The sequence below is a fragment of the Delphinapterus leucas genome, chromosome 12, assembly GCF_059928025.1.
Source record: "Delphinapterus leucas isolate spDelLeu-1000000601 "Yukka" chromosome 12, BTC_Dleu_Yukka2, whole genome shotgun sequence".
NCBI lineage: Eukaryota > Metazoa > Chordata > Mammalia > Artiodactyla > Monodontidae > Delphinapterus > Delphinapterus leucas.
In genome coordinates this window covers 41105253-41177341 of record NC_143140.1, presented here as the reverse complement: position 1 = coordinate 41177341, position 72089 = coordinate 41105253, and positions in this window count along the sequence as shown.

Genomic DNA, 72089 nt, shown 5'->3' with positions numbered 1-72089 from the left:
TCTAAACTTGACTACCTTTGTTTTCAATACAAAAATATATAGATTTATTTTACATAAGGTGAGAAATATCCATCATAAAGAATTTTATTCTTTTGGCTTCTAGGAGTATAGTTCTCTCAAGCCATGCTCTTTATTATACAGAGTTTTGATTTTAAGGATATGAAAACATAAAATGTTCTATCCGTTATAATGAAGTGATACTGTAACTCTGAATAACAGATATTCAGAGTTCTCTGCACATACCATCAATAATTTTTATTTTATTTGTAATAGGTGATAGGCTTCAGATACATACAAATATCTGGCATGATCTAAGTAGTAGTGAATAGTTTCCCTGGATTCCTAAGAGATACTTTGATTTTGAAATAATTGGGAAAATTTATGTGCAAACTACTGGATCAGGTTTGAAGTCAACTACCCTGTTCCTGCCTGTATTCATCCTGTGCTGCTAGTCCTTCTTAACTTATTTCAGTCAGTTTTTCTCAATTATGGGTCTAAATTAATAGAAAATGTTCAAGATCACCTTTTCCAAGCTTTTATCAAACCATGTGTAGACCAGCTCTGTGCAGCATGGCAGTCTATTTAGAGGCATGCTGTTTTCCTGGTCCTTGTTTTTGTATTATACCTGAGACACTCTGACAGGTTCTACAAGAGGTATCTGATACTCTTCCTAGGATCAACTCATTGAGATTTATAGTGTCATATCTCCACTGCAGGAAAAGTAAAAGAGATTCTGCTTAATGGCTACCTGATACCAAGTCCTAGAGTCATTTGTCCCACAACTCTACAACTTGAAATTTTACAAATAATTATATTTTTTCTTAGGAGTTTCCACATGCATAATCACATTTGATTTTCATATAAATCTTGAAAAATTCTTAAAGTCATAGGAATTCAGGTTTATATTAGAAATCTGAGCCTGAAAGTAGAATGACTTATCCAATATCATATTACCGCCAAGAGTGGAACCCAGAACATCTGCCTGTTAACGTAGAATCCCAAAAGATAAAATAGAAGCTCAGACACATACCTGGTGCTTTGATTACCACAGTGACTCAAATCTTGGTATTCTTATAACCATCCATGGGTAGTACTGAGACTGAATACACACCTGGCAGTTTTTTAAAAGTCATCAAGGAAATAACAGATATCCTCGAAAACAACAGTGAAAAAATATTAAATTTTCCATGTATTTGATAACTTTGCATTTTCTAGGCCAGTCTATTTTGAGTTAAAGACCTGTGTTTTATTTTGTTATTATTTATAATCCAGGAAGCTAGAACACCTTGTTCACACACTTAAACAACAATCATGAAAAATGAAATTTCATTCTTAAGTTGACAGCGTCACATAAATACACAAGTGGAATAAACTCCTATTATAATAAACATGGTTACTTAGATGTTAATATATACACTGTATTTCACTGATTACATTTCAAAGTCAATCAATGTCATCTGGTACAGAAAACTATTGAATCACTAAGTATATCACAGAATTAATAATTTCCTGTCAGATAGCTGAAGTTACTTTTGTAAAATTTGGGGGGAAAGTGCATTAGTCTGACATACAAATTTGACTCCTTTAAACAATGTGAAAACCGCTTGCACTCAGACATTAGCAGTAATTTTCCCTCCGTAGGCGAGATTACTTATATGAAAGACAACTTACCTATTGTCATTGGAATAAAATTTTTCTCTCCATGTAAAGTTATTTCACAAATCTGAAAATATGTGAATACTGTCATTCGCATTCAATGAGAATTTTACACATGACAAGAATCATTTAATGAGGAATAAAAACTCAGCAAATGGCTCATAATTTGCAAAATTTTTCCAAAATTAAAGATGATTTTTCACTGTACTCTTGTCAGTCCAGTAAGAAGATGTAAATTATTCATTATATGGAGATGACTCATTTTACTTAGAATTTCACAAAAACTGTTAAGTGATTGACAAAGGGGGAGGAATATACGTCATACAGAGCTAAGCGTTGTATAATACTATTGCCTGCATCAAAATACTTGCCACTTCTGCCTTATTAGACTGATATAATTAACTCCAAATTTAAAATGGTTAGATAAAATATATACTAATATAATTATTATTGGACTTATAGTAGTTTGAAATCAACTACTAAGCAATTTTAAATGGACTAATGATTTTAATCACTGTACAGCTTATTTGAAAAATGCTGTATCATATCACTCTGTATCAAAGATATCAGCAAAAGAATTATTTGTGTATCACTCAAATACCTGCCCAGAGAAATTATACCAGCTCTTTTAACAGAATAATATTAAATAAAAATTGTTTACCAAGTGTGGAAGCACCAAATAATAAAAACAGAAGACACTAACAAAATAACACAAATGTAGGGATTGTAGGATATGGCTACCAAAGCAAAGGGAAGAGTCTGGAGTGACTAACCCTGAGAAGCCTGTAGGAGGGCTCTGCAGAGCTTAAACTTAGGCTTAGGAAGGGGATGGTGCTGCTATGCTGTTGCTGGCATCTCTGAAATCAAAGAGGGTCCCCATGGAGCTGAGTTCCAGATTTCTAAGAAGTGAACACTGGCCCACTGGTATTGAGATCTACAAGGAACAAAATAAGACTGGTTCTAAGGGTATAGAAAAATTGCAAAATGGATTCAGCTGCTGCTATGCGGTTATGGGAACAGACTGCCACCTCCAGGATGAAGAATCATTGCCAAGGTGATGCCTATACAAACAAAAAGCAAAACAGGAACAGGAAGAAAACTAGAAGGAGCAAATCCATTCTCCTTTCTCAAGTTTACCAATCTCCTTCTGTTAGTGGAAACTAAGAATAGCTGGCAAAACAGAAACTGATTTGGAGAGTCCCAATCCCAACATCATGAAGTTGCATATAGAAGGGTAGATTTGAAGCTGAGAGAGGCAATAGCTTATAATATATAAACACACAAATACATACTTAGGAAAGTATATGTATATATTACTAAAACTGTAGATAGATGTATAATTATGTATATCTATTCGTATGTATATAAAACTCTTATAGATATGACACATAAATGTCAAGTTCAGGAAATTTATACCACCTAAAGAATATGCTTGGTCTATAAATAGTCTCTTGAGATATTAGGATGACAGCTGAAGACTCTCCAAAAGGAAAAATGATAAACAGTCTACCAATTTTAGAAAATACAGGAAAAAACCCTAAAATTTTATTCAAGAAATGTTACTTTTAAATATGCTTGCTTTAATCAATTAGATCCAAGCAGAAAACTCATGTCATATAGGGTTTTGCTAACATATTCAATGTCACAACCTTTAAAAAATGGTTGAGCATCTTTTCATGTGCCCGTTGACCATCTACATGTTCTTCCTGGAGAAATGTCTATTTAGGTCTTCTGCCCAGTTTTGAATTAGATTTTTTGTTGTTGTTGTTATTGAGTTGTATGAGCTGTTGGTATGTTTTGGAAATTAATTCCTTGTCAGTTGCATCACTTGCAAATATTTTCTCCCAGTCTGTATTTTAAAAATCACTCTTAAATAATTAAAAAAAAAAAAGTCAGTTAAGTAATACAAAATTAGAACACTATCCACCAAACCTGACCTAATTCACAAGTTAATACTGAATGAATGAGGAGAACATTTTTTCAAGGTGCACAGGAAACATTTACTGACTGTATTAACCCTATGCAGAAACATTAAAAAGTCTCAGTATATTTAAAGTATTTAAGTAATATAAATTATACCCTCATACATACTGAAGGTAATTAGACATCAATAAAAATAAAAAATCTAAAGCATCAACCTACACTTGGTAGATGTTCTATATTTGTGGCTCCAAAAAGTAGTCACAAATATTTCAAACTAAATAATAATAAACCCACAAATGTCAAAATTTGTATGATACAAAGTTAAGGCACATTTTAAAGAGCAAATAAAACATAGGTTAATAATTGAAGAGAAATAGTAAATACAAAATGTGAAATGAATGACTTTTCAAAAATAGATAAAAATAAAGAAAATAAAACAGTTAAAATGCTAGCCATGCTAATCAAGAAAAAATAAACAAAATTAACTATATCACACATGACAAAGAGGGCCTCACTAAAAATATCCACAGGCAGTGACGTTATCTTATGTAAAAGTTCCCAAAGAAGGACTGGCTACATTCCTGCAGTTTATATAACCCACAGATACTACAATGGAAAAGCACAAACATTCGCTTTTTTTCATATTAAAATAAAATGGAAAACTGGTCAATAACAGCAAGAGAAGGAAGAGAATGATAAGTAAAAAAGTATTTTGAAAGACTTAAAGAATCAAAATAGAGTAATGCTTACTTAATTTGGCTATGTTACTTTCCAGATGTATGCACAGACAGAAGTGAGAAAAATTCTACCCGGAAAGACAGAGTTTGTATAATTTATACCAGTGGGGCTGCATTAGACATATCTATTTTCACTCTAAGCACAAATCTTAAGGGTATAGAGTCCTGCTTTGCATAATAAGTGTAAACTGGTAGTAGCAAACCAAAAACTATAGAACTGAGAACTTCTGGATTCTACCCCAAGACGCAGAGCTAAATAGTGGGACACTTCCTCTCTTGCAACAGAAAAAGAGGTGGACTAACTTCAAAATCATAACTGGTAGCAGAGCAAATAACTGGCCCAAAATCTAAGAAAATACAATGCTTGAAGAGAGAAAACAGATGCAAATTCACACTTACTGGAATAGATGCTACTGAACACATTAGAGTTTAGCTAGAATTGCTGACAAAATATTAAAGGTCAAGTGCAGATTGGCAGGATAGTGTGAAATCCCTGGAAGGAATGGTCAATATATACAAGCTCTTTTTCCTGAATCTTTACAGAAACAGCTCTGAGAGGTGTCTTTTGTGCTACAGACATAGGAGAGAGGAATGGCAGCCTTTCAAGAGGGGCAAGAAACTCAACTCAGATTCTGCTCCTTGTTATCTCTTCTGTGGAACAAAAGCCACATTCTGTGTGTGGAGAGGAGGAGAGGGGTGCAGGCATATGTGTATATGCTCATATCCAATGTAATACTCATATCCAATAGGTCAAACTATATGGATATAAAACAGATAAGTGTTTGCCAGGGGTTGGAGGAGGAAAGGGGCTGACTGCAAAGGAGCTTCATATGAGAAATTTAGAGTGATGGAAATTTACTCTTTGTTATCGGGGTGTGGGATACATGACTCTATGCATTTGTCAAAACCCATTGAACTGTAACATCGCAAGGAGTGACTTGGTTGAATACTGTGATAGGGTGCAAGACACACTACCCCAAAATACGGCACCTTAGTACATTGAATATTTTAAGCTAAAAGAGTGTGAGAAAACCACAGAAGCAGGAATACCACTGTGACTCCCTCCCCCCCACCTCACCCTTCTTCCCTGAAATGGGTCATAAAAGCCTCATGTGAGAGATGCCCTTCCTATATCTGGAGAAAAGGAGCACCCTTATATCGGAAGACAAAGGGATGCCAAGAAGAATCTTAACAAACAGGCCTTGATAAGTTTTTCCCAGGTCGTTACACTTAGCTTATACCCTTTTGTCCTATCACATTTTTCCATGACTTTCTACTCTTCATCAAACCTAGTATAAACATGCTTTTGATCTTCATTTTCTTATGAAAGCTCCTGTGTCATGTAAAACTGATATTAAATAAATTTATGCTTTTCTCTTGCTAATCTGTGTTTTGTTACAGAGCCCCACCCAAGAACCAAGAAGGGTAGAAGCAAAAGCTATTTTTCCCCTCCCCTACAATGTAGACAAATGAGGAAATAGAAAAATCACCATAAGAACACCATAGTAATAACTATTGCAGGCAAGATTCATTGATGAATGACAAAATTAGTGGACAGACTTTAAAAAGAAACTACCTATTTGCATACTCCAATATACCTTCCCCCCAACTTTTTAACTACTTTGATAGTTTCAAAAAAATATTATGAATTCTCAGTTACCTCTCTATCAAGGAGATGGGAGTTCAATTGCCTTCCTTTTCATTGTAAGCTGGGCTTAGTAACTAGATTCTAATGATAGATTATGAAAATGAAAAACTAGTTCTTTGGAGGAGACTGAGTAGACATGACAACAAAATGCAGTTTGGGATCTAGAATTGGATCCTGGAATTGAAAAAGTACTTTAGTAAATAAAGTCTGTGACTTTATTGGTATTGATTATTGCAAGGAATTAACATTAGGAGAAGATGAGTGTAAGTTATATGAGAACTTTCTGTACCATTTCTTAAACAACTTTGAGATATAATTTGTAAATCATAAATTCACCCATGCACAATTCAATAACTTTTAGTGTATTTACAGAATTATGCAGCTATCATGAAAATCTAATTTTAGAACTTTGCATCACCCCCCAAAAGAAACCCCATATCTGTTAGCTATCAGTCCTCATTTCTTTCCACCATCATCCCTTCCCAATCTAGACCACTAATATACTTTCAGTCTCCAAGTTTGCCTTTTGTAGACATTTCAAATAAATGGAATCATTCAATCTATCTTTTATGATTGGCTTCTTTCACTTAGCCTAATGTCTTCAAAATTCTTTCATGTTGTAGCATGTATCAGCACTTCATTAATTTTTATTCCATTGCATGACTATTCTGTCGTGTAAATGGATAACAAAACCACCACAATTTTTAATCCCTTCATCAGCTGAAAATTTGTATCATTTCTACTTTTTGGCTATCATGAATAATGCTACTGTGAAGGTAGCATACAAGCTTGTGTGTGGATATATATTTTGGGTTCTCTTGGGATTATATCTAGGGCTAGGATTGCTAAATCCTATGGTAATTCTACATTTAACATTTTGAGAACCTGCCAAACCGTTTGGGGGCAGCAGTTGTACAAGGAAGGAGCCTCTGCATTGACTTTAAATAGAAAGGGAGTGTTAGCTTTCAATAGGGAGGGCTGGGCAACTTCTGCAGGCTCAGGGATTGCAGTTATATCTAAGGATTCAGCATTTGGGAACACCTGTCAAATTAGGGTCCTATATTTCCCCAACACTGGCCCTGAACTTGGCGTAGCAAACCTGATTTAGTTGGGTTTTTAACCTTTTCTGGATCTCAGCCATTCATACTATTAAGTCCTTGGCCTGGCCTCAGCTTTACCTGTCCTCCAGCTGCAGGATAAGAGTCACTTTACACACTGCCAAAGGGACACTTTGGCTTTCACACTAGCTTTAATTACCTATTAATCCCCTGCAGCTTTTCATTACTTTTTTCAAGGTATCAATGGTACTTACTAATAAATAGGTATCCTGTCCCATTGTCTTTATATTTACTATTTCCCCTGTGCCTCTCAAATGTCTGATGAATGGCTACAGCTTAAGCATTCCCTTTCACTGTTAAACTATGCCAGTTCACTACTTGTGAGACTTTTAACAAGTGGATCACCACCTTGACTCAGGGGTTCTCTGTGCCCCATTTATCATCTCATGATGGCAGAGAGGCTGGCAAGACATCCAGTTACAAATATTGTTGCATTCTTTCTTGCACCACTCCTGAGAATTACTGTCACTAGTTTGTTTCTGAGGAAGCAGAAACTGAGAAAGAGTTTATCATATGAAGCATTAATTAAGGATCAACACTGTGGAAGGATGAGGGCGGCAGCAGCACTAAGAGGAAGAAGTGAAGCCGATTCACACCTGACAAATTTGACCATCCTCATGAGGACATTTGGAGTCAATGTAACCTGTCAGTATTTTCCAACATTGCGATTGACCTTGTGGATTCATTGTTGGATATGCGCCACATAGGAAAAGCATGGCCTTGGGTGAGGTCATTCTCTGCCGCTGTGTCAAACCCTAATTCAGATTCCAAGAGGGGTGACAAGTCCTTCTTTAAAGAGTAATCTGGGTGGTGCACCACATCTATACCTGTATATCTAATATGAGATAGAATTAAAAATAGGGTACTCATTTCTAACTTTCAGTCTAATATTCTCATTCACCATGGTGTTCCAGGTAGAGAAATAGAGCAGTATTTGCCTACAATTGGGAACTAGTTAAAAGATAGTTATAATTTTTGTGTGTGACTTTTTTTCTTAAACCAATACTGCTCTCAGTGATACCTTTCCTCTGTAAGTGTTTTCTGGTAAAAAGGGTTCCTATTGCTCAATTTGCAAGGTGCATAAGTGTGTTTTTCTTTACCGATTGTGTGTGTTTCCTACTCCTAATGTTTAACTGTTTAATACAGATTGCCTATTATAGTGTCTATACAAATCATCCATGCTAAACTATATTATTTTATTTTATAAAGTAACACAGGCAGAAGAAAAATTTTAAAGCAGACATATGTTTGTTTCTCTGTGATGTGTTGAAAATAAGATATGTTGATTCTGAATAATTTGAGAAATAACTTTAAAATATATTTTTAAAAATAGTAAGTCTGCTCCTTAGAAATAATAATTGGCTTTTCTGCTTATGTGCTTGTTTGTTTCCTTAGCTTCATTTCTATTTTTTTCTTATGTGTCACACTGTATTTTGGATTTGAACAAATTGACACAGCAATTTTACAGTTAACAAATAGGACATTTTACAGAGCATCTGGTTGCAGACAGTTAGATATTTAGAGTTAGAGACTGAGGAGTTAAGAAATAAAAGATTCTTATCAAGAATGCAGAATACAGTGTTGTAAAAAACAACATACAAGTCTGATTTTCTTGCAATTTCTAATTTTTATATCATGGAATACCAAAATGAAAGTAAAATATATGGGATGTATGCAAATTTAGATAAAAACATATGAGTGAAATGTTTTTTACATGGACACATTTATCATTGTAAACATCCTTAAACAAATACAATTCATACGATAATAATTCATTAGTTGTTGTTTTACAACCTCTATAATGTCAATTTAATGCATGTGGTAAATTTTTCTTCAAGTTGAATAATATTCCTATGTATGTGTAGCAAATGCTTTTCTGTAGCAAATGATTTTTAGTCTTTCCACATCAAACACATAGTCATTTTGAAACTGCATGCATGCAAATGAGAATTACATGCATGTAAATTTGCATTTGAAATGACTAAATTTTCTTTCCATTTCCGTTCTTTATTCTCAACAATAAACTGGTTCTCTTATCTTAAAAGAATATATTGATTCTAAGCTCAGGATTTTATGACATTAAAGCCAAAGCAGATGTTTACATCCAAGTAATAGGACCAGAACATTTTTTTGTTATAATGACCTACTTGGCATTTAAACTTAAAATATTTTAGAATAAAGGGCTTAGATTTCCATAGGCCAAAATTTTATTTGCAGTTTTTCTTCTAGAGCAAAATGATGACAACTATCACATCTAAACCACAGGTATTTTATAAATTCAACGTATTTTTAACAAAAAGATGTTTCCTTACAATATCATGAAAGTCAGAAGGCTCAAGAGCTCATGAAAATTGCCAAGAGGTACATACCTAATGTTAGAAATTAATTAAAATTATGTTCTTATTTTCAGTTATAGAAATTCCCAATTAAATGCTTAATCTAGATTAAAGAGTAACTCACATGAAATTACTTAGTGTCCTATGATGTCCTAAGAGTTTTATTTTTTGTGATTTTTAAAAATAATGAGCATTATCACAAGGAGATGATCCGAAGTTATGGAATTCTTCAATATTTTGTCACTATTTATGCTCTAAATATGTTGAAATTCAATATGGCAAAACAAATATATAGCTGTGGATACAGATTCAGTTATAAAGTATTAATATAGTGATTGCTAGAGTTAGACTTTCAGAAACAGTAAAAAGACCTCTGAGGCAAAAGTAGAGTAGGAACACTGAGGGCATAAGAATTAGAATCGATCAAAACCAGAACATGAACCCCAAACACAGAGCTGTTAATTCAAGGGTCAAACTAAAGAGGGTTCATAAAAGTAAAACATGAAAGAGTTTGCAGATACCTTCCTCAGGTCCCTAGCATGATCCCTGAATCTAATTTAATGTTTCATATTTTTTGAATGTGTTTTTCCAATTGTTCCAATATTATTTGTTGAAAAGATTATTTTTCCACTAAATTGTGTCTGCACCGTTCTCAAAAATGAGCTGTCCATATAAGTGTGGGTTTACCTCTGGACTCAATATTCTGTTCCACTGATGTATGTGTTTATCTTAATTTCAGTACCGCACTTCTTTTATTGCTATAGCTTTATAAAAAGTTTTGAAATCAGGTAGTGTTAACCCAACTTGCCTTTCCTAATTTGTTTCATCTGTTCTAGATATTTTTTTCATTTCTATATGAATTTTCAATACCACAAGAACTTAAAATCTTACTAACAACCTCATGAGGGAACTTGGAAGTAAAACCTTCCACAATCTCGTCTTGTAATGATTACAGTCGTAGCTGACATCTTGGTTGCAGTCTGTGAGAGACCCTAAAAATACTACCTACAAAAACTGTGAGATAGGAATTTCTAGTATCTGGTCTGGCATGTAAGAAGTCACCACTACATTCTAACAATAAGTAAAAAGCTAAACTGACTGAAAAATTAACAATTCTTCTTGGATCCCTTAACTAGGGTAAGACACAGGACAAACGCCTGCCCTGAAGACTGGAGAGTCAAACGAGGGAATACAGGGAGTCATAGCTTAACAGAGCAGACGCTCTTGAGGAAGAACCACCACAGGAACCTCAACAGTAATTGACGAGTTGCAGAGGTTCAGTGTGGACAAAACCAAGAGTTAAAATCTCCAGCTGGACTCAGTCTTAGGGAGACCTCCACAATACAGTGAGGTTTACCTTCAGGAGTTTGACCAGGTTCTCACAGTAAATATCAAAGAAAAATCTCCTGTGGCTTCTGGTTGGGGGAAGGAAAAAGGGACCATTTTGAAATACACCAGAGAACTCTGTTCTTAACAAGGCTTTCCCTTAGAGGAATCTAGTTAACCAAGAGCCTAACTTGTTGGAGTATTATCAGAGGCTAACTGACCTGGAAAAAGGGAAATACCAAATTCCAGGCCACACTAGATATTTTGTTCCATCAAAGGGAGGAGAAAAACCTGAGACACTCTTGTGAAGTGCACAGTCTAGAAGCATAGACTCATCAAAAGACTGAGACCTAATCATAGGACTATAGAATGCTTCCTCTCCCCACAGACCTCACCAGCACATTGCTAAATGCTGATTTACAGCAGTTGCTTTTACCTAGTACATCACCTAGGTACTATCAAGAAAAAATTCACAAGACACAGCAATGGCATAAACTATCTATCAAGAAACTATCTACCTATCAAGAAAAAAATCACAAGGCACACCAGTGGCATAAAACACAACTTGAAGAGACAGAGCCAGTATCAGAACCAGACACAGGAGGAATGTTGGAATTATCAGACTGGGAATTTAAAACAACTATGATTAACATGCTAAGAGCTCTAATGGATGAAGTAGACAGCATGTAAAAACGGATGGGTAGTGTAAGCAGAGAGTTGGAGATTTTAAGAAAGAAGCAAAAAGAAATGTTACTGATCGAGAAGGTGGAAGCTCTCGGCGAAGCTGCAGTCCCTGGCTGCCTGGTCACGCCCTGCTTCCTCCCTCCCACTCCGTCCCTCTCTCCAGCACCCCCATCTCTCTCCCCGAGTGACTGAGAGCCTAGCACCCCACCCCCGCCACATGGTATGGAGCCAAGATTCCCCTAACTACCCATTTGGCATCTCTTCCCTCCACAGTCACTGAGCTGCCCCAGAGCCCGAGCAGAGGGCAGCATGACCCCCTATGCTTGCCGCGGCCGTGCCCATAGCCACAACTTCACTGCACTCTGGTTGGATCCTGCTGGCCAACCCCAGTCCGCCCTCGGGTTCACCATGCCAGCTGTGTGGCTGACAGGGTCTTGGTGCTATGGCCATGTGTCAGGCCTGTGCCTATGAGGTGGGAGAGCCGAGTTCAGGACATTGGTCCAACAGAGACCTCCTGACTCCACGTAATATCAAACAGCGAAAGCACTCCCAGAGATCTCCATCTCGACTCTAAGACCCAGCTCCACTCAACGACCAGCAAGTTACAGTGCTGGACACCCCATGCCAAACAGCTAGCAAGACAGGAACACAACCCCACCCATTAGCAGAGAGACTGCCTAAAATCATAATAGGTCACAGAGACCCCAAAACACACCACGGGATGTAGTCCTGCCCACCAGAAATACAAGATCCAGCCTCATCCACCAGAACATAGGCACTATTCCCCTCCACCAGAAAGCCTACACAACCCACTGAACCAACCTTAGCCACTGGGGACAGACACCAAAAACAACGGGAACTACGAACCTGCAGCCTGTGAAAAGGAGACCGCAAACACAGTAAATTAATAAAATGAGAAGACAGAGAAACATACAGCAGATGAAGGAGCAAAGTAAAAACCCACCAGACCAAACAAATGAAGAAGAAATAGGCAGTTTACCTGAAAAAGAAATCAGAGTAATGATAGTAAAGATATCCAAAATCTTGGAAATAGAATGGAGAAAATACAAGAAACATTTAACAGGGATAAGAAGAACTACAGAGCAAACAAACAATGATGAACAACACAATAAATGAAATTAACTATTCTCTAGAAGGAATCAGTAGTAGAATAACTGAGGCAGAAGAACGGATAAGTGACCTGGAAGATAAAACAGTGGAAATAACTACTGCAGAGCAGAATAAAGATAAAAGAATGAAAAAAATTGAGGACAGTCTCAGAGACCTCTGGGACAACATTAAATGCAACAACATTCGAATTATAGGGGTCCCAAAAGAAGAAGAGAAAAAGAAACGGACTGAGAAAATATTTGAAGAGATTATAGTTGAAAATTTCCCTAATATGGGAAAGGATATAAGTCCAGGAAGTGCAGAGGGTCCCATACAGGGACACGTTAAGACACATATTAATCAAACTATCAGAAATTAAATACAAAGAAAAAATATTAAAAACAGCAAGGGAAAAACAACAAATAACATGCAACGGAATTCCCATAAGGTTAACAACTGATCTTTCAGCAGAAATTCTGCAAGCCAGAAGGGACTGGCAGGACATATTTAAAGCAATGAATGGGAAAAAACTACAAACAAAATTACTCTACCCAGCAAGGATTTCATTCAGATTGGATGGAGAAATTACAACCTTTACAGACAAGCAAAAGCTAAGAGAATTCAGCACCACCAAACCAGCTTTACAACAAATGCTAAAGGAACTTCTCTAGGCATCAAACACAAGAGAAGGAAAAGACCTACAATAACAAAACCAAGACAATTAAGAAATTGGTAATAGGAACATACATATCGATAACTACTTTACATGTAAATGGATTAAATGCTCCAACCAAAAGACCTAGACTGGCTGAATGGATACAAAAACAAGATCTGTATATATGCTGTCTACAAGAGACCCACCTCAGACCTAGGGACACTTACAGACTGAAAGTGAGGGCATGGAAAAAGATATTCCATGCAAATGGAAATCAAAAGAAAGCTGGAGTAGCAATTCTCATATCAGACAAAATAGACTTTAAAACAAAGACTATTACAAGAGACAAAGAAGGCCACTACATAATGATCAAGGGATCAATCCAAGAAGAAGATAGAACAATTGTAAATATTTATCCACCCAACATAGGAGCACCTCAATACATAAGGCAAATGCTAACAGCCGTAAAAGGGGAAATGGACAGTAACACAATCATTGTAGGGGACTTTAACACCCCACTTTCACCAATGGACAGATCATCCAAAATGAAGATAGATAAAGAAACACAAGCTTTAAATGACACATTAAGCAAGATGGACTTCATTGATATTTATAGGATATTCCATCCAAAAACAACAGAATACACTCTCTTGTCAAGTGCCCATGGAACATTCTTCAGGATAGATCATATCTTGGGTCACAAATCAAGCCTTGGTAAATTTAAGAAAATTGAAATCATATCAAGTATCTTTTCCGACCACAATGCTATGAGACTAGATATCAATTACAGGGAAAAATCTGTAAAAAATACAAATACATGGAGGCTAAGCAATACACTACTAAATAACCAAGAGATCACTGAAAAAATCAAAAAGGAAGTCAAAAAATACCTAGAAACAAATGAATGAAAACACGATGACCCAACACCTATGGGATACAGCAAAAGCAGTTCTAAGAGGAAAGTTTATAGCATTACGGTCCTTCTTCAAGAAACAAGAAACATCTCAGATAAACAACATAAACTTATACCTAAAGCAATTAGAGAAAGAAGAACAAAAAAACCACCCAAGGTTAGCAGAAGGAAAGAAATCTTAAAGATCAGTAATAAATGAAAAAGGAAAGAAGGAAGCAATATGAAAGATCAATAAAACTAAAAGCTGGTTCTTTTAGAAGATAAACAAAATTAATAAACCATTAGCCAGACTCATCAAGAAAGAAAGGGAGAGGACTCAAATCAATAGAATTAGAAATGAAAAAAGAGAAGTAACAACTGACACTGCAGAAATACAAAGGATCATGAGAGATTACTACAAGCAACTCTATGCCAATAAAATGGACAACCTGGAAGAAATGGACAAATGCTTAGAAATGCACAACCTGCCAAGACTGAATCAGGAAGAAATAGAAAATATAAACAGACCAATCACAAGCACTGAAATTGAAACTGTGATTAAAAAATCTTCCAACAAACAAAAGCCCAGGACCAGATGGCTTCACAGGTGAATTCTATCAAAAATTTAGAGAAGAGCTAACACCTATCCTTCTCAAACACTACTAAAATATAGCAGAGGGAGGAACACTCCCAAAGTCATTCTAAGAGGCTACCATCACCATGCTACCAAAACCAGACAAATATGTCACAAAGAATAAAAAATACAGGGCAATATCACTGATGAACATAGATGCAAAAGTCCTCAACAAAACACTAGCAAACAGAATCCAATGGCACATTAAAAGGATCATACACCATGATCAAGTGGGGTGTAATGCAGCAACACAAGGATTCTTCAATATATGCAAATCAATCAATGTGAAAAACCATATTAACCAACTGAAGGAGAAAAATCATATGATCATCTCAATAGGTGCAGAAAAAGCTTTCAACAAAATTCAACACCAATTTATGATAAAAACCCTCCAGAAAGTAGCCATAGAGGGAACTTACCTCAACATATTAAGGCCATATATGACAAACCCAGAGCCAACATCATTCTCAATGGTGAAAACTGAAAACATTTCCTCTATGATCAGGAACAAGACAAGGTTGTCCACTCACACCAATATTATTCAACATAGTTTTGGAAGTTTTAGCTGCAGCAGTCAAAGAAGAAAAAGAAATAAAAGGAATACAAATCGGAAAAGAAGTAAAGCTGTCACTGTTTGCAGATGACATGATACTATACATAGAGAATCCTAAAGATGCTACCAGAAAACTACCAAAACTAATTAATGAATTTGGTAAACTAGCAGGATACAAAATTAATGCACAGAAATCCCTTTCATTCCTATACACTAATGATGAAAATCTGAAAGAGAAATTAAGGAAACACTCCCATTTACCATTGCAACAAAAAGAATAAAATACCTAGGAATAAACCTACCTAGGGAGACAAAAGACCTGTATGCAGAAAATTATGACACTGATGAAAGAAATTAAAGATGATACAAACAGATGGAGAGATATACCATGTTCTTGGATTGGAAGAATCAATATTGTAAAAATGACTATACTACCCAAAGCAATCTACAGGTTCAATGCAATCCCTATCAAACTACCAATGGCATTTTTCACAGAACTAGAACAAAAAATTTCACAATTTTTATGGAAACACAAACGACCCTGAATAGCCAGAGCAATCTTGAGAATGGAAAACGGAGCTGAAGTAATCAGGCTTCCTGATCTCAGACTATACTACAAAGCTATGATAATCAAGACAGTGTGGTACTGGTACAAAAACAGAAATATAGATCAATGGAACAGAATAGAAAGCCCAGAGATAAACCCATGCACCTATGGTCACCTAATTTTTGATAAAGGAGGCAAGAATATACAATGGAGACAAGACAGCCTATTCAATAAGTGGTGCTGGGAAAACTGGACAGCTACATGTAAAAGAATGAAATTAGAACACTCCCTAACACCATTCTCAAAAATAAACTCAAAATGGATTAAAGACCTAAATGTAAGGCCAGACACTATAAAACCCTTAGAGGAAAACATAGGCAGAACACTCTGTGACATAAATCACAGCAAGATCCTTTTGACCCACCTCCTAGAGAAATGGAAATAAAAATAAACGGGACTTAATGAAACAAAAGCTTTTGCACAGCAAAGGAAACCATAAACAAGATGAAAAGACAACTCTCAGAATGGGAGAAAATATTTGCAAATGAAGCAACTGACAAAGGATTAATTTCCAAAATTTACAAGCAACTCATGCAGGTCAATATGAAAACAACAAACAACCCAATCCAAAAACGGGTGGAAGACCTAAATAGACATCTCTCCAAAGAAGTTATACAGATTGCCAACAGACACATGAAAGGATGCTCAACATCACTGATCATTAGAGAAATGCAAGTCAAAACTACAATGAGGTATCATCTCACATCAGTCAGAATGGCCATCATCCAAAAATCTACAAACAGTAAATTCTGGAGAGGGTGTGGAGAAAAGGGAACCCTCTTGCAGTGTTGGTGGGAATGTAAATTGATACAGCCACTATGGAGAACAGTATGGAGCTTCCTTAAAAAACTAAAAATAGAGCTACCATACTACCCAGCAATCCCACTACTGGGCATACACCCTGAGAAAACCATAATTCAAAAAGAGTTATGTACCACAATGGTCATTGCAACTCTATTTACAATAGCCAGGACATGGAAGCAACCTAAGTGTCCATCGACAGATGAATGGATAAAGAAGATGTGGCACATATGTACAATGGAATATTACTCAGCCATAAAAAGAAAAACTATGTTATTTTTAGTGAGGTGGATGGACCTAGTGGCTGTCATACAGTGTGAAGTATGTCAGAAAGAGAAAAATGAATACTGTATGCTAACACATATATATGGAATCTAAAAAAAAAAAAGTGGTTCTGAAGAACCTAGGCACAGGACAGGAATAAAGAAGCAGATGTAGAGAATGGACTTGAGGACACGTGGAGGGGGAAGGGTAAGCTGGGACACAGTGAGAGAGTGGCATGGACATATATACACTACCAAATGTAAAATAGAGAGCAGCCACATAGCACAGGGAGATCAGCTCGGTGCTTTGTGACCACCTAGAGTGGTGGGATATGGAGGTTGGGAGGGAGAAGCAAGAGGGAGGAGATATGGGAACATATGTATATGTATAGCTAAACTATGTATATAGTTTTTGTTATAAAGCAGTAACTACACACCATTGTAAAGCAATTATACTCCAATAAAGATGTTAAAAAAAAAAAAGAAATGTTATCCAACAAAAACAGTGCAAAAGAATGAAGAATGCCTTTGATTAGCTTACCAATAGACTGGACAAAGTTGACGAAAGAATCTCTGAGGTAGAGTGTATATAAATAGAATCCTTGAAAACTAAAGGCAAAGAAATCAAAGACATTAAAAAACAGAACAGAATATCCAAGGACTATGGGACATCTACCAAAGGTGTAACTTATGCATAGTGGAGATACTAGAAGAAGAAGAGAAAAAAATCAGAAGAAATATTTGAAACAATAATGACTGAATATTTCTCCAAATTAATATCAGACACAAAAGCACAGATTCAGGAAGCTCAGAGAACACCAAGCAGAATAAATGCCAAAAACATGTCATTTTGATAGTACTTAAGATCAATAATAAACTCCTGGAAGAAGTCTGGAAACTGTCTCAAGGACATTAACGGTGTTGTAAAGGGCCCACATTGGATATTTCTTCTCTCTCAGGCATCATTCATTGTCTTCCATCACCTGATGGCTACTATCTTGAAAACAATTATTTCATATATGTTATCTTTTATTGTGTGAAGTTATATTTTTAAATAGAAATACCTGCATACATAATAGTCAGCAGTATTATCTCATCTCTTGGAGTTCACTGGCAAATGTGAACAAACTTTTGAAGAGAACTTTTTTTTTCTTTTTAACGCAGAAGGTATTCTATTAACTGAAGATTCATTTTTGTTTTCCTCCTGAGATCATGAGAGAAAGAGAGAGAGAAACACTAGATAATGGAGAAGAAATGGGAAAAAAGCGGAACTGATTAACTGACGAGATGCACAGATTACATTCAAGGACAGTAAAATTGCTTTAAGTTTGCAAAAATGAAAGAAATATGGTCCTTGCAGTGTCCATTACTGTTGGTTTTATTATTGTGATATAAACCCCTTTTCTATCTGCCTTCAGATTGTCCAGAATTTTAAGATACAAATGCTTGCTGAGAAGGATTGTTGTTATAGAAGCTAAATTGACCTTGATCATCACACTGATAATGACATGAAGAAGTGTAGCAGCCACAAAGCCTAGAGTAGAGATAACCAGAAAGCATAAGAAATTTTAATAAAACGTTTTGAGACATTGAAATGCCTTGGTTTATGAAATTCAAGTCATAAAGCAATGTTAACTGGATCTCTATAGATGGAGAAACTGTAAGCAATTTATTTATGCAGGCAAAACTCCAATAGTTACAACACCCAAATGGAATTTGTACAGTTTACATCTTTTGTAATGAAGAGATTCCACTTATTTACTGAACAAAAGCACTGAACCAGAGGAGTAGCAACAAGATAATAATCTATTGACTATACTAGAAGAAAATAAACACAGAGATTTTGTTAAAATTATAGGTTAACTTATTCTATAAGTTTTCTTCCATTTTTATAATTTTAAATGTATCCACAGTCACCAATAGTGACTTACTTGAAAAATCACATATAACCAATGACCATATGGCAAAGAATGGGTTTTTCCAGATATATAAATATGTCATTTTGAGGATATACATATAAATAAACTGTAAAGGCAGTGCTACCTTAGACATAATATACTATTGCATCTTCATATTTGCATGACTTATATAACCCTTTCAAAATTGACAAGTATGTCATGCAGAGTCTAAATCCCCATGTTTTCATACAGTTCTAGTAAAATTGTTAAATTGACATTGCATTTTCAGTTCTAAAAAGCCTTTATGTTTTGAAATGTATAATACTAACTCAAAGAAATAGAAAAATTGAAAGCTGCTGAGAAGATGCATACAGAGATAAAAAGACATTTAAAATTTTGAGTAGAAAATGAGTAATAGAAATATTCTTTAAATATTTAATACTGAACATATCCTTAGAATTAGTGGAACCTTACCATTGAAGCCAGTAGTTTACATTTCTTTTGCATTTAATCCTCTATTTCATAATTGTTCTTTGTTCACTTCAGGAATGTTTCAGAATTCTGATGGCCTATTACCAGCAAGATAAAAGAAATTGCAGAAAATATACACCAGTTGTACAGTTGTTACATGCACACCTGAGACAAAAAAACAATCAGACAAAAGCAAATGCTCCTGGTAGTTGGCATATGAGTGATTATTGAAAAATTTTGGTTCAAAGCATAGTGTATCACTTTTGTAGACAAAAATATGCATCTGAATTAATATTAATCCTCGAGTTAGAAATGTTAGGAATGTAGTTGAGCATTTTGACCGTCATATTCTAAGCAGAATTTTCTAATGCAGAGCTTGAAAAACAGAATCTTCCACAAAAATTTATAAGGTTCTAAGACTAATAATCCAGCAAATGAAGCAGTGTAAATTTCAAAAACTTCAGGATTTTCTTTGATTAACTGCCAAAGTTTACAAGAAGCTCTTTATATATATATATAATGTAAAAACTTATTGTACTTTAGTAATCTTACAGAGTTCAACGACTTTCAAGCTTAATGAATTTAAAATGTTATTTGTTACTTCTCTGAAAATCCTACCTTATCCATGGTGTAAATCCAAAAGTACATGGGATTTTAAAGATTTCTGACACAGGCAGAGATTTCCTAAGCTTTTCTGAAACAACCAAACAAACACTGAAATTCTGAAATAAACCCAGGGCATCATATGGCTCATTTATAATTCTCTTCTTGTAACAAGCAGGACAAAAATCTTCCTTCAAGTATTTGATTTTATTCAGTACTTGTACCTCATAGAATTTCTTAGTTATATAGGATCATCTCTGTTGGTTGAGGGGGATGGTGCAGAAAACAGATGATCATGATCATCATTTTAAAAACAAACAGGTTCATTTTACTTACTTTACCATGCAATTGGAGTGTACTTTGTTCCTTTTTTAATGCACTCAATTCAACAGATATTTTATACTAATGTCCTACTTTGGATATTGTGGTACACAAAAATAAAATCTGTTCTCAAACAACTGATAATACATTTAGGAGTATATAATGACTTTTTCAAATAAATACACTGCAAATTAAAATATGATCCTTTAATACAGAGGAGTAAAATTGTTTTGGGCTTCTGTGACAACAGTGAATGTTTCCAGTTCAGAAAAACAGGAAATACCTTAAACAACTATCATTTAGGTTGGTTCTTGAAAGATATGTAGCATTTCACCTTATAAATGATCCGTTCTTACTTTAGGCAGGTTGTGCTAAAGTCTCATGAAAATTCAAGGACTCAGGAGCACATATAATTCTTGATTCCCAAAGCTAACCTTGCTTCCAGACACAAGCTGCCTGGTTGAGATGTGTACAAACAGTGTTACTAATATTTGTTTGAAGAATATATCACTAACTTATATACAGTCTCCAAATATATACTTATTATTATTTTAAGCAGATGAAGAAATTTAAAATAATCAATGCAACAGTATGAGATGACAGTGCAGCAGAGCAGAAACACACATGATGGAAATTATAATTTATCATATGGTTTTAACTGTAGTGAAGTAGTTAAAGACATGATATCTAGTAACATAATTGTCTGCAATCATGGTTCCATATTTGTAACATATTCTTGGTTTTATCATTGGCAAATTACTTCCTCTCTTTGTCTTTCTTCCCTCATCTATAATAGCAGCCATATTGGTGATCTATCCATTAAATAAATATTTGTTAAGCACTTAGTAGACACTATTCAAGGCATCAGTGGACAAAATAGACAAAAAAATTGCATATGTGGAACTTACATTCTAGTGTAAAGGAAACAATAAATAATAAATAAATAATATAGTACACATAAAACAATCTAAAAGGGTTTGGAAATACTCAAGGGATTTTTTTTTTTTTTGCTAGTATAGTCCAAGTAGGCTTTATTGAGAAGTTGAAATTTCATCTAAACCTCAAAAGATATGATGGACTGAGCACTGCTATATCAGGGAAAAGAAAATTCCAGGCAGAGGAAGAATGTCTGACATGCCTGGAGAAGAGCAAGGAGGGAAAGATAGAAGGAGGGGTTACAAAAAGAAAAGGAAGTCGGATGGGGCATCGGACTCTTTGGGGCCTTGTTGGCCATTTTTAATATTTGACTTCTACTATAAGATAGAGAGTTACTGAAGGGTTTTGAACAAAGAGTGACACAGTTTGACTTATATTTAATAGTATAACCCAGAATCTAGAGTAGGAAGTAACTAGGTAGCAGGTAGGTATGATAGTGGTTTAGACTGGTGTGGAAGCAACAATACTGCTAAATGGTGATCAGATTCTTGGGTTAAAATTGATAGGATTTCTGATGGATTGACTATAGAATTTGAGGGAGTAAGAGGAGAAGCATGAATTCAACCATTGGGGCCAGAAGAAATGGAAGGATGGATTTGTCATTGAGATATAGAATACCATTGGTGGAGAAGGTTTGGAAAAGAATTTCAGAATTTTTCTTGTCAGTTTGAATGTCATGTGGCAATATTAAGCAAGAAATGTGAAATTGGACGTATACATCTGGAATGCAGGGGAGAAGCTGTAATTTAGGAGGGAGATATACATTTGGAAGTTGTCAGTAAAGAGCTATTATTTAAAACTATGAGATTGGGTGAGCTCATTAAATTAATAGGTAGAAGATAAAAGTTCTAGGATTGAGTCTGGAGGCACTCCAATGATTGGAGAGTTTGGAATATAGAAGAAAAAGAACCAAAGGGGTCTTTAAAAAGCAGTCAATTCAGCAAAAGAAAAAAACAAGAGAGCACGGAACCTTAGAAGCCAAGTGATGAAACTATAGCCAACCAAAGAATTTATATCCAAGTGGGAGTGATAAACTACAGCAAATGCTGCTGATAATCAAAATAAGATAAGGGCTGAGACGTGATCTTTGGATTTAGCAATGCATAGCTAATTGGTGACTTTGACTGGAGTGGTTTCAGTGGAGTGATGGTAGCAAAATACTGACTAGAGTCAGTTTAAAAGAAAAAGGAAAGAGAGGAATTGAAGACATTAAATATGGAAAATTAGTTTCAGGAAATTTGCCATGAAGTGCAATAAAGAAGTGAGGCAATAGCTAAAGAGTAAATGGGTCAAGTAAGGATTTTTTTTAATGGAATTGTTAACATAATATCTATACATTGACGGAAATACTTGAACAGAGAGGTGTTGAGGATCTGGGAGAAAAGGGGGAATGTTCTAGCCAGGTTCTTGAGCAAGAGAGGGTGGGGTATAATGCACAATAGGAGGAACTATTATAGATAGGTGCAAAATAGTTCATCCTTGATGACTGCACATGTGGCAGTGAAATAAGAAGCAGGTATTTTACAGGGGATTTTTTTAATAAGATCTCTCATTATTTCAGTTTTCTCATAGTAGCACAAAGCAATATCATCTGCTGAGAGCGAGGATAGAAGATGAGGTGTCAGGGGTTTGAAGAAAAAGATTATATAAAATACCCGTGTAGAGAAATGAAAAAGTGGATTAAGTGACTTCATGAATTTCAAATGAGTACAACCTCCATGGTACATTTATTTTTCTAGGCTTAATCAGCTGCATAGATACAGAATACACAGAAAGTGTATTTTAAGTAGAAGTGTCATTTTGACAAGCTAGTTTATGGAAGTAAAAGGGGACCAGAAGAGGGAAAGACGTACACAAATGTTTGATGATACAGTACAATTTTAGTCGGGCAAAATAGGAAGAAACGCTATTAAAGGTATGTGAGAAAGTAGAAACATAGTAGAATAAGTCAACTTTGTTATATATGGAGAGCATAATGTCTATTGTATAAATCAACCTTATTCCTTATACACATACACACACATTTATAAACTAATCAGTTTCGATTGTCATTTATGTTATCACTAGTATGTTCTGCAACTTTTACACAGGTTATTTGAGTTTGAACCATTTCTAAGAAAGGTTTTTTCAATAACTTTCTCAAATAAACGTCACTTTCTTCATTTTAAAAATGAGAATAAAAAAGATTAAGAAATATGTCAAAGGCCATGCTTGTATCTATCTAGTAGAGTAGGGAGTAAAACACAGATTGCTTTTACTCAGTGCCTATGTTATTTCTGTTTTACCAAATTGCCTGTCCATTGTAACTCAAGATTTTCAAGATATAGTATGTTGAAAAGAAAAAAAAATACACTAAACTACTATATGGAATAACAATTCAAAACTATTTTTCTTATTATGTGAAAGCATAGAATTATTTTAACCAATAGATAATAATAATGTTTAGCATTTGAATATTATTTACTACCTAAAGAAATAGTTTAAAAAGTGTCTGTTCCTATTCTAACAATTCAGTTAGATGAGTTATATTATCTCTATTGTAAAGATCCTAAAACTGTTAAGTGTAAAAACTTTTTACAAATGCACATAGCAGAAAGAAGCAGTGTTTGTGGTTTTAAATCTCTAGGTTGTTCCAGTATACCAAAATGCCTTTCAAGTAAATTGGCACATGCAAAAAATGCCATCAGATACATTTAATACCATAAAGATAATAACCTAAAAGAAAGTTTGAATTTAATATCTTAGAAATGTGTGATTACACACCCATTAAAAGAAGGTTTGTGTGGTTTTAAGGAAAATAAATAAATGATATTAACCATTTAGAATACTTCAAGTTAATTATTCTTGCCTCTTTCATAGAACAGTTTTGTAGGTCCACAAATTTATTTGCAATTCATCAAAATTACAAATAGTGTTAGAAAGTGACATATGCATATGTTTTGCATATGCTATGCAAAAAAGTCCAATTATATTAATTTACAAAATGTATAAGAAAAATGTGTGTAAATCCTGGAAGCATTTAAGCAAAAAATTGTACTAACATTAAAAATTGAACAGTATTTTTATGTGTGCAGGGGTTATTTCTTATATTGTATTAATATAAGTTAATTTCTTCACAAATCAGTAATCAAAGTTAAACCCTAGTTTGTTTCTTCTTTTATTTTATTTCAAATAGCACATGTCAAACTTATACTATATAAGAAAGTGCCCTATAAAATGCTATACAGATGGTAATTATTATTTATATGCCATATACTATTATAACAAAGCAGCATCCATTTTGTTGAGGAAAACACTGAGATCTAATGTTTTATTGGAAAAAATCTTTATTGCAGACCTATTTTTTTAAATTAAAACAAGAGTCTTGGGTTTTTTCACATTCATATTACTTCTAAGAATTTTATGAATCTTCTAACAATTTTTCTTTTACTTAATATGTTTTACCTAAGAATCCCTGAAGTTGATTTAACTGTGTCATAAAGACAAAAAATACCCATTTATAGATAAGTATTATATGAAGCCCAACTTTCCAAAAGAAATGCTTAGATCATTAAACATTTTAAGTTTACTTTTGGTGATTTTATCTCCAGTTTTAACTACAAGTGTAAATTGTTACTTCTAAAAAGCTGTTCCTTAAGAAAAGAAAAATAATTGCCTTATAACTAGTTGCCAATGTGCCTTTAACATGAGTTAGAAATTCACGCAATTCAAATTGTTTTAGGAAGAGAAAATGGAATTTATTGTTCCACATAGTCTAAATCAAAACCGAGAATTGGCATGATAACTTTGCTTCTCTCATTACACAAATTTAGGATATGTTTCCTGATTTTCACTCTCTCTATAACAACCACAGAATAAACGTAACAATCATAAATACTTCTGTTACTTCTGCCAATACTGCATCAGTAATAACCATCCACATCTGTTAGTGCTACAGGAACTTCTTAAGCGGAGACCATTGTCCCACAGGACCATATTTTCCTCTCATGATAAGGGCAACAACTGAAAAGATTTCTTCTTGAAGATCTTTTTGACAGTAAACAGAGAATAGGGGATTCTCAAGACATTTTTTTTTCAGTTCCTAAAATAAGATTCTTGAGAACTCTGTTAGATCGCTCAAAATATCTATAATGTTGATAAAGACAATGTCAAAAATGACTGTGAAAAGTCTTAAAAAATGCTTTATGGAAAGAGAAAAGTAACACTCTAAGTGAATGTATTTCATATAATGTATGATTTTAAATATTACATGTAAAATATTAATATAATATTGTAAATACATATTAAGTACTATTTACATCCCTAAAATTATGCATTCAGTTTGTCTATTTTAAAACAATTCCTAATTTTAAAAATGAAGCATTTTCTTATATTGTGGCATACATAGTAATCCCAATCTAAATACAGAAATGATGAAAAACATGTATGAATGATGAAAATTATTATTATGGCCCCTTCCCAATAATGTACATATGGTATATGCTGTATGTTTTTTTGGAGTGTGTACTCATTATATAGGTTTAAACCTTGGTTCTTTTATTTATTTATTTTCTATCTACACTCACGTGGTGAACTTATCCAGTCTTATGATTCTAGATATCATTCATATGCTGGTAACCCTCAAGGTTAGATCTCCAAATATTTCTCTCCAAATTCCAGCCTCATATATCCTATTGCTTACAGTATATCTCCACTTGTATGTATAATATCTATGCCAAATTTAATGTATCTAAAACTGAAATCCTGTTGATTCTCCAAAACCATTTCCATTTGCAAACATTTCCATCTTAGTTGATGTAAGTACCATCATCCCAGGTATTTTGTTCAAAAATCTTGGACTCATCCTGAGTCATATGCTTTCTCTTGCTCTCTCCTTGAAATCAACTAAGCAGAAAAGCTTGTATCTACTACCTTCAAAATATTTCCTAAATCTGACTACTTCTCACCCTTTTTATCCCTTTGTTTCCCATAGCATGCATTACCTGCCAATATCGTGCATTACACTTATTTACTGATGGCTTTTAATATTAAATCTCCATGCTAAACTATAACCTGTGATAGGGCAAGGATCTTTGTTAGATTTATTTAGTGATATATACAAAATGCCTAAAACTTAAGTCAATGAATATCATCTCTTGAATGAATAGAGTTGTTATTTGTATTATGCTATCACTACTTAGCCAGTGTTGAACACAGGATTTGAAATATAGCAGTGAAGCATTTATGAAAAAATTAGTGAATGAACACAACGAATTGTGTGAGCATTCTAAACGGCACTCAACCTGAGTAAAATGCACTTAGCTACACAGACCACTTATGAAATATGTTTTCCGGCATCATAAAACAGTATCTTTTTTTCCTGACTCAATTAAAACTATCTATATTCATATTCTAAATCATATGACCTTTTTCTCCTCTGTCTTCTTTCTATTAGTGTTTAGCTTCTCTTCCACTCCATTTGTTTAAGCAAGTATTATCAATTACAAAATGATACAGACACTCAGACAGACATTATCTTGACAAGCCTCACATTCCCAAGCATAGTAACAGTCAGCTGCTTGTTCAGATTCCATTCTCTTACAGAACCACTTACGCTTATCTGCTGATTCTGACACAATAGAAAGAAAAATTTAATTAATATTGCTATGTCGATCAAACTGAGCTTCCCTTGCCCTGAGAAGAACTAAACAGTTATATATTACTCTTTCACTTATATACACAGTTGTGAGCTAAGAAAACAGTCCACTCTGAATCCTACCGCCATTTCAATATAATTTACAAGAGAAATAGTTCTTTTTCATATCAATATAAAGTATGCCATTTTACTTAACTTTTCTGAAACATTTATTTTGATTATAAAGAGCTTAATCGATAATTTCTTAATTGGGAATGAGTAGCATAGACCACCAGTCAAAATGATTTAAGAGGCTCCCCTGGTGGCGCAGTGGTTGGGAGTCCGCCTGCCGATGCAGGGGACACGGGTTCGTGCCCCGGTCCGGGAGGATCCCACATGCCGCGGAGCGGCTGGGCCCGTGGGCCATGGCCGCTGGGTCTGCGTGTCCGGAGCCTGTGCTCCGCAACGGGAGAGGCCGCGACGGTGAGAGGCCTACGTACCGAAAAAAAAAAAAAAGATTTATGAGTTTTAATTTTTAAAAATCTGTTCATTAAAAAATATCCAATATCTATCTATCTATCACCTACTTACCTACCTATCTATTAATCTACATTTTCTTTCCTGAAATAGTACTTTGAAACTTCCTGAGAAAGCAATAAAATATTCTTCTTTTGGTTATTTTTTCTAATAACTTTTCAGTCAGAATTTAATACATGCTGATGAAAGTCCAATAACTTTAGCACTTTAATGTTCTTAAAATAGTGATGAAGTAGCATAACATTTGGAATTTATGAAAGCCTGAATGATATTCTGGAAGACCAAATTTTCAAATTGAAGAAGGAATCACACACCAAAAAAATAGACTTAAATTTGTATCAGTCAACATAGAGGCATATGAAGTATTTACTGATTTTTTTACAAAATTACATGGAAAGTCAAATTTCTATTATTACACTGATGGCTTTTGTCTATGAGTAAAATATGGAGGTCCAATGATTGACAATATACTTGTTAGAAACAGACCACATCACTTTGCCTGCTAGACCAGGTACCACTGCAACACCTGGTTAGTGAAAGTTGAAGAAATATTTTGTAGTTTTGCATCTGTTAGAGCTGCTGGACTATAACAGATATGTATTAATTGGAAGTAGATGTGAAGCTTGCAGCAGCTTCTAAGATAGGAAGCAAACCATCAGCGCCTGTCAAGACTAAGGACTGAAAAATGATGAATCAAGTGCTGTGATGTGTGACTTCAAACACAGTGTCACTTTTGTGTACTCATCATTTGTAAAAAGTGTGGGGAGGTGTGGGATTTTGTTAATATGTAAATATTTTCATTAGTGTCTTAAAGATATGAAAAAGAATCATTGCCTGTCAAGTTAAAAAGGAGTAAATTAGAAATTCAAAAGAACACATAAAACTTTGACAGTTCTAATCAAATACCATCATCACGATTTCACAGTGCAAGATGCACGGATGCATGAAAGATATAGGGATTGGCAGTTTTAGTATGAAACAACATTGCCCTTTTTTTCTGACGGATTAAATGTGATCAGGCAATTTTAAATAGCAAAGCCCTACAAACCTAAAATCATATTTTCATTCCCCTCAATGATAGAAATCAAATTTTATCAATAGGGTCACTTTTCAAAATGCTGAAAAACATAAGTTATTGTTTCTCTTCTTTTGCCAGTTCATGTTCTACAAATGTGTCTAACAATTTACTAATAACTAGGTAGAGGAGACTCCTATTTTTGTAATTCATTTCATTGTTAAACAAGATGTTTACACTATTATGCTTTTCACAGGCAGATTTTTTTTATTAGTCATCCATTTTATACACATCAGTGTATACATGTCAATCCCAATCACCCCATTCATCACCCACCCACCCACACCCCACACCCCGCTTTCCCCCCTTGGTGTCCATACATTTGTTCTCTACGTCTGTGTCTCAATTTCTGCTCGGCAAACCGGTTCATCTGAACCATTTTCTAGGTTCCACATATATACGTTAATATACGACATTTGTTCTTCTCTTTCTGACTTACTTCACTCTGTATGACAGTCTCTAGATCCATCCACATCTCTACAAATGACCCAATTTCGTTCCTTTTTATGGCTGAGTAATATTCCTTTGTATATATGTACCACATCTTTATCCATTCGTCTGTCAATGGGCATTTAGGTTGCTTCCATGACGTGGCTATTGTAAATAGTGCTGCAATGAACATTGGGGTGCATGTGTCTTTTTGAATTATGGTTTTCTCTGGGTATATGTCTAGTAGTGGGATTGCTGGGTCATATGGTAATTCTATTTTTAGTTCTTTAAGGAATCTCCATACTGTTCTCCATAGTGGCTGTATCAATTTACATTCCCACCAACAGTGCAAGAGGGTTCCCTTTTCTCCACACCCTCTCCAGCATTTATTGTTTCTAGATTTTCTGATGATGCCCATTCTAACGGGTGTGAGGTGATACCTCATTGTAGTTTTGATTTGCATTTCTCTAATAATTAGTGATGTTGAGCAGCTTTTTATGTGTATGTCTTCTCTGAAGAAATGTCTATTTAGGTCTTCTGCCCAGTGTAGGATTGGGTTTTTTGTTTTTTTTAATATTGAGCTGCATGAGCTGTTTATATATTTTGGAGATTAATCCTTTGTCCGATGATTCATTTTCAAATATTTTATCCCATTCTGAGGGCTGTCTTTTCGTCTTGTTTATGGTTTCCTTTGCTGTGCAAAAGCTTTGAAGTTTCATTAGGTCCCATTTGTTTATTTCTGTTTTTATTTCCATTACTCTAGGAGGTAGATCAAAAAATATCTTGCTGTGATTTATGTCAAAAAGTGTTCTTCCTATGTTTTCCTCTAAGAGTTTTATAGTGTCCGGTGTTACATTTAGGTCTTTAATCCATTTTGAGTTTATTTTTGTGTATGGTGTTAGGGAGTGTTCTAATTTCGTTCTTTTACATATAGCTGTCCAGTTTTTCCAGCACCACTTACTGAAGAGACTGTCTTTTCTTCATTGTATATCCTTGTTTCCTTTGTCATAGATTAGTTGACCATAGGTGCATGGGTTTATCTCTGGGCTTTCTATCCTGTTCCATTGATCTATATTTCTGTTTTTGTGCTGGTACCATACTGTCTTGATTACTGTAGCTTTGTAGTATAGTCTGAATGCAGGGAGTCTGATTCCTCCAGCTCCGTTTTTTTTCCCTCAAGACTGCTTTGGCTATTCGAGGTCTTTTGTGTCTCCATACAAATTTTAAGACATTTTGTTCTCGTTCTGTAAAAAATGCCACTTGTAATTTGATAGGGATTGCATTGGATCTGTAGATTGCTTTGGGTAGTATAGTCATTTTCACAATATTGTTTCTTCCAATCCAAGAACACAGTATATCTCTTCATCTGTTGGAATCATCTTTAATTTCTCTCATCAGTGTCTTATAGTTTTCTGCATATAGGTCTTTTGTCTCCCTAGGTAGGTTTATTCCTAGGTGTTTTATTCTTTTTGTTACAATGGTAAATGGGAGAGTTTCCTTAATTTCTCTTTCAGATTTTTCATCATTAGGGTATAGGAATGCAAGAGATTTCTGGGCATTAATTTTGTATCCTGCAACATTACCAAATTCATTGATTAACTCTAGTAGTTTTCTGGTGGCATCTTTAGGATTCTCTATGTATAGTATCATGTCAGTTACAAACAGTGACAGTTTTACTTCTTCTTTTCCAATTTGTATTCTTTTTATTCTCTGATTGCTGTGGCTAGGACTTCCAAAACTATGTTGAATAATAGTGGTGAGAGTGGACATCCTTGTCTTCTTCCTGATCTTAGAGGAAATGCTTTCAGATTTTCACCATTGAGAATGATGCTTGCTGTGAGTTTGTTATATCTGGCCTTAATTATATTGAAGTAGGTTCCCTCTATGCCCACTTTCTGGAGAGTTTTTATCATAAATGGGGGTTGAATTTTGTCAAAAGCTTTTTCTGCATCTATTGAGATGATCATATGGTTTTTATTCTTCAATTTGTTAATATGGTGTATCCCGTTGATTGATTTGCGTATACTGAAGAATCTTTGCATCTCTGGGATAAATCCCACTTGATCATAGTGTATGATACTTTTAATGTGTGGTTGGATTCTGTTTGCTAGTATTCTGTTGAGGATTTTTGCATCTATGTTCATCAGTGATATTGGTGTGTAATTTTCTTTTTTTGTAGTAGCTTTGTGTGGTTTTGGTATCAGGGTGATGGTGGCCTTGTAGAATGAGTTTGGGAGTGTTCTCCCCTCTGCAATATTTTGGAAGAATTTGAGAAGGATGGGTGTTAGCTCTTCTCTAAGTGTTTGATGGAATTCACCTGTGAAGCCTTCTGGTCCTGGACTTTTGTTTGTTGGAAGATTTTTAATCATAGTTTCAATTTCATTACTTGTGATTGGTGTGTTCATATTTTCTGTTTTTTCCTGGTTCAGCCTTGGAAAGTTATACCTTTCTAAGAATTTGTCCATTTCTTCCAGGTTGTCCATTTTATTGGCATAGAATTGCTTGTAGTAGTCTCTTAGGATGCTTTGTATTTCTGTGGTGTCTGTTGTAACTTCTCCTTTTTCATTTCTAATTTTATTGATGTGAGTCCTCTCCCTCTTTTTCTTGATGAGTCTGGCTAATGGTTTATCAATTTTCTTTATCTTCTCAAAGAACCAGCTTTTAGTTTTGTTGATCTTTGCTATTGTTTTCTTTGTTTCTATTTCATTTATTTCTGCTCTGATCTTTATGATTTCTTTCCTTCTGCTAACTTTGGGTTTTGTTTGTTCTTCTTTGTCTAGTTCTTTTAGATGTAAGGTTAGATTGTTTATTTGAGAGTTTTCTTGTTTCTTGAGGTAGGCTTTTTGTTCATCAAAAGAGGGAATAAGAAACAGGAATGTGAGGTAGGGAATGGGAAGGCAAGTCAATAGATGGCATTCTAAGATTGATTAATGAATTAATAATTATCAGAATTGGATGGACTAAGGGTGAATATGTCTGAGAATGTAAATCCTGCAGTTTTCAGTTGAGCAAGAAAAATGGCTACTTTTGGTTTGAAAATTGCAACTTTTTGTCTCATATGGATTGAAGAAACATCCATACCCTTTTTCATTCCTTCACTTTTTCAAAAGTAAGTCCTTCCCTTATTGACCACAATCAAATTTACACAGCTCAGAATCCTTGTCAAGGCATGATGTTTTCAGTTTTCCATCACGATCCTGAGGTGTACTTCAGATTATTTATGTTGTAGTGTCACTTGATGAATAAGCTGCTAGGAGAGATATTGAAAAAACAAAGCTTTAAGACATTGGAGAGAATATAAAAATTAAGGCATATGATAAAGAAAAAAAAGAGAAGAATTATTAGCCATATTTGTGCAATTCCTGTTAACAGTCATCTGAGATTTCTGAAGATAAACAGGGGAAAGAATGCTACAAGTTACAGGTTTGACAATTTTCAAAGTTATGTCTAGTGAAAGGAAATTATTTGTGAGTTATGTGACCTACTTAGTAATATAATCATTAGTAAACAGCAGGTAAGATTTAGTGATATCTTTCAATGGACCAAATATGTCTCTTGGAATCAAAGAAAATTATGGTTTTAGCTTTACTCAATGTGTTGTTACAAATGTTGTATCCTTCAAAGAGACTGTACAGGTGGTTAGAAAGACATAGTATGCCTCACAGCTGGGGAAGCAATGTTCTATAGAGTAAATAGTTTAGGATTCTATATTTTCTTAATTTGATTCCTGTTGTGGCAACCAAAGTGTTCATGGATGGATGAATGGATAAACAAATTATGCGATACTCATACAATGAAATTTATTTTTATTTCCTTCCTCTCTCCCTCCCTCCCTCCCTCCCTCCCTTCTTCCCTCTTCTTTCCTGTCTCTTTTTATTAAAAAAATTAGCTTCATGGGAAAGAAGCACTGGGAGAAGTGCTTGCTCCTCTTGCCCCAAATTCTGATGAACAAGAAAAAAATATTGATCAAACTGACAAAAGTATATGAAATCATTTATTAAGTTGTGAAATATAAGTTAAGGCTTTTTTGTTGTATAACAGTATTCAAGTTGTAATAATACAGCCATTTTTAATTTATAAGGAACAACAAAACTAAAGGTAAATTATTTGTAACCATGTATAACTTAGTGACAAATATCACATGATATTTCCATTTCAGTAAATAATGCCACAACGTTCCTTGTTTCTCAGACCAAAACAGAAATGAGGCATCATACTAAACTCATATTTATTTAGTCTCAAATACAGGCCAATTTTCTTGTCTTATTGGCTATAATTTTAAAGAATGTCTAAATCTGGCAATATATCTGTCTCCATTGAGAGTCTAAATACCACCATCAATCACTGTATTAGACTTTCCCGAATGTTCCTCCCTGTCTTTATTGCTATCTTCCCCTCCCTCACAGTCCATGATCCATATAGCAACCACATTGGTATTTCTCAAGCATGAACCAGAAAAAAATTTTCTTTAAAATTCTTCAAAGAATCCATATTATATACAGAAGAAAACCTAAATATTTTGTTTTTGCATGCAAAGTTTACATGATCAAATTCTTGCTTGATCCGAACATTATCTCAACTCATCCTATCAATCCTGGAGAATTTTTATGTACAATTTCCAGAACAAGATATTGGTGAACTAGATTAGGATACTTGGCTGCAGTTCTGTTTTTATTTCTTTGTGTTTATTTTTTAAATTTTTATTGAAATATAGTTGATTTACAGTGTTGTGTTAGTTTCAGGTATACAGCAAAGTGATTCAGTTTTATATATATATATATATTCTATCTTTATATTCTTTTTCATGGTAGGTTCTTACAAGATATTAGGTATAGTTCCCTGTGCTATACAGTGGGTCTTTTTGGTTATTTATTTTATATAGTCTGTATATTTTAATCCCAAACTCCTAATTTATCCCTCCTCCTCTTCCACTTTTGTAACCGTAAGTTTGTTTTCTATGTCTGTCTATTTATGTTTTGTAAATAAATTCATTTGTAATTTTTTTAGATTCCACATATAAGTGATCTCATGTGATATTTGTCTTTGTCTGTCTGGCTTATTTCACTTAGTATGATAATCTCTAGGTCCATCCATGTTGCTGCAAATGACATTATTTCATTCATTTTCTATGGCTGAGTAATATTCCACTGTATATGTTCTTTATCCATTCATCATTGATGGACACTTAGGTTGCTTCCATATCTTGGCTATTGTAAATTTTGCTGCTCTGAACATTGGAGTGCATGTATCTTTTCGAATTATGTTTTTTTCCAGGTATATGCCCAGGAGTGGGATTGCAGGATCATGTAGTAGCTCTATTTTTAGTTTTTTAAGGAACCCCCATACTGTTTTCCATAGTGGCTGTACCAATTTACATTCCCATCAACAGTATAATAGGGTTTCTTTTTCTCCACACCCTCTACAGCATTTATTGTTTGTAGAGTTTTTGATGTTGGCCATTCTGACTGGTGTGAAGTGATACCCCAATGTAGTTTTGATTTGCATTTCTCTAATAATTAGCAATGTTGAACAACTTTTCATGTGCCTTTTGGCCATCTGTATGTCTTCTTTGGAAAAATGTCTTTTTAGACCTTTTGCCCATTTTTGTCCATTGGGTTGTTTGTTTTTTGATATTGAGCTGTATGAGCTATTTGTGTATTTTGGAGGTTAACCCTTTGTCAGTTGCATTGTTTGCAAATGTTTTCTCCCATTTTGTAGGTTGTCTTTCTGTTTGTGGTTGTTTTCATTTTTAGCCATTACTTAGGTTTTAAGCTAAAAGGATTATTCCTATTTCATATGTTACCTAACTCTACACACAACCGTGGAAATTTCCATAGAGATTTGAGCAAAATCCAATATATTTTTTAAAATGACATTTTTTCATCCCTAATTCCTAGATACTTAAATTTCCTAATTAAATTTCTCTCAAAGATATTATCAATGAAAAGAACAAGTGATTCACAATGGGAGAAAATTTGGGAATATGTCAACATTTTTTCAAAAATTAAAGTAAGCTATTACATTCTTGCTCTTGCTTATTATCTCATGTGCAACGAATATTTCTCCAAGTTAAATGTAGTGATAAGTTAATATTATCAAAAAATTATTTCAGTTAGGACTAAATGCTTGATTGAATGGATGCCATTGTCTAACTATCTGAAAAGACTACTGAAATGTGTTTAATGGTAATTAACCTAAATGATTTCCACAAAATTATAGAGAGCTAATTGTCACTTTCTCTGGAAGACATGGATGTTAATTAAAGAATACATAGAAGAGAAATATACAAACAAATGCCTTTAATGAGGTTGAAAAGGTTTTGCTATCTTCCAGTGATTAACAATTTTTTAAATTTAACAATATCATGTTAGTGTGAACTCATAATTTGTTTCAGGTATCACCTTTTCAGTAGACACCTTCCAGACTTTCTAAAAAAATCCTCTAGTAGGCATTTATAAAAATCAGCATTCATTTTTATTAAGAGCACTTTTTTTCTATTTTATCAGGAAAAAAATGGCTTATACTTTTATAAAATGTGGGGTATGCAGAGTAATAGATACTCAATAACTTATGTATTGAATGGTGTATTCATTTTTATTATCCTGAGAACATTTTTATTGCTCCTTATCATTTTTTGTTTTGCTGCATAGTAAAATGCATTAAAGAGACAAGGAATGTAGCAAGGTCATGGCCAAGCAGAGAAATTTAATTAAATAACTCCTTTGAAATTTAAAAGTCTAAACAGTTTTTACACTAAAGTTTTTTTTACAGTTGGCAGTTTTTACATGGAACAGATGAACCTATTTCTTAGATATGACTGAATTGATGGATTGGCTCAGTGCTGCCATTGTTTAAAATATACAATTGGTTAGAACATAACTACTACTAAGTAGTATAAAGAATGTTATCAACATGATAAGAAATGGTATGTATTTTTTTAAATTTTTACACAAGAATATATGAGCAAAAAAAGAGCAAATATTCATTTGGCTTAAACAGATTTTATTCTATGTAGACATTTAAGTTTCTAGCTTTCACTAGTCTGCCCATCAAACATAAAAAGACAAAGCCAATTCATAAATTTTATAAAACATTAGTGTAAACAGACCTTGGATATTGTCTTCTTGAGGCTCCATTTTATTGTGTTCTGTTCCTTTTATTACTTTTAGCAAGTTGTTTTTTGAATAGAAATGGCTGAAATATTTGTGGGACCAAAATAAATGATAAAATATTATACACATTGATAAAAAATGTTTTCTCTTTAGTAATGATAATTAAATCACAGCAAGAACTCTGCTACAGAGTGATATATTCTGCATATGATACCTTCTGACAGAAACAATACAGGAAAATCAGATTAGTAAAATATTCAGTTAAATTAAAAATAGATGGGTAAAAATTAACATGATTATATAAATAGATGATAGGTAGATAGATAGAAATATAGATATATGATATAAATGTACATATTCCTGCAGGAACAGTGAGAAAACCTATTACTCAAACTAACTTGGGTCTCCTCACCAGATCCACAGCAAAGCCAATCTACTGACACTGGGGTTGTGATGAAGAACAGTACAGCATTTATTGCAGGGTGCCAAGCATGGAGAATAGGCAGCCTTGAACTTCTCAGTGGCTTTCAGGAAAAGTTTTTTAAAGACTGTGTGAGGCAGAGGGTCACTGATTTGTGGATGGTGAGTAACAGGGAGATGTTATGGGAAACCCAATCGTCAACTTTCTTGTTCTAACCCATCTGGGGTCTACATGCTTGTAATCAGCAGTTTCCATCTGGTGGGAGTCTTGTTTCTGTAAAAACAATTTAGGAATGTGCATCAGACATTGTTACCTATGGCCTTCACAGAGGAACTAAAGGTCCTGTGACAATGCTATATGGCTGATCTATTGTTTAAATTGTTACCAATTCTCCTGCCCCCCCACCCCCACTCGCGGCCCTGTAGTTCTTTGTCTCTGCAAGTTCTCACTTTAATCATTAATCCTTGGGCGAGACTTTTTGAAACTCAGGGAAAGTTCAGGAGAGTGAAGTGTTTTCTTTAAGTCAGAGATGGGGAACAGGAAGGGGTCTGTTACCAAGAAAGCCTGTCTGGGGTTTGCTTGGTTTCAAACCTAGATAATGTAATGTAAAAGGCAGTCATGTTTGTGAACCAATCAGAGAGCTAAAGTTGAAAAACAGTGAACTAAGCTGAAGTATAGGAAGAAACAAGAAGTGATGGGATGCAAACATTGGCTCACCAGAGCCCAGCAAGTGAGATATTAAGTATTATTTACCTCAGCATCTATTACGCTATATACGATGTTGGCTTTAATCCAAAATTTATGAGACATATGAAAATGGACGACAAAAATAATATCAAGAGACAAATCATTTAACAGAACAAGATTCAGATAAGACATATATGTTGGAACTATCAGGTAGGGAAATTAAGTACCTGTAAGTGATATGTTAGACATTATATGGAAAGGGTAGACAACATTCATGGACAGATGGAGGATTTTAGTAGAGACATGAAAATTATAAGAATGAGTCAAATAGAAGCAAGAAATTTAAAATATGGTAAAATGTATTGAGAATACCTTCACGGAGCTCATCAGTGAACTAGACATAGCTGAGGAAAGAATCAGTAAACTCATAGATGGACCAATAGTAATGGCCCACACTGAAACACAAAGGGTAAAGGAAAAAATATATTATATGTGTAAATATATATATACACATATATATACATAAAACAGAGTTTCCAAGAGGTGTAATACAATATCAAACTGTCTAACATATATAATTGGATTTCCAGAATGCAAAGACAAAGATAAGGTTTGAAAAAATATCAAAATCAATAACAGCAGAGAATTTTTCAAAAATAAGAAAAGACATCAAAATACAAATTCATGCATCCAAGAAACCTAAAGAAAACAAATCAGAAAAATATCAAGGAAACAAAACAACTAAATCAACAACAACAACACTGTAGAAAATAAAAGGAGCTAAACTAAAAGTGTTCCATACTATATGATTCAATTTATCTGACATTGTGGAATATCAAAAACTAAAGCAGAGACTGAGAAAACAGTTGCATCACACACTGCAGATATAAAATAAGTTTTCATGGGAAAAATCTGTACAGAAATGTACTCAGGTCTGGCAAAGCTATATCTATGTTGAAAAGAGTTCTGACAGAACTATGTAACTTCAGTTTTCTGCTTCCTGGAGAGCTTCTAGTTTACCACATAACAATGGGACCTACCTGATACAGGAAATGGTCCAAGGACCAACTTAGATGCTGGAATCAGTCTCTTCTTCCATTAATCTGACTCAGACCTGCCAAAACAGCTTAATTTTATGCTATTTATGTAGATGATGATTTTCTAGGTTAGATATTAATGTTTTTTCTTGACATAGTCATTTAACTGTTTTTTTTCCCTGTCTTATATAGTATTGCCTCTAGTACATTAATTTGAAAATTCTTGAGGGTATGATCATATTCAATATTCTATTTAGCTTTACAACATTGTGAGCAACTTATCAAAAATTAAGATGTAATCAGAAATGCAAGTTATTACATTAATTTAATTCTGAATAAGCTCTTCTATTCATTTCTTAATAAGATAAATTTTCCATTAAATGCCTACTGTGAGAAAAGTACCATGTCAATAACTTTGGAGAATAAAACATGACCTGCCCTAAAACAACTTAAACTTTGTAGGTAATCTGGTATTTAGTGAACAGATTTCAATGTACTGAAAAATTCAGCAATTTGATTTTCCACCTAAATTATTAGTGATGTTAAACGATTTGATATGCTTACTCTGAAACAGATATGCTTTAAACTGATTTCTAGCCAAAATATAAACAAATATATACATGAATGCATGATTAGTCTTGTGCCAACTTTTACATGGGAGTGTGGGTGGAAAGAAGAGGAATAAAAGGAAAGCAAAGTGAAAGGAAAAAGCAGTTTTCTGTGACCAGTTTCATTCTGAACTGTTTCTTGTACTATAAGGCTGCTTTCTAAGTGCTTCATCCCACAATGTTTGCTGCTAAAATTCATTCACAAAAAATTATTTGGACAATTTTATTTTTTTAATTTAATACTACGTTAAATTGCGTATGATATTAACATCTCAATATGTTCTTAGAAATTGAAGCATTAATGGAGGATCTGAGTCTCTTGCAGGTAAACAACAAAAACACATATGGTGTGAAGCACGTTAAATATTTAACTTTTCACATAAAAGATCTCACATTCAGTATCACTTCTAACTAATTAATATTCATGGTGAAACCTTTTATATGGTATCATCACCTATAAATACAATAAAAAAATGCTTTTTATTGCCATACCATCACTTATACAATATGAGAACAATTCTGACAGCATCATGTTGATTTAAGCTATATTTCAGTGAAATATTCACTCCTCAAGATCCATCCTGTAAATCAAGATTGGTGAAAATCTATGAGAAAATATCAATAAAAAACTTAGACAACTTCGTACCATTCTTTATTATTTTCTGGCATTTGCCATGTCTCAAATATATACTGCTTTTCCCTGAAAATGGATATAACTGAGGCATAGATGACATGGGTAAATAGCAAAGGTATGGAATCATTCAGAAAACATTACAGTGGAATAGATAGAGGTGACTTTAAAAGATTCAACATTGTTGGTGCAGACACTAAGTATTACCTGATGGCTCTAGCTTTTGTTGAGGTAAAAACCAACCCATTCAAAATGATATTCTCTTATTTGTTTATACAAAATGGAAACTCTATGTTATAAGTAAAAAGCTGTAACCAAACGCTAAGGCAGTACACCCAAATTCTATTCCATATTTTAAATATAAATTCATTCAAGTAAAATGTTCATTTATCAAACACTTGCTCTCAGTATAAGCTGAAACAACTGCATTTATGCACATAATCACACATACATAAACGCACACATATGAAATACAGAAATAATCTTTCATAGCTAATATGGAATGAAGGGAAATATAAGCAAGTATTGCACACAGAGATTAAACCACGGAATAAATTATCCAATTTCAGACAGAAGAACTGCCCTGAAAAAAAAAAGGTTAAAAACAAACACTATAAACCTCTCAGGGACAAGGAAAATGAGATTGGTCAAAAACTATAACCTACATAAAGAATTAAAGAGCATAGGAGAAGGAATAAATAAAAGTAAAATAAAATCTTTTACTAATCCTTAATTGATCTAAAAGATAAATTTTGGTTAGAGTAAAATATTATCGATGTATTGGGTGATTATAACATATGAATAAGTGAAGTGAATACTGGTGATCTCTTATGGGACTGGAGGGAAGGATTTGGAATACTGTGTTGCAAGGAATCTACACTACATGTGAAATAGTATAGTGTTTTGTGAAGTGACACATAGCTTAATTAACATTGTACATTTCAAACTTTAGGGAAATCACTAACAAAAATTTCAAAAAGAAGTATAATTGATATGCTAGGAAAGGGCATAAAATGCAATCACATAAAATGCTCAGTTAAAACAAGCAAAGGCAGAAAAGAGAGGGAAAAGGAACAAAGAACAAATGCAATAAATATAAAACAGTTACAAACACATTATGTATTAATACAAATATATAATAATCGTTTTATATGTGAATGGTTCACATATACCAATTAAAAGACAAAAAGTATCAGAATGAATAAAGAAGATCAAACTACATGGTGTCTAAAAGACACCCACTTTAGGGACTTCCCTGGCGGTCCAGTGGTTAAGACATCACCTTCCAATGCAGGGGATGAGGGTTTAATTGCTGGTTGGAGAGCTAAGCTCCCACACGCCTCATGGCCGGGAAACCAAAACCTGGAATGGAAGTGATGTTGTGGCGAATTCAATAAAGACTTTAGAAATGGTCGACAAAAAAAAAAAACTCTTAAAAAAATCTTAAAAAAAAATAAAGTCCACTTTAACTATAAGGACTCAGGCTGAAAGGAAAGGGATGGAGAAAGATATACCTTGCTAACACTAATCAAAGGAAATCTGGATTACTTATATTAATATCAGACAAAGTAGACATACAAAAATGGGCAAGGAATAATGTCAGGGATAAAGAAAGACTTTACATAATGATAAAGAACTCAATTCTCTAAGAAGATGTAACTATACCTGTATGTATACATGGATACACACACACACACACACACACAATAGTCATAGTGTACTATATATACTTTGTTTTAATATCTTGCCAAAACATTTGCAGTAAAATGTGCTAATATTGATTATTTATTAGCAGTAGAGCATCAGTATCAAAATTTCCAGGAGCTAAGCATAGAGTGAAGAGGAGAATAAATTTATAATGAAGACTGACAAACATCAGATTGAATTTTTATTTTTTACTATCACTTAAACTCCTATATGGAGAAGTAAAAGGGAGATATACTGGATGTGTAGTGACCAATTAAGTGGCTAAAGCCACTTAAACAAGGAATCAAACAAGCCATCAAACAAGGAATACTTCTTTAAAAAAAAACAACTACATTTTGTCAATATAAATGGAAAGAAGTGGACAAATAGGTATGTTAACAGGGAAGCAATACAATTGGATAAGAGGTGAGGGAAAGGCAAAGGGAGCTGTTAATGACATTTTTCAGTTTTCTAGTTCAAGCGAATAAATGAATTCTGACAGAATTAGCTGAAATAGGGAACATTAAGAAGGGTAATTTGGGAAAGAAGTGTTGTGTAATGATTTGACATCTGTTTTGAGCAAAGTATGTTGAGGTCCTCTGATTCATCCATCCAAAAATTTTGAGTATGCACTTAAATATATAAACCTGAAACTCAGAAGAGAAGTGAAGACTAGAAATGTAGGACTGTGTGTAAACACCTATAAATTCTCATTTACACCTAAGAAATAGAATCAATCACCTGAGAAAAGATCTATAATTATAAAAGGATTGAGGGATTCTATTACTTGACAGTTGTCTTGAGGAAGAAAAACTGGCAAGAGAGACATAAAAGGATTATCAAGAGAGGTAAGGGGAAAACCAGGAGCCTATGTTGTCCCTATATACTAGGAAGGAGTATGTTTAAAGAGAAGTAGTCTGCTGTGCTAAATGCTGCTTTGCAATAAAGCAGGTTGGACAATGAAGTCTACCTATTGGACTTAGTGATATATACATTATTGGTTGCCTTTTTTTCATTGAAGTATAGTTGATACAATATATCAGTTTAAGGTATACAACATAGTGATTCAGTATTTTTACAGATTATACTCTATTAAATGTTATTATAAAATAATGTCTATAATCCCCTGTGCTGTAAAATACATCCTTGTTGATTATCTATTTTACACATATTACCTTGTATCTCTTAGTCCCATACACCTGAAGTGCCCCTTCCTCCTCCCCTCTTCTCACTGGTAACCACTAGTTTGTTTTCTATATCTGCAAGCCTGTTTCTGTCTTGTTATATGCATTTGTTTGTATTATTTTTTAGATGCCACATATGAATTGTATCATACAGTATTTGCTTTCTCTGACTTATTTCACTAAGCATAATATTCTCTAGGTCCATCCACATTGCTGCAAATGGCAGAATCTTATTCTTTTTTATGCCTGGGTAATATTTCCATTGTGTATATCAATATATACATCTTCTCTATCCATTCGTCTGTTGATGAGCAGTTGGGTTTCTTCCACATCACAGCTAGAGTAAATAGTGTTGCTATGAATATTTGGGAGCATTATCTTTTTGAATTAATGTTCTAGCTTTTTTGTGGTTATATACCTAGGAGTGGAATTGCTGGATCGTATGGTAGTTCTACTTTTAGTTTTTTGAGGAACCTCCAAATAAGTGAATGCTGATATTCACTTATTCCATAGTGGATGCACCAATTTACATTCCCACAAACAGTATACAAGGGATCACTTTTCTCCACATCCTCTCCAACATTTGTTATTTGTAGACTTTTTGATAATAGTCAAAAAGGTGAGGTGTGAGGTGATATCTCATTGTTTTTTGATTTGCATTTCTCTAATAATTAGTGATGGTGAGCATTTTTTTATGTGTCCATTAGCCATCTGTATGTCTTCTTTGGAAAAAATATCTATTTAGGTCTTCTGCCCATTTTTTGATTGGGTTCTTTGTGTTTTTTTTAAATTGAATTGTATGAACTGTTTATACATTTTGAATATTAACCCCTTGTAGGTCATATCATTTGCAAATATTTTCTCCACTTTGTAGATTGTCTTTTTGTTTTTTTGATGTTTCTTTTGCTGGGCAAAAGCTTTTAAGGGTAATTAGGTCTCATTCTGTTGTTGTTGTTGTTGTTCGATTTTGTTTTTGTTTTGCTTTTATTTCTTTTGCTTAGTTTTTTTGATGTTTCTTTTGCTGGGCAAAAGCTTTTAAGGGTAATTAGGTCTCATTTTGTTGTTGCTGTTGTTGTCGGATTTTGTTTTTGTTTTGCTTTTATTTCTTTTGCCTTAGAAGAGAGATCCAAAAAATATTGCTACCATTTATGTCAAATAGTGTTCTGCCTATGTTATCTTCTAGGAATTTTATGGTTTCAGGTCTTACATTTAGGCCTAAATTTTCAGATGACATGATATTGTATATAGAAAACCCTAAAATCTCCATCCAAAGACTATTAGAACTAATAAATGAATTCAGTTAAGTTGCAGGATAAAGGATTAATATGCAGAAATCTGTTGCTTTTCTACATACTAATAATGAACTAACAGAAAGAAAATTTTTTAAAAATCCTGTTTAAAATCACATCAAAAGAAATTATTTTTACCTAGCAATAAATTCAACCAGGGAAGTGAAAGACCTGTACTCTGAAAACTATAAAACATTGGTGAAGGAAATTGAAGATGATATAAAGAAATGGAGAGATATCCCATGTTCTTGGACTGCAAGAATTAATATTGTTAAAATGGCCATACTACCCAAAGCAATCTACAGATTGAATGCAGTCCCTATCAAAACACCCATCACATTTTTCACAGAACTAGAACAAATAATCCTAAAATTCATATGAAACCACAAAAGACCTGAAATTGCCAAAGAAATCTTGAGAAAAAAGAACAGAGCTGGAGGTACCACCCTCTCAGACTTCAAACTATACTACAAAGCTACAGTAATGAAAAAAGCATTGTAGTGGCACAAAAACAGACACATAGGTCAGTGGAACAGAATAGAGAGCACAGAAATAAACCCATGCACATATGGTCAACTAATTCACCACAAAAGAGGCAAGAATACACAATGGAGAAAAGACAGTCTCTTCAATAAGTAGTGCTCTGAAAACTGGACAGTTGTCTTTTCTGAGAGCATTACTTATAAGGCAGAGAAGACCTTTTAAGCAAATAACTGGTCCCTCTGCATGAAGATTCTCTTGTGTCCAGATGAAAGAGGCAATGATCTTTGGACACAAAAATCAGAGACAATTCAGGATACTATATTTATTTCACTTAAAAACAAGCAAATACTACCAAAACAGATGAACCACATGACCCAAACAACAAAACTACCTCCTCCAACCCTTCATTTGTTTCACCCTTTTTTTCCCAAGAAAAATTTCCAAAAAGAATGGAACTTAAATGGAACTATAAAAAGGCTTTCAAACTGGGATATTTACCATAAATCGTTATCAAATCAAACACACCTTATAGTGTTATCTATTTTCAGAAACTATTTACAGCAGAATTTATGAGGAATTGGTACAAATTGATGATAAAGTTCTCTTTCAGGGGGTTACATTGTGTTTTGGATGATACATAAAGGAATAATTTCAGTAAAATAGATAAACAATCTGGAATATATTATATTTTCAGCTGTCCCTGGTGCATCATTTTAGTGGATGATTACAGGCAAATGAATATTATCTTATAATTTTCACATTAGCACCAGAAGCTTTTCTGTTAGCTCCAGATTGCTATGTATTATCTAATGATATTTTACAGAATCTTATCAGTTTGGAGGGAAAGCTCAGGGGATCCTCAGTGATAGCTAGAAGGTTCTTTTTGTTTTCTTCCTTTTTGAATTTGCATATCTAAAAATTCAGATATTCAAGAGAAATAGCTAATTAGTTGTTATATTTTGGTAATAAGTGGGGAAAAGTAGGCCTAGGATCCTCTTTTGTCTCTCTATATTTGCAATAAGGATTTGTTTTGAATTATTTTCTGCTACCATCCCACCCAAAGAGAAGGCTACATTTTTAAGCCCAGAGTTAACGTGTAATTCTGCCCTTGGGAATACCTTTAGCCTAATTATTATAAATTATTCCTCTTTAAAATTATCCAGGGCAAAATTTCCACCAAAATTCACAATATTTTCAAGGCTGGAGAAGTCTTAAGCTTTGCATGACATATACTAAATTCAACACTTCTTCAACTCTGTTCAGAACTTGATCTTAGTTTCACTTGCAACTCCTTTTCTTTCTTAAATCAAATTTGATTTCTTAAATCAAATTAAGTTTTATTTCTTTGTTCATTTATGTTTTGTTTTCGTACTTTGGTAAATTCTCTCTTAACACCACTTTCCATTTGGACCTCCATACTACAGGATTAAGATACTCAATTCTTGGGCTTCCCTGGTGGCACAGTGGTTGAGAGTCCGCCTGCTGATGCAGGGGACACGGGTTCGTGCCCCGGTCTGGGAAGATCCCACATGCTTCGGAGCGGCTGGGCTTGTGAGCCATGGCCGCTGAGCCTGCGTGTCTGGAGCCTGTGCTCCGCAACGGGAGAGGCCACAACAGTGAGAGGCCCGCATACCGCAAAACAAACAAACAAACAAAAAAGATACACAATTCTTTTTTTTAAAGAAGATAGAATTTATTAGAGGGAAGGGTCACTGCCAGAACAGCGGGCCGACTTCCTAGTAGTCTGGGAGAGTCGAGACTGAACATGTACTATTGGTCAGTTTTTACAGGCAGAAAACAAAGGAATGGTCCAAGGTGAAAATTTCGTTTACTGATTGGTCGAGTCACATATACCTTCCTTCTATAGGGTGGGAGTGAGACAGGGCATATGCCTTTCCTTATTTGGGACAGGTCCTGCTGCCCAGGTGGGCAGTACCCAGGTGGGCTCAGGAATGTCGTAACCATTGCAACATGGTGGGGAGGGCGAGTAAGTCCGGTGGGGGGTGTAACGCTGACATTTTTTCAGGCAGGGTTATCCTTTGTCTTTGAAGCACCATTGTACTTGGAGCACCACATTCCCCCCTCTCTTTATTTATAGGGCCAATTCCTTGGCCCTGTTGGATATCCGGTTTATATCTACCTAACTGCCTAATTCCCTCTCAGGCATTCGGGAACCCCTTTTGTGAGAAGGGGCGACGGAATTCTCTCTGGATGCTTCCTGCTGAGTGGGGGCGTCTTGGGGCCCTGGGTTCCCGTTGCCTGCTTTCTGTCAGAGTGTATCTAGGGAGGAATGTGGGCCCCATGGAAAGTGATGGCGGCTTGTTCAAGGGTTGTACGAGTGTTGACTGGCTGGTATTTTTGTTGCATCACCATTTAGAAGGAAGTCAGCCCGCTGTTCTGGCAGCGACGTTTCCCTCTAATAAATTCTATCTTCTTTACATTCTGCCTTGTGTCTGGAAATTCTTTTCCAACCCAGGTTCAGACCACAATATTTGGTGGCCCGTACGGGGATCTCCAGGGGCATCTCTTTCCCCACCTCCTCTCCTCATTCCTTGGGACCCTATGTGAACAGGCAAGCTGCCGTGGAAGCAATGGAGGAACTCTGGCCAGGGCCACACCCTAGTGTGTTCCGAAGGCTCCACGGCTCACATCGCCCAAGTAACTGCCGCCCAGAACGGGTGAGGATCCCTCTGTCTTCCTTCCAACTGAGGACTAGGCCGATTGGTATCGTGCAGGCACGAGTCAGGCATTTAAAAGCCATTAGGGCACCTGACGCTTGAAGGCTCCTATGAAAGGATAAGGTGGTCACGGAACGGACCAGGCTATTAGAGCATCTGCCCCCAGCAAGACAACTTCTGTGCAACGCGAGGCACATCGTGGATGAAGCAAAACACAAGCCCGCAGTCCCTTGGCCACCGCCTCCTCAGTAGGGTTAGAAGGTGGAATCCTCAGCCCTCTGTTCTGTCACTTCTGCTTCTCTCTCCTCAGCTCGGACTGACTCCAAAGGACCTTGCCACCTCTAGATTGTTCCTAGAGCTCCTTCCCATCCCTGAGAGTCTTCTAACAGTGAATCAATTCCCGGTTCCGGGGATTCTTCTCTCTGGTCACTGGTGCCCTGGCCGCATGGTTTCTCACTACTCTGGCCACCTCTCTCAGTTGGATGCAACTGCTGAGTCGGTCGGCATTTTTGTGCCATAGTCGCATGGAGAAGCCACTGAGACAGAGGGACGCCTTTTTGCCCATCAGTGATTCTCAGTACCCCCATTCTACGGCATTGGGGCTAAGAATGGGTTCAGGTACCTCTATCCCCTTAGACTCACCTCTTGGTTGTATTCTCAGGAATTGGAAGGAATTTGATGCAGACAATCTCAAAGAGAAGAGGCTCATTTTCTTTTGTAACACGGGTTGGCCCCAATACAAGCTGGGGGACCAAGAACAATGGCCTCTTAACGGGACGCTAAATTATATCACCATCCTCCAACTTGATCTCTATTATTGGAGGCTGGGAAAGGATTCCGAGGTTCCATACGTCCAGGCCTTCATGGCTCTCAGTCGGAATCCGAGCCTGAGGGACTCCTGTCGCATGTGTCTCTCCATTGGCGATTTAATACCTCGCCCTTCCCCCCTCGTCCTTCTTCAGCCTCACTACCTCGGCCCTCCCCATCTCCCCCTCCACCAGATACCTTGGATGACCTTTCTTGTCCCCGATCTCACCAGCCTCCTCCTCAACCTTCTGCTCCCCTCCCCGCACCTCTGTACCCAGAAGCAGACCTCCCCTCCCCTCCCCACACTCGGTCAAGAGCAGCCCAGCGCTCTGAATCAAGTCCCAATATTCTTCCCCTCCAAGAGGTCGCTAACGGAGACATAGGTACTATCAGAGTTAATGTCCCCTTCCCCATGTCTGATCTCTCTCATATGCAAGGGTAACTGGGCTCCTTTAGCCAGGACCCCTCCATGTTCATCAGGCAATTCCAGGCCCTAACTATAACCATTGACCTAACCTGGCCAAATATTCCTGTGGTCCTAACTACCCACTGCATCACGAAGAAGAGACCAGGATCGGGGCCTTGGCTCAGGCCTGGGCAGATGAGACACATGTCCAAAATGTTAATGAGAACCGAGCAGGGGCAGAGGCAGTCCCACTGGCAGACCCAGAATGGAGATACCAGGTAAATGAAAATGGGGCAGCAGGAGGGCTCACTGGGAGAAATTACATGATTACCTGTCTACTACAAGGTATGAAAAAGGCAATCATCAAACCTGTCAATTATAATCAACTCAGAGAAGTCACACAGGAACCCTCTGAGAATCCAGCCCTTTTTCAGGCCTGATTAGCAGGGGCTATGAGGAAATACACCAACCTAGACCCTGAGACCCCTGAAGGTCAGGCTATACTTGCAGTTCACTTTATAAGCCAGGCATCCCCAGACATAAGACAGAAATGACAGAAACTAGAGCAAGGGCCACAGACCCCATTTTCTGTCCTACTTGACACGGCCTTTAAGGTTTTTAACAACAGGGAGGAGGCTTCTAGGAACAGACGAGAACTGAGAGAGGAGGAAAAATTAAAATGGCAAGCTCAATATATGGCTCTTGCCATTACTCAGTCCCTCCCACAACAGGGACCCACGGGAGCCCCTCTCCCATCTCAGAAACCACCACTGACCTACTACCAGTGCTGTCAGCAGGGGCACACTGTCAGGAACTGCCGCACCCCACCACCCGATACCCTGTGCCCTTACTGTCACCAAAAGGGCCACTGGAAGAGGAGTTGTCCCTCCCACCCTCAAGCGGGTAGGCCAATTCCACAACCACTCAACCCAGGGTATTTCGGGTCTTGGCCTCCTGAGCCGAGGTCAAGGCCGATTGCCCCTGTCGGTGGTAATTGACCATCAGGAGCAAGAACCGGATTGTGCTCTAGACCTAAGGCTCCTGGATGCGCATGACTGAAGGTGCCCGGGGCTCAACCTACAGGCCCCTATCTTCCCTGTAAGACCGGAGGAGCCCCGGGTAACCCTGCATGTGGCAGGAGCTACTATAACCTTTCTAACTGACACAGGGGCTACTTATTCAGTCCTGACCTCCTTCTCTGGTCCTGCTCGCCGTTCCTGGATCCTCCTAACAGGGATGGGAAACAGGCTTAGCAGGACTTTTAAACTCCATTTTCACTGCCCGACAGCTCTCTCCTGAACTCACACAACAGACTGCCAACCTAGCAGCTCAAATTAACATGCTACAAGAGCAAATAAATTCTCTAGCAGGAGTGGTTTTACAAAACAGAAGAGCTCTGGACCTCCTAACAACTAATCAGGGAGGGACTTGTGCAATGTTAAAGGAGAATTGCTGTTTTTTGGTCAACCAATTGGGCACGGTCCAGACCAATTTTTGGGCCATGTATTTTTAACCTCCTTGTTAAGTTTGTCTCTTCCAGAATACAACAAATACACCTCCAAATGGTGATGCAACAAGAATACCGGCCAGTCAACACTCGTACAACCCTTGAACAAGCCGCCATCACTTTCCATGGGGCCCGCACTCCTCCCTAGATACGCAATTCTTAATGCCTTCTTGTGTTCTATCCCATAGCCCTTTGCTAGACTCACTCTTCAGCAAAAGCATCATAGGGGAATTTTGTATCACTAATTATAGTGTTATGCATTCTTGGGTAATTAAAAATGTAAGATAATTAAAGGGTGCAACTTTAGCTCTCATAGTATGATATAACATATATACATACACATACGTATATGTGTGTCTGTAGTAAAACATATTTCATAAAGATATTTTATATGTTTTACATACAGGTTTTGGTTAATATAATGTATATTTTGCATACTTACATGTTACATGTTGCATAATGTGTTAACTTTACATACACACATATAGAAACACAGAAACACACACTTACACACACACCTTACTCCCACTAATAAATATTTGTCAAGTGCTTATTCAGGTACTGCATAGTTTTCAAGACACTCAGGAATTGTTCTGCATTGTTAGCCCATTAATCAAATGACAGGTCATTTTATTGTCTGAAAAATCCACTTGGTTTTTATCAGCATATCCAATATGCTGTGTCCATATCCAAGCATGAAATTCTCAAAATATGTAGTAATCTAAATTATTTGATTATAAAATAATGAGATATCTTGAACTTTGAGTCATTGATACCAGTCATCTTAAATTATAACAATAGTCAAACTTCAATTCCACCACAACTATATAACAATAAAATCAAGGTGAATAGACTATTAGCTCATTTCTATGAAAAACTGCTAGGAGAGAATATATTGAATAGGTGAAAATATATAATAAAATGAAAGGACATGGTAATTTTATTTAATTTATTTTGGCCATTTAGAGATAGAATTCCAGAAACTACAGTCTTCTTTATTAACACACTAAGTTTCGTGCCATCTATTTTGGCTTTGTGCCAAAGTTGATGTAACTGTATCAGAGAGCGCTTCTTACACGTGCTCTTTTACGTTTATATCTGACATATGTTCCCAGTGCCTGAATGCTTTGTATCTGTGTTCTTTATCTTTCCTAGATGTCTACTCCTACTGTATTATACTCCAATTTTCTTGTTCTCTTTAGCAATTCCTCAGTTCATTTTATTCTAATGTTTTCAACAGTTTATTATTTTTTACAATTTGCCAGGGGTTGTGATACCATGGAAACAGGACAGGGTTTGGAACCAAGAGGATGTGATTTCAAGAACTTGCTTTAACACTACACACATTTCAGTAAGTCTCTATTTGTGGCCCTCATATTGTCCTTCATTAACAAAATGAAAATAATACTGCTCTTATAGAGCCTTGTTTAGGATAAACAGTGAATAAAAAAGTAAAACTGTTATCTGAAAAAGTATTATGGAATTTAAACCTGCCAGATTTCACATTTCAGACTATTTCAGGGCCATCACTATAGATATTGAGTAATGTAATTCTAATTGTATTAGAGATGTGGAGACTTTGTTCCTAGAGATTCAGTTAATCAAATAGCATATAACAAAGTTCCCTTCTTTAAACTCATATTGAACATATGGATTTCACTCCCATAATCATGGCTTAAATATGAGTGATTATATCAGCAAGTTGCCAGCTTGTTCTACTTCCACATTGCTGCCAATATTTTGTTGATGGCACTCGATTCTTTGCAATATTTAAATGCGTTGTAAGCACAGTTGGCATAAAGAATATGAGGAAGGAAGTTTCTTCTATCGGTTGCTATTCGTCATGCATAGTAGCATATCATATTGAACTCTTCAGTGCGGGCATGGTTGGGTATTAGTATTAACATATACAGACCTGCATGACGAGTATCAATTAGAGTATCAATTCTATGCAGTCATAGAGTTTGTATGCATTTTATGTAAACTAATGGTCACTTACCTGCTATTTTTTAATCCAAGTCATACATCTATTTTTAAAATTCCTAGTTAATTTAGAAAATGAACACAATCGTCACATACTGTGCTTCTCCAAAACTCACTATATTTTTCAAAATGAGAGATATCTCTCCTGGAAGGGCCCATTATGGTTTTCTTCAAACGAATTTCCGTCTTGATGAACAATCTTATAATGGAGAAAAGTTTGTTTTAAAAATACACAAAATATGTTTCTAATACATGTATCCTGTAAATTTACCATGCGTAACATTATAGTATTCTCATTATTTGCACGTTGTAATCAGGATTTAGTTGAATCGACTACTATTTAACAGACTGCACACCACCATTTCATAGTGGCAACACAGCTGGATTCATTTTTCAGGACGAAAGATCACCCACTATAAAGCTGCACTGCTGGTGAGACTGAAAAATACTCAGATGTAAGCTTTAAATTGGCTACAAGAGTGAACATTTCTTTGCAACCCCTGTGTAGTATATTAAGCAGCCCTGAAACATTTAATTTTAATTAGAATATTGAATTAGATTCTACGTCAAATCTAGGACAGAGTTACAAAGGAAACTGTCTCCTTGTAGTTGAGTGTTAAAATTAATATACTGTACCCCAAATGGTACCTTTATGGAATTTCAACTAGAAAGTGATGATGGAAAGTGACTAAGAGATACTAAAAATTACCCCATGGGCAGAAAAATACGAAGGATTATAATTCTTCAAAAGGAATATAAATAGGCATTTAGATGATAATTTTCCATTTAAATCCAATTATAGAAGAAGTTTTAACCTTGATATTAAAACAGTTTTCCTCAATTAACCTAAATAATATAATCTATGGTTAATATCCTTGAAGCCTAAGAGTCTAATTGACTGTATTGCACAGGTCTTACAGTCCTTTTCAAATCCTTTCTTTCCCTCTTCCTACTCCTGCCACTGCTCTGGTCAACCAGCTTCAAAGCAACCCAACAGTTCTTTGCATTTGGACTAGAGCCATGTAACTTCAGCTTTTTTTTCTTGTGCTTGTTAGAGATAAGGAAATAGGCTACCTGGGGTAACCCATTCAGGACCAGCATATGAACAACTTAGAAGTTCACAATCACCTCTGAGGCCTCTTTGACAAATGATGAATGAAGGCCAATGGGTGTATCATTCTGAGATGCTTATTGTTTTACTCAAGTTTCGTGGAATGGAACGCTGGTCCCAGAGAAGTTGACAATCACCATAAAGTTTTGTTGATTAAACTGGTTCTCTATCCTTCCTTGTTTTATACCACCTGTCATATACTACTGCTTCTTGGGATAATTTCCCAAGTAAACAACTCTCATCCAAGCCTGTGTCTTAGAATCAACTCAGAGACCCCAAGATGAAATATATTTCAGAGAATAAGCAAAGATTTAAATGAAATTGTTAAATTTATAATGACCACAATATTTATTGATACTTAGAATTTGTGGTTAAGACCCTTATAAGCCTAGGCGATAAATATATTTTAATATTTCAACTTTAATATTTCTTTTTTTACATTTATTAAATTATCTGTAAATATTTTTTGCATGTTGGAAATAATCAGTTTATTGCACATTTATCGTATTAAAGTAGCTTATGCTCAAGAAAGTCAACGCAAATCAAAAGATATTTGCCAAAATTGAATTTCCACAGAATCAATGCTGTATGCTGCAAAATGCTTCCTTTACTGGATAAGAGTGAAAGTAGTGGGGATAGGCCTGAACTCTGCCAGATGCATCGTGCTATTTCTGAAGTCATATCCTACCCTTTCTGATGGAACTGATTGTGATTGCAGCGGTGGGTTGCTGATCCTCCTGAAGAGGGCAGTCGAAATTATACTGCCAAACACCTTCTATTCTGGGCCCCGTTCGGTTCAGGCAGGCTTTTATGTCACCCAGTACGTAAGTCAGAATAGTATCCCCAGGTAAGGAATAGCTGCCTCTAAAACCCAAAGAGGCCTGTTAGGCACTGTGTTTCCTCCATCATGGTGACAGGTGCAAGATGCAATAGTGTATTTTATTCTTTTGATAGTTTGTCCTGGCATGCCCATAAGGATTCAAGCCCTAAACATCTTACAGAAATGTCAGGCTCCTGAAACTTTTTATGGTTTGTATCTCACCTTCTGGAGTACATGCATATACCAAGGCCTTAAATGTGATATCCTCCTCTTCCTCCTCTGGTCCAATTAATATGACATCATCAACATAGTGGAAAAAGGTGATGTTCTTTGGACTATCCAGAAGATCTAGACCTCTTCAGACTATTTATAAAACATAGTGGGATAGTTTTCACAGCACAGAATAAAAGTACAAATGTATATTGTCCATTTCATGTAAATTTGTACGGTTCTGATAGTGACAGAAAAAACAATTGTGCAATACAATATATATGAAGATTTATCAATTGCTTTAGTAAAGGTATCCTGGTGGCTACTATTTTGGGTTATTTTTGGTTGAGTTTGTGGTAACCTACTTTGATTCATCAGAATCCTTTTAGTTTTTACAGAGGTGAGATTGGTGAATAAAATTATGACAGTGATCATCACCATGTATCCTTTAGATCTCTAAAACTGGCCAAAGTCTTGGGATATAATATGGTTTTATTTAATCTTTCAGCCAGTGGAGGGTTAAAAAGTGTCAGAGACTTTCACTTGGAAATACAAATATAATGACCCTTTTTCTTGAATTTTATTTTCTTGTGTAAGAACACAACATGAAATCTACTCTCGTAAATCTTTAAGTGCACAACCCATTGTTGTACATTATACATTGTATAATGTACAACAGATTTCTAGAGCTTATTCATCATCCTTAAATGAAAGTTTTTGCCTGTTGATTAACAATTCCCCATTTCCCCCTCTCCTCAGACCCTGGCAACCACCGTTCTATTTTATGCTTCTATGAGGTTGACTATTTTAGATACCTCATATAAGTGGAATTATGCAGTGCTTGTCTTTCTATGACTGATTTATTTCACTTAGAATAATGTCCTCAAGGTTAAACCATGTTGTCTCATATTGCAGAAGTTTCTTCTTTTTAAGGCTGAATAGTATCCCGCTGTATGTATATACCACATTTTCTTTCTTTTTCTTTTAAATTTTATGATCTATGGTTTATTTACCATTGTTACAGGAGAGGCATATATTAGTTTGGTTTTGTGATTTTTCATGTTGGTTCTGAAATCAAAGACACTTGGTGAGATTCTTGGCTCTACCATTTATTGTGTGAACTTGGACAAGCTATGAACCTTTCTGAGATCAGTTTCCTCATCTCTAAAATGGTAAGAACAATCACTACCACCCACTTTTGCTGTGAAGATTGAAATAATTCACATAAAACACTTAACACAACAGCTCCAATGGAATAAGTGCTCAGTAAAAGGCAGCTTCTAACATTCATACCATCTTCCTCTGAAAAGGGTTTGATGCTTCTCAAAACAGAGTATTCTTCTCTGAAATGGGGCTGTATGGTGAGCCCCTGACACCTCTGTGAGGGTGGATCATCAGTTTCTTAAGTTGTCACTTCCATTGCCTGAAACTAGAGACTGTTATAATGATGGAATTTCTCATTGTGAGCCTTATTTTACCCACTTTGAAGGGTAAGGAGGGGGCTTCCCTGGTGGCGCAGTGGTTGGGAGTCCGCCTGCCGATGCGGGAGACACGGGTTCGTGCCCTGGTCCGGGAGGATCCCACACGCCACGGAGAGGCTGGGCTCCTGAGCCATGGCCGCTGAGCCTGCGCATCCGGAGCCTGTGCTCCGCAACGGGAGAGGCCACAACAGTGAGAGGCCCGCATACCGCAAAAAAAAAAAATAATAAATAATAATAATAAATTTAGAAAAAGGATAAGGAGGAAGGCTTATTTTTGGTAAAAATGTGAATCATATTTCTGAAGGAAGTGCAATTTGGCTGTATTCCCAATCTCAGATGCCACCTGGCAGAAGCTGATAAATCTTGTGTATCTAGAAACCTGGAATGAGATGATGTTGGTTTAAGTTGAGAAAACAAAATAGAATGAGGTCAAAACAGAAGGAGTGATTTCACATGGTAGGCAGGACCTACGTGGGAATTTTACTCAAACCAGTGGTACAGGCTGAATATGTACATATAAATAAAACTATCTAGGTAAACTCAAAAATTATATATTTTTAAATATACATAAAATAAATTACATAAAAAATTTGTACATAAAAATAATTATGTACAGATTTGAGTGGGGACATGATCCCAGTCTTTTGACATCATCTTCCAGAATTACCTTTTAGCAATGTGTCCTTAGTTCCTCTGTGAAAGCTTCTTGCCCCAATAAAACCATCCATTCTGGACAGTGGGAGTGTTCTATACACTTACTGTCCAACTGGTAGCCGCATGGCCACATAGGACGACTGAGCACTTTGAATGTGGCTAGTGCAACTGGCAATTGAAAATTATATTTTATTTAAATTTCTATTTAAATAGCTGCATCTGGCCAGTGGCTATTGTACTGGACAGCACAGTTCTAAATCTCTGGTCTACTCTCCTGTAGCTTTTCTCATGTTTACTATGTTTTCTTTATCCATTCACCTGTCAGTGGACACTTAGGTTGTTTTTACATCTTGGCTACTATGAATAGTGCTACAATGAACATGAGAGTGCTAATATATCTTTGAGATTCCGTTTTCAGTTCTTTAGGATAAATATTTAGAAGTGGGATTACTGGATCCTATGGTAATTCTATTTTTAATATTTTGAAGAATCTCTATACTGTTTTACATAGCAATGGCACCATTTTGCCTTCCCTACAACATTGTTCAAGGGTTCCAGTATCTCCACATCTAATGCTTGTCTTTTCCTTTTTTGACAATAGCCATCCTGATAGTTGTGAAGATATATCATGTGGTTTAGATTTTCATTTCCCTGATGATTGGTTATGTTGAGTGTTTTTCATATATCTGTTTGTCATTCTATGTCTTCTTTAAAGAAATGTCATGCAAAAGATGAAACCGGACTCTCTTCTTACACCATGCACAAAAATCAACTCAAAATGGATTATAGGGTTAAATATAAGCCATGAAACTATAAAACTTTTAGAAAAAAACATAGAGGAAAAGCTTCATGACATTGGTCTTAGCAGTGATTGCCTGGATATGACAACAAAAGCACAGGCAACAACAACAACAACGAAAAATAAACAAGTACAACACCAAACTAAAAAGTTTCTGCACAGAAAAGAAAATAATCAACAGGGTAAAAAGGCAACCTGAGAAATTAAAAAAATATATATTTGAAAACATATCTGATAAGAGGTTAATCTCCAAAGTATATATGAACCTCCTACAATGCAATACCAAAAAAAAAAAAAAAACTAATAAGTTGATTGAGAGTGAGCTAAGTAACCAAATGTAATGATTCTTATCCCAGAGGCTAAAGACCCAATATGAGGTTTTTGTTCATTTCCAAGCATGTTTATTCTAACTTTATGTTCAGGGAAACATAGAGTGGAAACACTGTAATGGCAGATGCTGGCCATGATTCTTTTTTTTTTTTGCATCCAACCCTCAGCTTATGTTGAGATGTTAATCATACTGATGCCTTGAGTCTTTTGGCATTGATGCTAACTTGGACCCTTGGTCCAGTCCCTTAAATAGTTGGATTGTCCCTTTTCCCTAGTTCCCTGTTACCTAAATAAATGACTATAGATCCTTTAGGAAAAGGACTAGGTGACCATTATCATGTATACTTACTACTTCCTCTTGGAGATGAGGCCTTTTTCAATCAGTTGGTTTCAGGTTTCGAAACTGGTTCAGGCTCATTAACTGGGCAAGGGATTATGCCTTTTTACCTGGGGCACTGCTCTCGGCCTACTAAGCCTTCATCCTTGATTTGTATTGTTGATACAAATTGAGTAATACACTGTGGGTCCATCTGATTTACTTATAGGAATGCTGATTTCTAATAAACACCTCTGTAACCTCTATAAGTACTTAATATCCCTCCTGGGCTTTACCAATTGATCCTCCATTCTTGCCACCAATTATCATAATTATATTTTCATTGATTCAATTAGTTCAGAGCCACCAACTGACCTTTATAATTTCAGAATCCTATTAGACCCATTATTATCTGTGAGTCTAGTTTTGTAAGGGTGTATCCTACCTCTAGCCATGATCTATAGATGTGAGTCACAGATTGCATGCACACTTTTCTAGTTCCTGGTATGTTTTTGGCTTTAGGTTTTGTAGTTCCTCTGCAGTATAATCCCTTTTGTCCTTATCAGACACAACACATCCTTGCCTAGATTATGTTGGGACTTAATCTTAGTTTTAAGCCCAATATTTAGGAGGGAAGGGGAAGCAGACTTGTTCATTCACATGTCTTGAAGGGAAAAGCCTCAGTAGTGTTTCCAAGAGAGTGGTGAGTACTAGCTCTTAATTTGGAAGGATGGGCCACCTGTGTGTGCTCAGAGCATTCAGAATAATCTGGGTATTCAAAGTTTTCTGAAGGATCAACAAAGTTGTGTCCATCTCACAAATATCAGCATCTCATTCTTTTCCAGGCAGGACCATGAGCTTGGCATAGCAGACCTGCCTTGGTGGAGAATTTAAGTTTCTTTGGCACTTGTATATTCTGAAGATTTTGAATTGGACAATGTACTTTATATTTCTTTGTCCCTCAACCGCAGTAAATGGGATCCTACTTGCGAACTACCGAGAAGGCTCACCAGTTGTCACATTTATCCTTTAATTAGCAATTAAGTATTCTCAGCTTTTCATTATCATTTTCCAAAGCATTAATCAAGCTCAGCAATATACAACTATTCCAATGCCCTCCTAGTTATTTCTTCTTCCATATTTCCCAAAAGCCTAGGTAATCACACCTGGTGAGGTATATACTCTTTTACCAATTTAGTATTCCAGTTTACCAACAGTGAACATTTTAGTTACCAACTTGTGCCATGAAATATCTATGTTTTCCCTTAACCAATGATGAGGTCCTCATTGTCAGCCAGGTGTCAATAATTCTCATCTAATATCCCATCCTTATGCCCTCTTTCTTTGATCTTTCCTGGTACCACATGTCACAGGTTTATATACCTGAGGAATAGCCTCTGGGACAGTGTAGTGTTCAGGGTACTTAAGAAGCATCTTTGGGATCAATACTTGTGGAAAGGAAGGGAAGAAAGCAAGGTTGTAAAGAGAAAGAAAGTGAGCCAAAATCTAAGGAACAATAAGAGTGTTGACTTACTTCATAGGAAGCTCTGGACTTTCAAAGCTGTTCCTACTTGTGTACTCCCACATTGATCGTCATTGAATGTAACCCATCCCAGGAACGAGAGCATGATATTGAATTAAATGGATCTCTGTGGCTGAGACAGTTCCTGAGGAAGTTGACAGAAAGGCTGTGTATTAATAGCAGTCCCAGAAGTTGTGTCAATAACTCCTTCGTAAACAGTGTTTATCATATATCTAACAAAAGGTTTCTACTTAGAATATATGAAGCATTTCTAAATAACGAAAGTACAAAAAATGTAACTTAAACCTAATTTTTAAAATGGGCAAAGACATAAGCAGGCATTTCATGAATGAAGATTTACAGAGGGCCAATAAACCCATGAAACAGTGAACATTATTAGTCTTCAGGAAAATCCAGATTACATCAGCAATGACATAGATACCTACTAGAATGGCTAATGTTGAAAAAAACAACAACAGAAAAACCAAATAACTAACAATATTAATTGTTGCCAAAGATGTGGACCAAATGGAACTATCAAACTTTGCCACTGGGCATATAAAATGGTACAACAATGACAGAAAATTATTTGGAAGTCCCTTAAAAAATCTAAATATTTACCTATTATATTATTCAGCAATTTCACCCTTAAAAAATAAAGTACACACAAAACCTTTTACTGAATATTCATAGTAGGTTTTTTTTTTTTTTTTTTTAATTTGCTGTACGCGGGCCTCTCACTGTTGTGGCCTCTCCCGTTGCGGAGCACAGGCTCCGGACGCGCAGGCTCAGCAGCCATGGCTCACGGGCGCAGTCGCTCCGCGGCATGTGGGATCTTCCCGGACCGGGGCACGAACCCCTGTCTCCTGCACCGGCAGGCGGACTCTCAACCACTGCGCCACCAGAGAAGCCCATAGTAGTTTTATTTATAATGTCTAGAAACTGAAGAAGAAGCAATATCCAAAAACAGGTGTGTAAATAAACAAATTGCAGTGTATTAATAGAATTGATTACTATTCAACAATAAAGCAGAGTAGACTAACGATATATGCAAAAACAGGAAATCCAACAGTATTTTGTTGTTTGAAAGAAACCAGATATAGAAAAGTATGGATTATAGAATGTCATTTATATGAAATTCAAGAACAGTCAAAACTATAGTCATTGATATCAGATGAGAGATTGCCTGTGGTTGTGGTGGTGGGATACTATGGAAATGAGAATAGTTGGAAAAAGGGATAAGAGAACTTTCTAAGAAGATGGAATTGTTCTATATTGTGACTGGGGTAGTGCCTACATCAGTGTATATGTTTATTAAAACTACTTAATTGTTTAATTAAGAACAGTATATTTTGCTGCATGAAATTTTACCATAACTAAAAATGTTATTTTGATCACTCTAGCTATACAACCACCTGAAAAAGAAAGTCTCTGTACACAAATAAAAATGTGGCTCTATTGCCAAAGAATGAAAAGCACACAGAGGAGCATGTATTAAGGGAAATAATGCTAGCCTATAAAATATTAGCAATGTAACATAATAAAGGTTTATTTCTCACTCATATAACACCAAAAAAAAAAAAAAAGCCAGGTGCCTCTACTGAGGATTTCGATTCAACCTCTGCCTTAGGAATCCTGGCTCCTTCCATTTCATAATTCTGGCACTCAGATTGTTTCTTTCAGCTGCATGGATGGAAAGGCAGAATCTAACATATGGTCTTAGAGGCTAGTGCTGAAATTTCTAGTATAAATCACTTCTGCAACTTTTATTGTCTAGAATTAATTATATAACATCTAGATTATGTTGATAGATATAGATATAGACATTGATAAAGACATAGACAGTCCAGCAAGGATACTGAATATATAATGTTTCTGCATAAACAGGGTAGAGAAAAAGAAGAGTTTAGTACTTAGCTCTTCTCAACCAGAGGACAGATATATTATTGCTTTTTATAAAAATAATAATCATGTCAGAGAGTAATAAAGCACATACGTATTCTCATGCAAACTGAAAGAGGTCCTTCTACAAATATAAAATTAGTAGCAAATATTTTGATTAATGTAATGGAAGAAAATAAACAAACTTAAAAACCTTGTTTATGAAGAATTGGCAACAAAAATGGCATTTAATCTGAACTTAGAGCAATTAAAAATGTATAATAAATTAAAAAATAATAATGTAACTCAAATTTTTTCAGTCATGAAGAGTCTGTGGGTGGTAATGATTTCATATTGGTATTTGAAATACCAATCCTAAAATAGAAACAGGTGGCCACTGATGTTTTGCTGCCAATTTTCTGATGGCCATCTATTCTATGTCTTAGACACCAAAGTTACCACTGACACTCTGCCATTAATTCTATTTTTTAACTGAATTAAAATTGACATATAATATTAGATTAGTTTCAGGTGTACAGCACAGTGATTCAGCATTTTTATACATTATGAAATGATCATCACAATAAGTCTAATTACCACCTGTTACCATGCAGAGGTATTGCATGGCAATATTATTTTATTGACTATATTCCCTATGCCATACATTATACTCTTGTGACATATTTACCTTGTATCTGGAGGTTTGTCTCTTTTAATCCCCTTAATCTCCTTTGCCCATTCCCCCAACCCTCTCCCTTCTGGCAACCACTAGTTTGTATCTATGAGTCTGTTTCTGTTTTGTACTGTTTGTTTGTTTTGTTTTTTTAGATTCCATATATCAGTGAAATTATATAGTATTTGTCTTTCTGTATCTGACTTATTTCACTTATTAGCATAATACCCTCTATATCCATCAGTGTTGCAAATGGTTGAGTAATATTCCATTATTACACAAACACACAATTGTAATACATATATATTATATATATATATATATATTGTGTGTGTGTGTATACCACATCTTCCTTATCCATTCCTCTATTGATGGACACATAGGTTGCTTCCATATTTTGGCTTTTGTAAATAGTGCTTCAATGAATATAAGGGTACATACATCTTTTTGAATTAATGTTTTTATTTCTTTCAAATAAATACACAGAAGTGGAATTGCTGGATTGTATCGTAGTTAATTTTTAGGTGTTTGAGGACCCTCCATACTGTTTTCCATAGTGGCTGCACAAATTTACATTTCCACCAACAATGCAGGGGATTCCCTTTTCTTCACATCCTCCTCAACACTTGCTGTTTCTTGTGTTTTTGATAATAGCAGTTCTGACAGGTGTAAGGTGGTATCTCATTGTGGTTTTGATTTGCATTTCACTGATGATCAGTGATGTTGACTGTCCTTTCTATGCCTGTTGTTCAGCCCTATGTCTTTGACTAGAAAAAATGTCTATTTAGGTCCTCTGCCCATTTTTTAATCGGGTTGTTTGGCTTTCTGACTGAGTTATTTAGTTCTTTGTATATTTTGTATATCAACCCCTTATCAGACATATCATTTCCAAATATATTCTCCCCTTTGGTGTGTTGCATTTTCATTTTGTTGATGGTTTCTTTGGAAGTAAAAAAGATTTTTAGTTTGATGTGGTGCCATTTGTTTATTTTTTCTTTTGCTGCTCTTGTCTCAGGAGACATATCCAAAAATATATTGCTAAGACTGATGTCAAAGAGTGTACTGCCTCTGTTTCTTCTAGGAGTTTTATGGTTTTAGCTCTTACATTGAAGTCTTTAATCCATTTTGAGTTTTTTTTGTATAAGGCCTAATAAAGTAGTCTAGGTTGACTCCAAAATTCTTAACTAATATGTTGTCTTCTTAATAATTATTACAGGTGCCAATAGAGATAACTATTTGGACTAAAAGGACTCTGTATAAATATTAAAATTAATATTCTGATGTCCAAACTTTGAAGGGCTCTTATAACTTTTTCCCAGAACATACAAACATGTATATGTGTTGTGATTATTAGGCATGCCATAAATAATTTGTTGGTATTGTTAGTTAAAATATCAAATGCTATAAAACTTATTACTTTAAATAAGCAGATTCAAGTTAACCCACACTTTGTTGTTCTTTTCTGTTAAGCTATCTTAAGTGAGAAATGGTTAGTCATTAATGGAGGGAAAAGACAATATGAAAGTATTAAGAATAACTGTTATATATATCATTACTTTAATGAAAGTTATTTAATTAAAGTAATGATATGATTATGCTTGAATGTATGATTAACATTACATTTTTCATTACATTATCTCATTTAAATCTGAATAACATATTCACTATCTTCTTGCGTGGGATTGTACCAAAGCCTCCCTGTTCTTCACGGGAGTAGTGCCTCATATTCAACCACGAACCTACAGTATGTGATTTTGCTCTTTCCACATTTTATTGCAGTTGTTCATGATTTAGGTATAGTAACATTTGCGATCCTCTGTCATAACTGGGACATCAACTACTAGTGTGAACTTAGCTGTTCACTTATCAATATGGACATATTCCTTTGTGCTGTCCCCTGGTCATCCTGAATTAATTTCACTTATTTAATATTACATTTTCTGGGAAAATGGTTTTAGCTTGGCTCTGTACATTTGTTCTTAAATAGTATAAAATGGAGAGACTGGGACATTCCTACAATATAGTTACTTTGTTTTGTTTTATTCAAAATATTAATGGGTATTTTTCATTACTTCACTCATTCAGTCAGGTAATATGAAATCCATTTGCTAATCTAATTTTTCAACTTCCATTTTCTTTTGAATAAAATTCAAAATGAACAATTATAGTTATATATTTTGATCAAATCAAAACTTAATGCTTTTCAAAATTTTTAATTTTGTTGTATTTGTGTTTTAATTTATACGTGATCAAAACATAGTTTTCTAATGAAAAGAGACTTAATTTTACTTTATATGAAGAAAAATCTAAAATTGATGCATAGGCTTTCGGTTTAGGGTTGGTACCAGAAAGTGAACAGTCCAGACTTATATTCTTGGAAATAATCCCAAAGTTACAGGAAAATATAAGACACAAAAATCTTAACTCCATGTTCAGTGACACAAGGAAATATTTAAAATCTAAACCATGACATAGGCTAAAAGCTCACAAAAGGAAGTACAAATCACTGAGCAGGGTTCCTTTGGGAGGAAACTGAGAAAGGTATCAAGGGACAGTGGTACTTTGCTTTAGATTCAGAAATAACCAGAAAAACTATAAATTACACTTGCCAAAGTAGGCAGACACAGTGTGAGACACTAAACCTAATTTTTCCTTAGGTTGCAACAGTGGGAATAGTAAATACAGACTACAGTGAGTAATGGAGCAGGCAGAAGATTTCCTCAAAGAAGTGTGGTTCCCAGAAGTATAAAATCTGTACCAGATTCAACAATAAAACAAAAACAAACAAAGAAGAATCAAGGAACCTGAATTCATGTGGCAGAGGGAGAATATGTACTAGAAAACTATTGTCATGAAGCAGACATAAAATGTGACCAAAAACTTTAAAAACAAGAGCAAGAAACAGAAGACTTAATCAAGTAATCATCTCTATGAAGTAGAAGCACAAAAACAAGATGCAAGACCTCAGGGAATTGATAGCAGGGCAGCAAGAAAAGATGAAACATAACTAAGAAAAGATAAAGATAGATGCTAAAAAATACATAACATCAGAGCACTAGAGGTAAAACTGGAAGGAGAACAAGAGAAATCAATCACTACTGATAAATAATAATAATAAAGTAAGAGTTTGTAGCAATTAAAAATGAGGCAATCAAGCACAGTGAAAAACAAATAAAGAGTTAAAAATGATCAGCAAAAATGATAGATATGAAAGTTAAGATACAAAATATTTACTCTTGAAGTTCTCAAAGGAAAAAAATACAAGATAAAATATTTATGCACTTGCCAGTGCATATTGAAAAGGTATGCTAAGTCCAAAAGAAAACTGACCCCAAACTGTTACCATTGGCCATAGCGTAGTAAAGTAAAGCATAGTAAAGTCATGGAACTCTAATGTAAATAAAAAATCCTTTGGGGTGGATGCTAGGCCAACAAGTCATTTATAAGGAGAAAGCACTCAACAGCAATATTTAATACTAGATGACACTGGAGCAACACCTACCAAATCATTTATACATGAAAGCAATAGAATGTTAATTTTTTAACATATTGAAACTAGCAGAATATTATTGTAATAAACTCTTCACAATACACCAAGTAGCAACAACAGAATAGATGTGTTATATTCTCTGAATATGTAGAAATAAAATAATTTTTTAAAAATTGAGATTTAGGTGATAACTGAAGGTTATATTTAAGTAGATTTGCTGAGTTCTTCATTTACAGCTGACTGTCAAGAATATCATTTTAGCGTGAAAATGTATGCATTGATATATTTCAGATTAAAAAGACAAACAATTTAATAAAATTAAATGGTGAAGGCAAAGTGGAATACAGAAATTTATTAATGCCATAATTGGTCACAGTGGGGAATTTTTATATATTGTTTTAAATTAGGTAATTAAGGTTATTACATAACTTACAGTTGTAAAAATAATCACTGGGATGAAAATGCAAAAACTTTCTAAGTAACAAAATACACATACACGAGGGAAGAAAAACAAAGAAAACACATCAAATAGTGAAATATTTTTAAACTAAAAAATTAAAAAGCAGCACACAAAAGTATATGATAGAAGTAGTGTAAATATAAAAGTATTTTATTGCATTAAATTTACTATTATAAGATAAAGACTTGCATTTTGTCTAACAAAAGTAAATCTATTTCTAAACCATATACAATCATATACAAAAATCTATTTCTGAACCATATACAAACCATATACAAAAAAAAGTGAAGTGCTATATATGGTTTGAAAATAAAATAAAAATAGATTTGCTTTTCTAACTATGGCCTCACATTTAAAAGCTGTAAAGAAAGTAAGAGCCAAATCCCACTCTTAAAATAATGGGGGAAAAAAACTGATAAAATGGAGAAAACACATACACATTTCACTCAAAAACCTTCACATGTATATGCATGTGGAGACAAACTTGCAAATGGCCTCATGATAGGCTGAAAAATGGCCCCTTCCTACCAACTTACAGGTATACCTCATTTTATTGTGTTTTGCTTCATTGTGCTTCACAGATACTGCACTTTTTACAAATTGAAGATTTGTGACAACCCTGTGTCAAGCAAGTCTATTAGAATCATTTTTTTAAACAGTATTTTCTCACTTTCTCTGTGTCACATTTTCGTAATTCTCACAGTATTTCAAATTTTATTCTTATTGTTGTTGTTACGGTGATCTGTAATCAGTGATTTTTGTTGTTACTATCGTAATTGATTTGGGGCGCTATGAACTGCAGCCGTATAAGATATCGAACTTAATGTTGCGTGTGTTCTGACTGCTACTCCAACCGACTCTTTCCCATCTCTCTCCCTCTCCTCAGGCCTTACTGAGACATAATATTGAAATTAGGCTAATTAATAACCCTACATTGGCCTCTAAGTGTTCAACTGAAAAAAAAAGGGTTGCAGGTCTCTTACTTCAAATCAAAGCTATAAATTATTAAGCTTAGTGAGGAAGCCTTTGTCAAAAGCCGAGATAGGTTAAAAGCTAGGACTCTTGTGCCAAACAGTTAGCCAAGTTGTGAATGCAAAGGAAAAGTTCTTGAAGGAAATTAGAAGTGCTGCTCCAGTGAACGCACAAATGATAAGAAAGTGAGACAGCCTTATTGCTGATATGGAGATTAGTGGTCTGGATAGAAGATCAAATAAGCTACAACATTCTTTTAAACCAAAGTCTAATGCAGAGCAAGGCCCTAACTCTCTTCAATTCTATGAAGGCTGAGAGAGGTGAGGAAGCTGCAGAAGAAGTTTAAAGCTAGCAGAGGTTGGTTCATGAGGTTTAAGGAAAGAAGCCATCTCTATATCATGGAAGTGCAAGGGGAAGCTGCAAGTGCTGATGTAGAAGCTGCAACAATTTATTCAGAAGATCTAGCTAAGATAATTCATGAGGGTAATTACATTAAACAACAAATTTTTAATGTAGAAAAAACAGCCTTCTTTTGAAAGAAGATGCCATCGAGGACTTTTGTAGCTACAAAGGAGAAATCAGTGCCTGGCCTCAAAGATTCAAAGGACAGACTGACTCTCTTGTTAGGTGCTAATACAGCTGGTGACTTTAAGTTGAAGCCAATGATCATTTACTATTGTGAAAATCCTAGGGCCCTGAAGAATTATACTGAATCTTCTGTGTTCTATAAATAAAACAACAAAGTCTGGATGACAGCACATCTGTTTATAACATGGTTTACTGAATTTTTTAAGCCTGCTGTTGAGGCCTGTTGTTCAGAAAAAAGACTTCTTTCAAAATATTACTGTTCATTGATGATGAACCTGGTCACCCAAGGGCTCTGATGGAGATGTACAAGAGATTAATGTTGTTTTCATGCCTGCTAACACAATATCCATTCTGCAGCCCATGGATGAAGGAGTAATTTTGACTTTCAAGTCTTATTATTTAAGAAATATATTTTGTAAGACTATAGCTGCCATAGATTGTGGTTCCTCTGATGGATCTTGGCAAAGTAAATTGAAAACCTTATGGAAAGGATTCACCATTCTAGATGCCATGAAGTATGTCTATGGTTCATGAGAAGTCAATATATCTATGTTAACAGGAGTTTGGAAGAAGTTGATTCTGATACTCATGATTGCCTTTGAGGGGTTCAAGACTTCAGTGGAGGAAGTAACTGCAGATGTGGCAGAAATAATAAGAGAACTAGAATTGGAAGTAGAGCCTGAAGATGTGACAGAATTGCTGTGATTTCATGATAAAACTTGAACAGATGAGGGGAGGAGTTCCTTCTTATGGACAAGCAAAGAAAGAGATGAATCTACTCTTGGTAAAGATGCTTTGAAGAATACTGAAATGACAACAAAGTATTTACATGAACTTAGTTGATAAAGCAGCAACAGAGTTTGAGAGGATTGAGTCCAGTTTTGAAAGAAGTTTTGTGGGTAAAATGCTACCAAACCGCATTGCATGTTACAGAGAAATCGTTCATGAAAGGAAGAATCAGTCAATGCAGCAAGCAATTTTTATCTTATTTTAAGAAATTACCACATGCACCCCAATCTTCAGTAACCACCATCCTGATCAAGCAGCAGCCATCAACACAGAGGCAAGCCCCTACACCACCAAAAAGTTTACAATTCACTAAAGGCTCAGAAGATGGTTAGCACTTTTTAGTAATAAAGTCTTTTTTTGTTTTAAGGCATGTACATGGTTTTAGACAATGCTATAGCACACCTTATAGCATAGTGTAAACATAACTTTGATATGCAATGAGAAATCAGAAGATTTATGTGACTCAGTTTATTGCAATATTTGCTTTATTGTGGTTTGAAATTAAACCTGCAGTATCTCCAAGTTATGCTTGTAATCGCTTTGCAGCTGTGATTAAGTGAAGGCTTTTTGAGATGGAGTGAGCATGCTGAATTATCAAAGTGGGTCCAATGTAATCTGCAAGGGTGCTTATAAGAGAAAGGCAGAAAGCTCAGTGTAAGAGAGGAAATGTGACAACATGAGCAGAGGTACAACAGAAAGATTTGAAGATCTGATTTGAGAAAGGACCAAAGTCCAAGGAATGAAGGCTGCTTTTAGAATCAGGAAAAGGCAAGGAAATAGATACCCTCCCCCCATAGCTTTCAGAGGAACACAGATCAGAAAAACCTTGATTTTTGACTTCCAGAATTTTAAGATAATAAATTTATACTACTTTAAGTCACTAAGTTTGTAGTATTTGTTATACTAGCCAAAGAAAGCTAATGCAATCAATATATATTGAAAAATTTACTCTTCAAAAAATAGCCATGGGCTTCACTGGTGGTGCAGTGGTTGAGAGTCCGCCTGCTGATGCAGGGGACGTAGGTTCGCGCCCCAGTCCGGGAGGATCCCACATGCCGTGGAGTGGCTGGGCCTGTGAGTGATGGCTGCTGGGCCTGCGCGTCCGGAGCCTGTGCTCCGCAACTGGAGAGGCCACAACAGTGAGAGGCCTGCGTACCGCAAAAAAAAAAAAAAAAAAAAAAAAAAAAATAGCCATTTAAAAAACGAAATAGACTACAGAGTAGGATAATAAAATATGTTCATATCTCTGACCAGTCATTGTTAGGATGATAACCCAACAAGATAACAAGGTGATGCCATCACATACTCACAAGTATTGCTGTAACTCAAAAGCTTAAAAGACCAAGTGCTGGCAAAGATGTGGACAAACTGAACCTTCATACATTGCTGGGAAAGCAAAAATTATTTGGCATTTTTAAGGAAAGTTAAATATTTTTACCATATAACCAAGCTTTTCCAATAGGGGTTTGCCCAAGAGAAAAAAATATATATATATACATCCTCAAAATATTTGCATTCAGATATTCAGATCAGAATTATTCACAATAACCAAAAGAAAGAAACAATCAAAATGCCCATCAACTGATGAATGGATAACAAAAAATGATATAACCATTCAGAAATAAAATGAAATGTACTGCTGATACAGGCAAAATTGTAAAATCTCTATGAAGGGGGACTTGGCACAGTAATAATTATTACTTAATTATTAAAATTAAGTTTAAATTTAATTAAAATGAATAAAATTTAAATTAAGCATTTACCCTGTATTTCAAATAGAAACAATAGTTAGGTAAAACAAATAACCCCAGGTGTTGAGGGGGATTTTTAACTATCAAAAAGAATACCAGATTAAAAAATAAGCTGAAATAAATTACAGGATTAGAAAAACATCATTTTACAACTTCTAATGAAATTCTTATTCCAGAAAGGATTATCAAGTGACAGTAAAACCATAAGACATATGGTTAGAGGAGAAATAGAAATTCTATTAATACCAAATTATGAACAAACAAAATACATTTTGATCCCAAAATGAAAATACAATTTTAGTAGAGAGATCACGGTGTTACACCATCCAATGATTAATATTAGTATTAGGAATAGTAGAAAGGCAAAATATTATGTGTCTGCTGATATAATGCAACATGAATTATATCACACCACATTAAGTTTTTCTGAGCCAAGAATGTTTATGTTTAATCTAATTAATCCTTTATATTCAACTTTTAATTAATAGAAAATACAGGAAGTGCAAAAGCAAGATAAAATCACAGAAAGCCGGGTCCTGAAAAAAATAGACTCTTTAGGTAAAAATAATAGAATTGCTGGTAAAATCATCATTGCCTGGATTGAATGCTGGTTAGGCAAATTATTATAAGAACAGTTTATAAATCACAGCAAAATCCTTTTTGACCCACCTCCTAGAGAAATGGAAATAAAAACAAAAATAAACAAATGAGACCTAATGAAATTTAAAAGATTTTGCACAGCAAAGGAAACCATAAATGACACAAAAAGACAACTCTCAGAATGGGAGAAAATATTTGCAAAAGAGGCAACTGACAGAGGATTAATCTCCAAAATTTACAAGCAATTCATCCAGGTCAATATCAAAAAAACAAACACCCCAATCCAAAAATGGGCAGAAGACCTAAATAGACATCTCTCCAAAGAAGATATACAGATTGCCAGCAAACACATAAAAGAATGCAAACATCACTAATCATTAGAGAAATGCAAATCAAAACTACAATGAGGTATCACCTCACACCAGTCAGAACGGCCATCATCGAAAAATCTACAAACAATAAATGCTAGAGAGGGTGTGTAGAAAAGGGATCCCTCTTGCACTGTTGGTGGGAATGTAAATTGATACAGCCACTATGGAGAACAGTATGGAGGTTCCTTAAAAAACTAAAAATAGAACTACCATACGACCCAGCAATCCCACTACTGGGTATATACCCTGAAAAAACCATAATTCAAAAAGCTAGTGGGAAGCAGCTGCATAGCACAAGGAGATCAGCTTGGTGCTTTGTGACCACCTAGAGGGGTGGGATAGGGAGGGTGGGAGGGAGGGAGATGCAAGAGGGAAGAGATATGGGAACATATGTGTATGTATAACTGAATCACTTTGTTATAAAGCAGAAACTAACACACCATCGTAAAGCAATTATACTCCAATAAAGATGTTAAAAAAAAAAAAAGAGTCATGTACCACAATGTTCATTGCAGCTCTATTTACAATAGCTAGGACATAGAAGCAACCTAAGTGTCCATCAACAGATGAATGGATAAAGAAGCTGTGGCACATATATACAATGGAATATTACTCAGCCATAAAAAGAAATGAAATTGAGTTCTTTGTAGTGAGGTGGATGGACCTAGAGACTATCATACAGAGTAAAGTAAGTCAGAAAGAGAAAGAAAATACCATATGCCAACACATATATATGGAATCTAAAAAAAAAAAAAAAAGTTCTGAAGAACCTGGGGGGAGGACAGGAATAAAGACGCAGACGTAGAGGATGGACTTGAGGACACGGGCAGGGGGAAGGGTAAGCTGGGAGGAAGTGAGAGAGTGGCATGGACTTATATATACTACCAAGTGTAAAATAGACAGCTAGTGGGAAGCAGCTGCATAGCACAGGGAGATCAGCTCGGTGCTTTGTGACCCCCTAGAGGGGTGGGATAGGGAGGGTGGGAGGGAGGGAGATACAAGAGGGAGGGGATATGGGGATGTATGTATATGTATAGCTGATTCACTTTATTATAAAGCAGAAACTAACACACCAGTGTAAAGCAATTATACTGCAATAAAGGTGTTAAAAAATAAAAGAACAGTTTAGGGGAAAAGGGAGAAATTTGAACATAGAATTGATTAGATGATGTCAAATAACTATCATTAATTCTGTTACATGTAATAATGCCTTTTTAAAATAAAGAATTTGTTTTTGTTGTCACAAATACATTATTTTGGACCAAAATATCATGATCACTCAATTACTGTTCTATATTTCAATGTAACATAATGAGTTAAAACTTTTTGGCATAAAATATATATTTCTTTTTACATCTTTATTGGAGTATAATTGCTTTACAGTGGTGTGTTAGTTTCTGCTTTATAACAAAGCGAATCAGTTATACATATACATATGTTCCCATAGCTCTTCCCTCTTGCGTCTCCCTCCCTCCCACCCTCCTTATCCCACCCCTCCAGGCGGTCACAAAGCACCGAGCTGATCTCCCTGTGCAATGTGGCTGCTTTCCACTGGCTATCTACCTTATGTTTGGTAGTGTATATATGTACATGCCTCTCTCTCGCTTTGTCACAGCTTACCCTTCCCCCTCCCCATATCCTCAAGTCTATTCTCTAGTAGGTCTGTGTCTTTATTCCTTGCTTACCCCTAGGTTCTTCATGACATTTTTTTTTATATTCCATATATATGTGTTAGCATATGGTATTTGACTTTTTCCTTCTGACTTACTTCACTCTGTATGACAGACTCTAGGTCTATCCACTTCATTACAAATAGGTCAATTTCGTTTCTTTTTATGGCTGAGTAATATTCCATTGTATATATGTGCCACATCTTCTTTATCCATTCATCTGATGATGGACACTTAGGCTGTTTCCATCTCCAG